The sequence below is a fragment of the Theropithecus gelada genome, chromosome 1, assembly GCF_003255815.1.
Source record: "Theropithecus gelada isolate Dixy chromosome 1, Tgel_1.0, whole genome shotgun sequence".
In the NCBI taxonomy this organism is placed as follows: domain Eukaryota; kingdom Metazoa; phylum Chordata; class Mammalia; order Primates; family Cercopithecidae; genus Theropithecus; species Theropithecus gelada.
The window spans coordinates 157,643,476-157,715,564 of NC_037668.1; positions in this window are offsets into that span (position 1 = coordinate 157,643,476).

The window sequence follows — 72,089 nt, forward strand, 5'->3', positions numbered from 1 at the left end:
CATTTGTTTATTTAACTAAATCTTTAGTGAGTCACTTATATGCTCTGCTGTGTGCTAAGCAGAAAGGTCCAGGACCTGACCTCTTACTCTTGTGAGCCTCCCTGGCCATGATGTTCATCTGGTAGCAATGATTTAGTGTGTCTATTGCACTTTCATTGCGTAACCAGCACTGTGGTTAGCACATCACAGACATGATCTGATTGACTCAACTGGCATTCATTCCCATTTTAGAGATGGGGAAACTGAGGCTCAGAGAGATTATATAACAAATCCAACATCACACAGAGGTCGCGAGATCCTTAGGATTTGACAAGATCTTCACAAGCTGTGGATTCAGTGGCCATGAAGAAAGTTCCATTGCTCTTTGGGGCTCAGGGTAGGGCTGATCCCTGTTTCGGCACATAGTGACCAAAGCCAAATGGCCCTTACTGCTCACAGCCAGCCTGTGACAGTAGCACTGGCCCTCAGGCCTCTACCAGCCAGAGCTAGGACAAGACACAGAAATCCACGAGACTCTTGGAGAGGTGGGTCCTATGACTCAGCCATCGGCCCCTGCCACTGGGCCTGTCTCCTCCTAGAGCCCTATCTGCTACTAAACCACTTGGGTGGCCCTTGCAAAACCTTTTTCTTTGCTCAATTTCAGTTTTCTCCTTCATAAATGGAAGGGACTTCTAAGATCAGTAGTTTCCAACTTTTTATCAAAGAAAGGCTCATACAGAATCCAGATCCAAGTGCAGTTGCTCTGATGGAAACAGATGGGAAGGCAAGGCCCTACTCATTCCACCTCCCCTTCCCACACCAGCCCTCCCCCAACCTTGCTCCCACTCCCTGTGTTGGGCCCTGTATGCTTCTGTACAACCCTATGGCTCCATGGAATGCTACTGGTTCTCTAAGGTCCCACCTCGTCCTGAAAGTCTACCACCCTCCCTGTTAGGCAAAAGGCCTCTGACTACAGCTGAGGTGTAGGCCACATTAAGAGAAGTGCCCAGGTCAAACTGGAATTAGTGTCCTAGGGTTCCAAGCCCCACCCTGCCCTGGTTACCCTTGCCCCCTGTGCCTGTGTCTTGGCTTGCTTTGAGTCTTCTGTGAACTGAGACAGAAATAGAGCAAGGTGGTGAGATAATTACAACAGGCCAAACAGTCCACAGACTCTGTCAGCATGGAATAGCAACATGGTGATGACTCTGGCCTGTTCCAAGAGCAACTGAAAGGAAGGGTCAGCTCAAACAGATGGAAAAGGTAAAGACATGAGGCAGGAGTCCTGTGAGTGAGAAACAAGACAGCCTCAGGGCTCAGGGGGAACCTCACGACCCTTCTCCTCCCTTCTATAAAAAGAGGTCAAATAAGCCCCACAGAGCATCCAGAAGCAGAGGTACAAAGCAACTCCCTAGATGGAAAAACATGCCAAAGGCTCAAGGTTGGGCTGGGCATGGGTCTTAACGAAGGTTCTCTCCGGGCCTTTCTTCAGAGGACCAAACCCTCCATCTCTGATCTAATTCTCCGAAACTAGGAAGTTGGTGGAGGTGATGTCCACAGAGGCACTGGCTGACTCTGTGACCCTGGGCAAGTCACTCAACCTCTGGGGAGCCCTGCATCTCTGTGCTTTTGTGACTCCTATGATTATCAGAATAGCACAGATAAAATTTGGGAACCTAGGAAAGAAAGCATCTCACAAAGAAATTCAAAGTAAACAAAAGAAAAAGTCAAAGTCAGAGCCAGGTGCCTAGATCCCCAGCCCAAAGTTCTGTCTGCATCAGTGGAAGACTGTAAGAATAATACTTTGTGCTATTTCATTTCCCAAGCCCCGCGAAATGATAAATTTCCCCACAAAGCACATCTGCCTTATACTCCCAAGATCAGACCCTTCCCTATCAATCTGTTCATGTGTTGACCCTTTCAGACAACATTTAAAATATGTTTTCTTAATGTATGAATTAACATGATGGAACACTATAGGCCATTAAAAACTGAGTGGGACAACTGTGTCCATATGTGAACATGTGAGGATGGGGTAACTTCAAGTGGAAAAGTGGCGACTCCACCATACAGAGTACACAGTGATTACATGCATAGAAAAGCAACCATGTGCATGTTGTTTATTGACCAAGATTAGAAGTAAATTGAGATTGTGATCTTTAGATATTCAATAAGTGAGTGCTTATTATTTTCAAATTCTGGCTGTTTCAGCCTTCTGAACCACTGCTTTGATAGAAGGTGGCCAGGCCCACAGAGCACTTTTTAAAGCAGTGGGCTTCTGCCTGTCTTCCTCCTACCACTGCGCCCCACCTTACCCTGCTACATACACGAGCTCTCTCCCCTACACCACGTAACCTTGCATCTTCAGGTAACAAGGCAAACTTGCCTGCCTGACTGGGACGAGGAAGGTGTGGTGGTCTGGGGTGAGGAGGGGAAGCAGAGCTTCCACCCCCACCAAGCGTGGTATGGACCCCACTACCCTGAGTAGAGAGATGGCCACCGAGTTCTGGCTCAGGTGACCAGCTTCAAACCTCTGTCCTCACATCACCAGATTCTGTTACCATGAGAGCTGGAGTTGGAGACAAAGCAAAGCTCAACAATCCTAAACCATTTTCTCCAGGGGAGGGGCTGTGGTGGTCGTTCTGGCTGAGTCAACTGCCAGTAGCTCGGAAGTAATGATTGTGGGTTTTGGAATTGGACACAACTGGGATGAAAAATAAGCCACTTTGTAGTTGGATGATATGTGGTAAGTTTCTTACTCCCTCTGAGCATCCTCTAATGTGGAAAATGTGGTTAACATTAGCTCAGGCAGTTATGGTAAAAATTAGAACTAAGGTATATAATGTCCTCATCACAGGCCTGGCACAAAGCAGGAGCTGAGAAATGCAGAGATTTGTAGTATAGCATTCCTATCTTGTACACCTCTCTGAAACTTTCTGGGCCCTCACTCTTACCTGGGGAGTCTGGAGTCTGGGACCCCCTTTCAGCCAGCATCTGGCCATACTGAACAGAGGGAAGGCCAGTGGCAGGGATCAGGAATCAGTCTCCATTGGCCTGGGTGTTTTCTGAACTAAAACCAAAGCCCTGGCATCAACCTGCTCTACTGGAGTACCTTGAGGCACTAAAAATCTTCGGAGCAGAGGCTCTGACCAAGGAACTGACTCTGTATTCAGGAAATGAATCCTGGTTTTGCAGAAAGCAGGTAGTGACTCTGAGAGCCATCTGGAGTGGATGGCACTTCCCTCTAGTACTAGGAAAGACAGTAATCAGGGCAATGGGAATAAATAGATGGCCTAGAAACAGACCCTTCTATATATAAGGACTTAATAAATGATAAAAGAAATGTTATAAGTCATTGGTGAGTTATGCAAAAACTGGAGTTTGAGAAAACTGACTAATTGAAAGGGAATTAATTTTGATTCCCATCTCACAGTATACACTAAAATCCCATTTAGGTAACAGAGTTAAAGCTGCAAAAACAACGTAAAGGGGAAAAAAGGTAGCATGCCATTTTCCCGAATGATAGGACTGAATAGTATAAAGATGCAAATGCTTCATGAATTAAGATATATATTTAATTTAATCCTTTACAAAATCCCAAATGAGATTGTTTTTTTCTAGACAGCATGACTCTAAAATTTATTTCGAAAATACACGAACAGAAGTAATCTTTTTTCCTCCGAAAAAACAGAGTAACTAAGGGAGATTTTTCTGCCAGATATTAAAATGCTATATTTCATACACAAATATGTTGTATTTTTAAGTGTGTGAATGAATAAAGATACAATAATTAAAACAGTGTGATTGTAATAGAAGAACCAACTGAACAGAATAAGACAGCTCAGAACAGTCTACTGTATATATATGTTTGAAAATTTAGCATAAACCAAAGGCAGCACTAAGCCAATGGGGAAAGAAAGTCTTTTTTTTTTTTGGACAGGGTGTCATTCTGTCACCCAGGCTGGAGTGCAGTGGCAAGATCTCAGCTCACTGCAACCTCCGCCTCTCAAGCTCAACTGATCCTCTCTCCTCAGCCTCCCAAGTAGCTAGAACTACAGGATGCACACCACCACGCCCAGCTAATGTTTGTATTTTTTGTAGAGATGGGGTTTCACCATGTTGCCCAGGCTGGTCTCAATTTCCTGAGCTCAAGCCATCCACCCACCTTGGTCTCCCAAAGTATTGGGATTACAGGCATGAGTCAACATGCCCAGCCAAAAACATTCTTTAATAAATGATTCAGGGATAAATGATTAACTATTTGGGGAAATATCAATCTAAATGCTTACCATGCAACACAGAACAAAATAAATCCCAAATGAACTAAAAAATTAAATGTGAAACAAATCAAACCTGACTGGGCGGTGGGGTCGCTCACACCTGTAATCCCAGCACTTTGGGAGGCCTAGGGAGGAGAATCACTTGAGCCCAGGAATTTGAGACCAGCCTGGGCAACATAGGGAGATATCACCTCTACAAAAATTAAATTAAAAAATTCTAAACCTTAGCCAGGAGTGGTGGTGTGGACCTGTAGTCCCAGATACTCCAGAGGCTGAGGTGGGAAGATCACTTGAGCTCAGGGGGTCAAGGCTGCAGTGAGACATGACTGCCCCACTGCACTCTAGCCTGGGTGGCAGAGCAAGACTCTGTCCCCCAACCTCAAAAAAAAAAATCATAAAATACTTAGAATAAAATATTAGTGTGTTTATCTCAGTGTGGAGACAGAATTTCTAAGTATAAAAGCAATTGGAGGAATCAGAAAGAATAGATATATTTGGCTGCATAAAAATTCAAATCATATCTATAAAAAACATCATGGAAAGTAAAAGTAAACAGCAAAATCAACCTGAGAAAAAATGTCTTCAACAAAAACATCAAAAAGTTAATGTTCTTAAAATACGAAATAGCACACACATAAAAAACCCCACTAAACCCAAAAGAAAAATGTGCAAAGGATGAGAATAGGCTATTTGCAGAAGAAATACAAATGATTATTTAGACATACAAAAAAATGTTGAAGCTTACTAGCAGTCAATATATGTGAAGAAAACACAATAATGAAATACAATTTTTGCCCTATTAAATTAGCAAATACTTATAAAAGTCAATGTGGATTATTGATGAAGGAAAGTGTACTACAATGCTGGGTGCTCTCACACACTATTAGAAATTTGTACAATATTTCTAGAACACAAGATGGCAGTAAGTCTCAAGGGCCTTTAAAATATTCATTCTCTTTATGGTAATAATTTCACTTCCATTTTGAGCAAGTAAAAACAAGGACAAACATACATGTACATGTCTTTTATTTAAAATAATAAGTAGAAACACATTAAATATCTGCCAATATGGGAAAGTTAAGTAAATTATAGTCTGTTCACAGGAGGAAATATTATATTCTGATTTAAAATTATGTCCACAAATAATTTTTAATGATTTGGAAAACTGTGCACAGCATGTTACGGTGTGGTCTAAATAGGGGTGTAGGATTGTGTGAGAATTTTATTTGTTACTTTATTCTGTTTCCCAATCACCCTCCCAAATATCTACAAGTGTAATGACAATCTAAAAAAAAACCACTGTACTCCTAAACTCCTCATCATCCACAATTACTTGCATAGAACAGCAGAAGGTCCTCTCCCATTCCCTCATCTCAGGGAACCTACACCCCACCTCTCAGGTCCTAAACTAAATTGGTGATGTCTTTTCCTCCTCTGAGGCTGCCCAGTGAAGAAGGTGGATGGTGACTCACAGTGTGGGCTTTGTAGGAGGCCACAAGATCCACAAAACCTAGCACTCAAAAGAAGGAAAAGCAATTCCCTAGACTTTGGCGTTGGTAGAACCTACCTGGTTTCCTATCTTAGCCCGGCCAAGTATGTATGTGGGTCAGTGACCTTGGAACCATCTCTGCAACGAGCAGGAACGTAGGCTCCAGGAGGGCAGGTTCTGTCTTGTCCACCACTGTGTCTCTGAGGCCTATCTTATGATATGGGATTCAGCAAATATTGAATGAATGGATGCCCAGTCTTCTTCTGTGCAGTGGATGAAATAAGCCTGTTTCACAGAGTGGTTTGATGTTTGTAAACAGTCAGACCACAGCAGACACTCCTTAGAGGTTGGTACCCATGCCACACCTAGCTGACCATAGCAGAGGCCTCAGTCTCCTCGCTCTCCTAAAGTTAGAAAGCTTTGCTGGAGGTATAAATGGTTTAGCCTTGTCTCTGAGTTTTCTCAGATGGTCTGAGACACGTGGCTTTTTTCACCTTTTCCTTCTGGTTTCCTCTGAATCGATTCTGCCACTGGTGAAGGGCAATCAATTAATAACTAGATTTCCCCCCCATGACAACAAGACCAACAACTAATTGGCTCGATATCTCCCTGTTGCTGTAACACTTTGGGATTTTTCTGGGTGAGATATAAATAAGCCAATTCTATTAATAAGCCATTTGGCCAAGAGAAGAAAATACACTTCCGAGATCCCAAGGGGCCCGGGGAAGCCGCTCAGTGGCCCATGGAGTGAAAGACTTGATTACGGGAATGAAGTATTCCGCCTCTGTGCCCTCCTCCCTGCAAATCTGTCCTCCCGGCAGACTGCTCTCAGGCCTGGTGGGGAGGGGGAAGTGAGTCTTTGTTAAGTTTAAAAATTATAATTTAGATAAATCTGTGCATTCATTGGTATGAGCGTGTCTCTGGAAAATAATAGTTAACAGGGTAGAACCTGCTGCATTTCAGGGGCTTTATTGTCTCCTTATAATTAAGTCCTGCACCGAAATCCAATTACAAATGTTCTCAATCGCCCTCCAGCTAAGTGCTAACAGAGAGGGGAGGAAGGCTCCTGGACTTAAATAACTCTGGATAAAAATTAATATCGTGGCCGTGTTGGCTAATTAAAAGTGCCGCCTCTATTAGCGGGCCTTTATATTAATAAATGAGACTATTATTATCATATCCGACAACCAGGGTCCTTATCAAGTCTGCTCTGTCAGCCCCGCTCTTGAAAGCACAAGTTCATGGCCCCAGGTCTGGGCTTCTGTGGGAGCAGAGGGGACAGCTCCATCCTAACCAACAGTTGACTGAGGTGGGAGCATTAGCACCCGCTGTCTTGTGCGGTCCTCACACCAACCCTGTCTGGTGTGTGTTATGGTTCCTTCTTCACAGCTGAGCAAATTAAGACTTAGATGTTGAGTAGCTTCTCCTAATAAGAGGCAGAGCTCGAATTCAAACCTGCAACCTCAGGACCCTGGGTCTAGCACTCATTCTATCACAGCAACTCATTGGCCTTACTGTAGATGGTTTGGGTGGGTTGGATGGGTGGCAGAATTTTACTATGGACCAATACCTAGATGGTGGAAGACTTCCCCTCAGTAGATCTTCAACATCCCTTGTGGGTCAATCATGTATTTACTGATCTCCTCCCGTGGGTTATGCACAGTTCTAGGTGCTGGATACTATGGCCAGCCCTGCTCTCAAGAAGGCAAGCAGGTATTTACAATGACAGAGCAAGTGTAGCATGCCACAGAACCACACCAAGGAATATCCAACCCGGGCTTGGGAAATACGGAAGATTTCTCAGGGGAGATGGCATCTCAGTTGAGTTTGGAAAAACAAAGAGGAGAAACCCAGGCCAAGAAGTGAATTGAGGGAAAGAGTTCCAGGCAATGAAATCCTGTGTGCAAAGGCACCAGAGAGAGAGCAGCTGTAAGCAGCTTACTGTGTCTGAAATACAAAATTCAAAGTGTGTTGTGAAAAAATTATACAGCTGGAGAGGTAAAAAGGGCCAGATCACATGAGGCAGGACCTTGTGGCTGTGCTCACAGCTTGGGCAGCTTATCCCAGAGGTGCCTGAGCATTTTTGAGTGGTTTTTGGCAGAATGATGTGAACAGAAGCACTTTTTGTGTTCATCCCTCTGGCAGGCGTGTAGAGGATGGACTGGCTAGAGGCCACCCTAGAAGCCAACAGCCAGTTAGGAGTCATGCAGGAGACGTGAGAGTGACAGTGGGGATGTGGAGAAGTGGCCCTTTCCAGAGACAGGCAAGAGACAGAACTGACCAAACAGTGACTGACCACAAGTAGAGTATAAGGGAGAGGTGAGAGCCATGTCTGACCCCATTTTTCTGGCTTGAGCAAAGCAGAGGGATTTTAGAAGGTGGGAAAGAGAGGATGAGGGAGCAGCTTTGGGTGAAGATAGTAAGTTCAATTTTGACATGAAGAGCTTTCAGTTTCTTAGGAACATTCAAGGTCAGGTGTTCAGTGAGTGGTTAGATTCATGAGCCCAGAGCGCCAGAGAAATAATGGACTGGAGATAATGCTTTGGAAATTATCAGATCACAAATGATGACTGAAGTATGATCATAGATTAAATCATCCAGGAAGGGATGGAGTGGCCACACAGGTCTTAATCTCTGTTCATCATTTCGGTCCACATGTGCCATGCATCTCCTGTATGCAAACCACTCATCTCTTGTCACCAAGCATTTTCATCTATCAGTATATTTCCTTAGCAACAATAGATGAGGAATGTCATGTCCAATTTCCAACCAAGCCTAGACATCCTCCAACCCATGCAGAAACATGGAATTTAATGTGAGTCATCAGTATCTGTTGGCAATCCAGTGAACACGAATTGAAACCTTGACTTTACCTCCAATTTACTTCAATGCCTGACCTATCATGAAACCAGGAAGACTGAGAAAAAGTAGCCAAGTACTCCTTCAGTTTCACAGAATATTTACCCTAAGTCACCAGAGCCTGGTAATGAAATCCAGACTCAATCATTTTAATGTCTAAATTCCAAAAATAATGATAATAATGAATGAAATGCTGACTGGACTTAAGGAATGAAAGCTTTTAAGTGAGGCAGGGGTGGAAGGAAGAGGAAGGAAAGAAAAATATCTGAAAACAACATCTTGTTTTTACAAAGTAATGGCCCCACTATTTGCCATCCATCAGCTAACAAATGCAGGAAAGTCCTGATTGATAGGCACACTAAGAGATTGGGGTGAAAGTTACAATGTGATGAATTTTCTCATGATAAGGAGGTTGTTTCAGCTTTCACTGAAAACCTTGCCAGGGTGTCTGGTTTAGCTTTCTTGTTCTAGTAAGTCAGCTTATTTTCTGATCCTGTTTCTGGTCAGACCTGGGGGCAGGTGAGAGGCAAGCCTGGCCAGAGTGGAGTTCAGGAGGTAGTTCCTTTTTTTTTTTTTTTTTTCCTTTTCTTCTTTTTTTAGAGATAGGGTCTCTCTCTGTCATCCAGGCTGGAGTGCCGTGTTGAGATCATAGCTCACTGTAACCTCAAACACCTGGGTCCAAGCGATCCTCCTGCTTCAGCTTCATGAGTAGCAAGGACTACAGTCACACACAACCATGCCTGGCTGATTTTTAAAATTTTTTTTTTTTTTTGTAGAGACAGGGTCTCTCTATGTTGTTCAGGTGGGTCTTGAACTCCTAACCTCAAGCAATCCTCCACCCTTAACCTCCCCAAGTGCTGGGATTATAGGTGTGAGCTACAGCACCTGATGTCAGCAGGTAATTTCTTACACAAGATTATGAAATGTAAAGTCAGAAGGCAGATCCCCAACATTATGTCTGGGGTGGTACCAAGTTCAAAGCCACTTGATAAGGCCAAGCCCTGACCAGCCATCAAGGCCATTAGAGAAGGAGCCTAAAGGAGGCTATGGGAGGGATGGGGACAGTCAGGAAGCTGGAGGAAAGGACATAGGGACAGTGGTGAATGGGAAGGAGTCTGAAAGAGCCCCAGTGATCAAGAATTGGCAACATCTGGGGATATTCATTATCCATTGCTACAAAACAAATTACCCCGGACCTGAAACAACCAACATTCACTAGCTTGCAGTTTTTGTGGGGAAACTGGGCATGTCTTGGCTGGATGCCAGTGGCTCAAAGCCTCTCCTGAGGATTGAGTCAAGGTGGAGATGGGAGCTCTGCCTCTTCTAAAGCCTCACTGAGGGGTGGGAGAGGGAGGATCCACTTGTAAGCTCACTCACGTGATTGAGGAAGGCCTCAATTCCTCATCCCATAGGCCTCCCCAGAGACTGCCCAAGGGTCTTCAAACATGAGAGCTGGCGATTAGAGAAAGAGGGAGAGGAAGAAACAGTGAGAGAGAAACCAGGAGACAGCAAGTGCCCCAGGTGGAAGTCACAGTCTTTTTATAACCCAATATTGGAAGTGACATGTCATCACTTCTGTCTCATTCCATTCATTTGGAGCAAATTCATAAGTTCAGCCCACACCAAAGGGGAAGGGATTATACAAGTAAGTGAACACCAAGGGGCAGAGAATGCTGAGGGCTACCATAAAAGCTGCTGGCCACACTGGGGTTACTTTTCAGGTCCCAAAGGCAGGACTGAGTGCATGAGCATGCCAGGTCTATTAAAAGGCTATCAGGCCAGGCGCGGTGGCTAACACCTGTAATCTCAGCACTTTGGGAGGCCAAGGTGGGTGGATCACCTAAGGTCAGGAGTTCAAGACCAGCCTGGCCAAAATGGTGAAAACCCGTCTCTACTAAAAATACAAAGATTAGCCAGGTGTGGTGGTGCATACCTGTAGTAATCTCTTGAACCTGGGAGGCAGAGGTTGCAGTGAGCAGAGTCTGCACCACTGCACTCCAGTCTGGGCAACAAGAGTGAAACTCTACCTCAAAACAAAACGAAACAAAACAAAACAAAACAAAACAAAAATGGCTATCACAGGCTGGACAGCAGAATATGGCACCAAATTCCTCTTTGGTGGATAAGAGTCTTACAGAATTTCTGGACCACATAGGTTATTATGTTCCATGGCAGCTGGAGTCAAGACAGAAGGTATAGACAGCTAGGGTAACTATGTACTGATTCTCAGATATTCTCTAGAAGTTGACTTTTTGAGTAAATCACTGATAGAATTCTGACGTCTGTCCCCTTTTCCCCACTGACCTTTCCTTTCAAACAATTTCTAGGTCAGGCACGGTGGCTCACGCCTGTAATCCCAGTACTTTGGGAGGCCGAGGCGGGTGGATCACCTGAGGTCAAGAGTTCAAGACCAGCCTGGCCAATATGGTGAAACCCTTGTCTCTACTAAAAATACAAAAAAAGTTTTGCCAGGAGTGGTGGCGACTGTCTGTAATCCCAGCTACTTGGGAAGCTGAGGCAACGGAATCACTTGAACCCGGGAGGTGCAGGTTGCAGTGAGCCAAGATCGTGCCACTTCACTCCAGCCTGAGCAACAGAGCAAGACTCTGCCTCAAAAACAAACAACAACAAAAAAACAAACAAACAAAAAAGGAAAAACGAAAAACTTCACTATTCTTTTCTGTGCTATAAATTAGTATTTCCTATAAAAGGCACTACCTTCAAATTTTCTGTACAATCTCACAGGGTTACCTTGATTGAGAAATCTTCTGGGAATAGAGCTGCAACTCTGAGAGCACAGTCAGTCACATTAGGAAAATCGAGTTGATTTCTCATGGTGGCTTGTGAAAGGCCTTTACTCTTTGAAAGGAATTTTAAGAATCAGCAAGTCTAGGAGGAACGTGGGTGTGATGTATAGTTAGGATGACCACACACCAAGTCAAGACTTATTCTGGGCTGCCCAGCTTACCCTGTGGAGAAGTCTGACTCAGTCCTCTCAGAATGCCTTGGGGAGACCATAGGGAAGGGGGATCCTGGGAAGATCCATGAAAGGAACACATTGGGACCCTGGCCACATATTTCCATACTGGGATTGGGACTTTTGGGAGATTCCCAGTGGAGAACGTATGCTATAAATACCTCTGCCTGTATGGTTAAGAATAGCCGGTGACCAGGCCTGGTTTATGGAGAGGAAACAGAGAAAGTGAGAAAAGAAAAATGGAGGGTAGCAGAAGACAAAGAAGGGAGAGGAAAAGAAACCAGATGAAAGAGCCCACAGCAGCCACTGCGCCCTCAGGGCCCAGCAGCGCTACGTCCCTCATGAGTGAATGCATTTTACCACCTTTACTGAGTTCCTACTATGGCCTAGGCCCAGAAGATACAATGATGAACAAAATAGACATAGTTGCTGTTCTGTCCAAGTTCACCATAGTGAGGGTAACAGACATGGAATCAGTGCAATAAAGCTTGCAAGGGAGATGGCAGGTTATAAGGATGAAATTGTAAGACTAAAGATATTGAGGCCACCCCCACCAGCAAAGCAGGGTCTGGCTTGCATCCCTTCTGCAAGAGTACGTAGGTGGGGGAAAATGCACACCAAACCTAAGCCCTGGCTTTGGGCCACAGCCCATGAGTCTTGTGTCAACTGCTGCCCTGCTCGCAGACCCACCTCTCTCTTGGTGCTGTCCATCTCTCAGGATTTGGGTGTCTTTTATCTTGTCATTGCCTCTTCCTCTGTCCACTCAGACTCTTTGGAAATGTCAAGGGTACAATAAAAATCCAACAGCTGGTGTTTGCCATGGGTTTGGAAAAGAGCAGTATCCTCTAGTCTGGCTGACAGAAAGAAGAAAGAAGTATGTCCAACAGATCTCTACATGAAAGACATAGAGGGTCATTTGGTCTGAAATAGACTGAGGCCCAGCATCTGCTCCCACCTTAAACATCTCTTAATGGCCCTGTGCTCCCTTAAACCATGGGGGCTGACTCTCTGGGCTCGCTACAGGGAAGACTCTCAGCAAAGGAAGAAAATGGTAGCTGGGCAATCTGTAGCTCCAAGGTGGGCACTGACCTCAAGTCTACCCAGAGAACCCTACCTGTCTTAGGTTGGTGAGCTTCTTCCCAGCCTGCAGGGAGGCCGGCTATCAGCTCCTCCCCTTCCAGCATTCCAAAGTTCCAGCATGGACCATTGAGGCAACTCTCAGTCCTTCCTTCCAGTCCTCAACCTACTTTTATAAGTGAGAGTGTCTTCCTGATGTCTGCCCTAGATCCCTCCTGCTGTTATTTCTTTTTATAATTATAAGCAAAGAGCTAGAGTTGCCCAAATGTCACAGATTCTGGACACGGCAGCACACTGTAGCCACGTGCCTGAAGGCACCCACTGATCACACTGGTCAGCTGAGGGTGAGGCATCTCAAGTAGGACAGAGGGAAGCCAGGGTGGGGAAGGGTCCCCAGAGGCCCAAGCACCCCAAGAGTCGGGGGACGTATCCCAGTGGATATGTCTCCCATAGCTGGAGCTCCACTGACAGGCCTTGTGAATGCACTCCCAGATGAAAAGGATGAGCCCCACCCTGGGGAGATGCCCCCAGCACCAGTCCCATCAGTGGTTAACCCAGAGCTCCTCTCCGGAGGCCGGGTGTCATGACTTCTCTGGCTCTTGCCTACCCACTTCCACCCAGAGCTTCAGCGTGCATGTGGAGTCATCTTTTAATTTTCTGCTTGGCTCGGTAGATTGCAGATGCTCTCTCCCCAGAGCTCTGGGCCTGTGCACAGCTTCCATTTGTATGTGGCAGTGATGCTCCCTTCTCTCCGCTTTTCCATGCTCAGCGAGCACCAAACTCCAACCTCCCCATCAAACAAGCTTCCAGACACTCAGAGGCTGTGTAGTCCCTACTCCCCTGCCCTCCTAATCCCAAGGCTCCCTCCTTAACCCCCAATCCTGAGACTCACCAACGGGACAGCTTCTCAAGCCAAAAGGGGCAGAGAGGGAGCAGGAAGGGAGAGACTGGGAAATCAAAGCCGCGGCCCTCTCCACATCTGCCACCGCAATCACTGCACCCTCCCACCCAGAGTTGACAAAGCCCTTGTTAGAGCCAGTGGCTCCAATGCCAGGCAGCCCCTTGGAGCAATGACAGCCATGTGCTACATTTGCCCAGTTCTGCAGCTGGGCTAATTACTGTGGTTCCCGAGCTTAAGGTCCAGCCCCAGACCAAACAAATTAGGACAAAAACCACAGGCTTCTTCATTCCCCTCATTCCCAGCCAGCAATTGCTGCAGGACCCCTATAATTGATAACAAGGCAATAAAAAGCCCACCACCTGTCCTTTATCCCGAGGACTTGGCAGCCTGGCCGACAGCTCAGCACATCCTTCAGTGGCCACAGCCACATGGAATTTAGCACCACTGCATCTCTAAGTGCCGCATCACCCCAGGGACAACCTGAGACCTGTTATATCCAAAGACGTGGCCCAGACTGGAAGAAGCACCACAGCTGAATGACTGGATAGGCAGCCTAAGAGCAGGGAGGACTTGGGGCTAGAAGTGCGCACCCTGATAGGCCAGCCCATAGAGACTGGAGCTGATGCTGGTGCTGAGGACTGTGCAGTCAGCAGATGCAGGAGTGTGGTGGAGAGAACGGCAGGAGCTGGTGGCCCAGGCCCTCCAGATGCACTTGGGAGGAGGCCACAAGGAACATCACAGTGGCTGGGAATCACCTCCCAGCCGGCCATGTTCAGAAATGTGGGGAAGCAGGCCCTGGTATCAATGAAGTCTGGCCATCTGTAGAATCCTGTAGCACTCCGGCTCTAGCATCAAGGTGCAGGAATAGAAATTAAAACAAAGATCCAGTGATGTGTGAGGTCTGGGTGCAAGAGAGGACCCCGGTACCTGGAAGGAGGAAGAGGCAAGGAAAGAGGCCCAGTCAGGGATAGGGGACCAGATTTTGAGCCCAGGTGATGTGGACTCATTCTCCTCTAGCTGGAGTCTAAATTGAGAAGAAGCAGGTTCTTTGACAGGTCTGGCCAGGAAACAGCAGGCACCCCACTGCCAATGCTGGACAATGGGGGACAGACCAACAGCCCAAGGTCACCTCAGGATGCAAGGATCGGTCAAGTCCAGGTAAAGGAAACAGAGAACACTTTGGAACTGGATACAAAGTGAGGGTCCTACCATGGCCACAAGAGTAGTTTTTCAGGAAGGTGCCAGAAGGGTTCACTTAAAGCAGTGATACCAGGACCAGCAGCATCGCATCACCCAATAAAGTGTTAGAAATGCAGATGATCAAGCCTCATCCCAGTTCGCCTGAATCAAAAACTCAGGATGGGGCCCAGCAATCTGTGTTTTATCAGCATTCTAGGCGAGTCTGACTCTAAAGCTTAAAAACAAAGTGCCAGCTCTCAAGGGAGGCATTCTTTTATTAATCAGTTTTTCTCAAACTCTACTTGAAGAGTTTGCTAAAACCCAGATTGCTGGACCCCAGCCCAATCGCTAATTCAGGAGGCCTGGGAAGATAGGGAGTGAGACTGAGAATTTGTATTTGTGACAAGTTCCCAGGTGAAGCTGATGCTGCTGGTCCAAGGACCACACTTGGACAACCACTGATTTAAATATCTGGAAACAAGATATAATCTTCAGGCTGAAAGATGGCTGGTCTCAAACCAAATTTCTGGGCCCAGGGGGCAACAGGAAGCCAAAGGAGGAACAATTCCAAAAAGGCAGTTGTTTTAGTCTCTTCGGGCTGCTATCACAAAATACCATAGACTGGGCGGCTTAACAACAGAATTTATTCCTTACGGTTCTGAAGGCCGGGAAGTCCAAGAGCAAGATGTCAGCAGATTTGTTGCATGATGAGGGCCACTTCCTATTCCACCATAACCTCACATAGCAGAAGGGGTGAGGGAGCTCCTCTGGTTTCTTTTATAAGGACACAGATCCCATTCAAGAAGGCTCTACCCTCATGATCTAACACCTCCCAAAGACCTCTGTCTCCTATCATATTCATCAACATACGAATTTGGAGGGGGGATGCAAACATTCAATCTATAGAAGTGATGTTATGGGCTAAAAGTTCATGTCCTCCCAAATATAATGTATTAAGAGACACGATCTGTGAGGAAGTAACACAAGTTAAATTAGGTCATAGCATATGGCCCTAATCCAATAGGGCTGGTGCCTCTATAAGAAGACACCAGAGCTCTCTCTTTGCCACCTGAGGACACAGCAGGAAGGCAGCTGTCTGCCAGCCAAGAAGAGAGCCCTCACCAGGAACCAAACAGGTTGGCAGCTTGACCTCAGACTTCCCAGCCTTCAGAACTGTGAGAAATAAATTTGTGTTGTTTAAGCCACATAGTCTGAAGTATTTTGTTGTGGCAGCCTATGCAAACTAAGACAGCAGATTCAGGGACGAAACAACCTGATTTAATAGCGAAATTAAAATAATAGTAATAATAGAAAGGTCTTCATTTATACCCCTCAAGGGGGCAACACAGATGACTCTCTTCTGGCCCCCAGCTCTTTCAGACCCACCCTCACCTTCTAATTGATCCTTCTTTGTTTTCATGCCCAGACAATCCTAACAAGGGTGCCTTGAAAATCTCTTTCTGATCCCTGCTCCTCTCTCTATTTCTCCCACATAGTCCCAGCCAGCTCCATCACAGCCCTTCATCAAGCGCTCAAGTTACTGCCTGAGCCTTTGAGCAGCCCTTTCTGCCTCTGCATCCATCTCCTCTCACCTCTGCCCTCAGCCCTGGCCTGGATTAATCATCCAAAACCATAGTTAGGAGAAGCAGGGGTTGGGCAGATGAGGAGAGGATAGGCCCAGCCAATGAGTCCCTGCAGAGACAGCAGCCGCAGGTCAGGGAGGCTCAAAGATTTATTGGCTACTAAACTAGGCCAGAGAGGGTGGGCTAAGAAGGCAGCACATAATCAAAGTGATACTTTATGTTGCTCCATCTCGGGAAAATAATTGTTCCACTGGAACATCATTACACTATCATTTTTCTACTCCTGTGCCACTTACAGGGAAATAGAAACTCACTTTCTTCTCCATAATAAGCTGCAATTTCAATAACTCAAAAGGCCTTATCTGAGATGGAGCCATTCTCCTACCCCCACCTCATCCTCTGATGATGCAGGGGAAGACAGGTGCCTCTTCCAGACTCTAGGCTGAGAGAAAGGCCTCACTGGTTCCTGAGCATGACTATCCCTTCTTAGTGCTCTTCCTGCCTGTCACTCAGGTGACCAACCGTCATAGTTGTGTCCCAGGAGGCTGAACTTTCAGTGCTAAAACCAGGTTAATATAAGGAAAACCAGGACAGTTGGTCACCCTACCTGCCACCAGCTAGGGACAAGGGAGCAGCCCGTCATTCATGCATTTAACAAGGATTTGTTAAATACCTACAATGTTCCAGGCACTTTTCAGGTGCTAGGAATTAGCAGGTTACAAAGCAGACCAAAACATTGCCCTTGCTGGGTGCGGTGGCTCATGCCTTGTAATCCCAGTGCTTTGGGAGGCAGAGGTGGGAAGATCACTTGAGGTCTAGAGTTTGAGACCAGCCTGGATGACATAGTGAGATCCCAGTCTACAAAAAAAATTTTAAAAGTTAGCCAGGCATGGTGGCTTGCACCTGTAGTTCCAGCTGCTTGAAGCAGGAAGATCACTTGAGCCCAGGAGGTCCAGGCCACAGTGAGCTATGATCATACCACTGCACTGCAGCCCAGGTGATAGAGTGAGATCCTGTCTCAAAAAACAAAAAACAAAAAAGAAGAAGAAGCAGCAAAAGAAAAAAAAAAGTTTGCCCTCGGGGGCCTTACATTCCAGTGGAGGGAGCAAACAATACACATGATAAATAAGTGCATTGTATGATGTACTAGAAAATGACAAGTGCTGTGAAGAAACATGAAATGGGCAAGGAAGGTTGGTAATGAAGGGCAGGAGGTGTAATTTTAAATAGGGTGGTCAGGGTAGGCCTAACTAAGAAGGTGGCCTTTGAGCAGAAGTTTGAGGGAGGAGAAGGAAGAAGTCCTGAGGATACCTGGGGGAAGGGCATTCCAGGCAGAGTGCTCTGCCAGTGCCAAGGTTCAGAGACAGAGCTTGACTTGCATATTCAAAGAGCCCCCACAGGGAGTTCTGTGGGGCTGGAACACAGTGAGTAAAGAACAAGCAAAGGGGAGAAAAGTGCCAAAGTAGTCAGAGAGACCACGTTGTGTAGGGGCTCTGTAGACTGTTGTAGGGTCAGTCAATATTTTTTACCTGGAATGAGATGGAGGCAGGGACATGATCCAATTTATATCCTAACAGGGTCACTGTGGCTACTATGTTCAGAATAGACGATGTGGGGAGAGAGGGAGAGCACAGAGGTTGGAAGAGCAGCCAGGAGGCTATAGCAAGGGCACAAATAAGCAAGGATGGTCCCATAGACCAAGATGGTCACAGTGTAGGGAGTAGACAAAAGCTGGATTCTGGTAGAGCTGACAGGCTTTCCTGATGGGGCTTGGGTGTAAGGCATGAGAAAAATAAGAAGAATCAGCATGGCTTCCAGTACTTGAACCCAGAGAGGCCAGTATTAAATCCTCAGAATAAATTATATCCATTTCTAAGACCCATCCTACCCCAAAGGACGTGCACTTGAGATATTCCTGGATTTAAGTTAGAGACTAAGATGCACTTCAAATAGATCATTAAGACTCTGGAGTGTGGTCTTTACATGCAGAATAGATTTTCATTCATTCCTGGGCCTGGAGTGGGTGGATAACATGGCCACACAGGTCAGCTGTCTAGCCTGCTGACTCCAGATAGCCCATTAGTTAAGAAGGTCGGACCTGCGCTTAAACTCTCTGGAACTCAGTTTTCCAATGACTGGTGTGAGAATTAAGCAGGATCATCCTCATAAAGCACTTAGCACAGAGCCAAAACCTTAGAAAGCGATTCGTTCCTGGTGAAGATAACATACCCATTGATTATACTCTTAGAACGCATGGCGTTGAAGCGGACAGTGACCAGCAGAGGGCGCCGTCAGTAGACGACAGTGGAGCTGCACTGCTGGGGAGACTGGCTTATCTGCGTTGGATCCAACTAGCTTCACACAAATCAGGTATTGGGATTCACAGTTTTTCTGTCTCCCCTTTTTCCTCACCCCTTTTTGCTGAATTTTAAATGTCCTCTGGATTCTCCCCCTCATTGGAGAGATCTCCTGCTGTGCAAAATGGGTCTTCTGGTTTGAGATCTCCCCTGCTCAAAACAGCCCCAAAGCCCTGGCATTAGAGGAAAATAACGTAACTGTCTCCAGCATCGGTCAGCTCATACCTCTACCCCAAAGCCCTGCAGGATACCCAGAGACTGGATGACTCTTCCAGCACACTGGGCATGGGGGGATGGAGACAAGCAAAGATAAGGTTTGTCCAATTTGTTCTGGTCCCGGGAAATTCTGCTTCTTATCTCCTCTCCCATTGCTTCATCACATTGCCAAAATTACCTCGATAATATATTTTTTAATTTAAGAATTCATTTTCACTTCAAGAAAGAGGAACATTGCAGCCAGATAAGAAACTCCATCTGTCTTCGAGAAAAAGGGTCGTGGATTTGGGTGTCACGAATCCTGTAATATCTTAAATTAAGGTGCCACTTCTGAATGCTTTCTTCATATTTATGAAATGATTATTCTACAGAGGTGCATTTAATATTGTTAAAATAACGATCATGCATGTTTAATACATCAATTTAAGTTATTATCTCCCATGCTATAAAATGCAGATAATTTCATAAATAATTATAAAGCATTTACAAATGGTGACTTAATGCAAAGTGTTCTTGCTATTCCTTTATCTTTCACAAACACAGAAATAACAATTAGATTCCTGGAATGAAAAAGGGAGGTTATGTTCTAGAATGTGTCACCTCCTCACTGAATGCAAATAAGAAGGCGAAAAAAAAAAAAAAAAAGAAAGACAGACCTGGGTAGAAACAGTGCTTCTTTCCTCTTTTTTGACAGATGGCAGATTCCTGTCCATAGTGTCTTTACTCCAGGCTCAGGGACCCTTTTTCTGCAGAGACTGTGGTTGGGGCATTGACTCAGATACGAAGAATTCTTTGAACCTCTTTTGAGGAAGGCTAATTCTGCTTTCTGCTATTGCCTTTGGGGAAACAGAGAAGCTGCAGTACAGAGGCCTGGCCATGTGGTTAGACTAAGAAGCACTTTTCTCCATGCACCTGATATTCTCACAACACATACATAGGCAAAGGATGGACAGGATAACTCTAGATTCCTAGCGGTAAGATCAACTCTTCCAGAGGATGAATGGAGTTATAAGTCACTAGGAGTCAAAAAAGACTTTTTTAAAAAAGCACCATGCATATTCATTCTTCAGTCTGCCTGTAAATAACAGAATTAGAAAGACAAGGGATGCCCTCAAAGAGCTTACAGCCTAGATAGGGAGTCTGAATGTTCACGTTCGAAACAATTTGGTACTACTTACAGCACAGGATCGAACTGCAGTTAAATTAGCTCTATTAAAATTAGGTTGATGTTAAGTTTATCAAGGAAAGCTTCTTGGAAGAGGTAAATTGGAGCCAGGTCAGATCAATGAAATAAAATAAATCAAAGATAGGCTGAAGATACTGAGATAATACATGGTTCCCATCATACAGGCACACACACACACACACACACACACACACACACACATATGAGGGGAGCACCGGCTGTGCACCTAAAGCAACTAGTGATTCCAGCAAAAGGGGTTCCTAACCAGCTCGTGGGTCACCTTGCAGCTGATCCAAAGCTACCTCTGCAAAAACAAACAGCGTCCTAATTTCAGCGACTGTGTTTAAAGCTGAGATATGGAAAAACAAAATAGGAGAGGAAAAACCTCAAAGGTCCCAACGCTGGCCTATCAGCTTCCTGTCACAGTCTATTGCCACTACTTACATACCAGCAGGTCCAAAGTGAATCCCAGCTATTGACTGACGCTTCAAATATGGGGAAGAGATGCAGCAGGGGGAGTTGATCAAGAACAGACCACGAGTCAGCGGACCAGCAAGTTGGGCTGTATGAAGCTGCAGCCCTAAAGAGGAAGTTGCTTATAGTTCCTGAGTAGGCAAGAGGGCAGGCTCCCACTACAGGTCAGAGGTAAGGCCCTCAAAGAAGCCACAGGGCATCTCCTTCAACCCTATCAGTTCCATAGCAAAGCAGGGAAAGCCATGGGACAAGGCGGCCTGAATCCTTATAGCTGACCAAGTTCCTGATCCCTCCCCTGCAAAAGATGGCCAAGAATTCATCACTAGAAACCAATGCTAATCGCACCTTACTCCTCCCATACCTGCACCCCCCACCTGTTCCACCAGCCCTATAGCTTCCTCTCTTCAGGGCCTTGCCAGGTTCTCAACACTCAGTTCTAGTCCCAGCTCTGGGAACAAGTTGCTAGGTGATAAGCCATAGGCAAAAAAAAAAGTTAACTTCTCTGGCTCTCACATATTTCTCTCATCCTGTGTCTCTCCCTCCCTCCTAAATATGTCCTCTGTCCTGTAGTCACAGCAAAATCAACTTACCTAATAATGAACCCATGAAAACAGGATATTTACATAGCCTCAAAGCATCTCCTCTCAAAATAGATATTAACTACTTGGTGATGTTAACATATCTCCATAAATTCTTTACTACTCTTTCCTCCAGGACTGGGAGTTTAATTTCCATCCCCTTGAGTATGGGCTGGACTTAGTGACTGGTGTCTAAACAAACAGAAGAAGGAAAAGGAAAATAGTAACTTTTCAGTGGAGAATCCAGACATGGCAAAGTATGCAGCTTTTCTTCCTTTTTCTAAAAATATTATACTTTAAGTTTTGGGATACATGTGCAGAACGTGCAGGTTTGTTACATAGGTGTACATGTGCCATGGTGGTTTGCTGCATCTGTCAACCTGTCATCTAGGTTTTAAACCCCACATGCATTAGGTATTTGTCCTAATTTTCTCCCTCCCCTTGGCCCCCACTCCCCAACAGGCCCCAGTGTGTGATGTTCCCCTCCCTGTGTCCATGTGTTCTCAGTGTTCAACTCCCACTTATGAGTTAGAACATGAGGTGTTTGGTTTTCAATTCTTGTATTAGTTTTCTGAGAATGACGGCTTCCAGCTTCATCCATGTACCTGCAAAGGATATGATCTCATTCTTTTTTATGGCTGAAATGTGCAGCTTTTCTAAAGCAAGAAATCTTTTCTAGTTTATCTAGATAATAAGGTACATCTTAGGCAGGAATGCTAGATTATTCTGGAAAATTAGGCTGAATCTGTACCAAGAGAGAACCTTGCAGAGCTGGCTTCTGCAGTCATGTCATGTGGATGTCATTGTATCTCCTGATACGATAGAATGAGAAGGGCACTTCACCTCTGTCACATTCTTCCTAAAAACTCATCACCTCACTCAAATCATAAGAAGACAATGGATAAGCCCAAACTAGGGACAGTCTACAAACTATCTGATTGGTGCTCCTCTGAACTGTCAAGATCATGAAAAACAAGGGAAGGCTGAGAACTGTCATAAACCAGAGGAGATGAAGGATGACTAAATGTAACATGGTATCCTGAATTGGAACCTGGAACAGGAAAAATAACATTAATGGGAGTACTAGAGAAATTAGCAGAGAGTCTAGAGTTTACATAATGGTATTGTACCAATGTTAATTTCTTCATTTTGATAAATGTACCATGGTTCTGCATGATAGTAACCTTAGGGGAAGCTGGATGAAGGGTACATTGGAAGTCTGTCTTTGCAACTTTCTGTAAATCTAAAATAATTTCAAAATAAGTTTTTGGTTTTTAAAAAGAACTCATTGTTTTGCTCCCTCCTCATCAAAATAAAAAGTTTTTAAAAACCCTCCCCACCCTAACATTATTGTTGATGCTGCTTTGTTTCACATAGTCAGCACTTGGAGCTATTTCACTTTCCCCAACACAGCAGGCTCCCCCTGTCCTCTGGAGCTGAGCTCCTCCTGGCCCTCCTAGCTGTGGGCCTCCCTCTTAGCTGCCTACCTGTTGACTCCACTACGCCAGCTTTTTGAGGCCAGCCCCAGGCTCACCTCAGTGGCTCTCCCACAGTCCACACTCCCTCCGATGGCTCTCTGGGCATTTATTGTCCACATTACTCGTTTGGATCTCAAAAACCAGAGAGTCCTTTTGCAGGATTAACCCCCAACTTGGAAACATCCACCACACACCCTGCTTGCTGCTTGCCCCACCAACCCCTCAGATATTGCTCACGCCCAGCCCTGGGCTAAAACAGAGCAACAGTGCCTCCTGGTGACTGATCTGGAAATCTGTCTAACTCGGCGTTTCCTCCACATTCCCTAAGCTCCTGTCAGAGCCTGGGCTTCCAGGCCTCTGTCCCACACTCCTTCTCAGCAATCACCCCTCATGGCTCAGTTAATTTCACCTGGGACAATCTCATTCCCACATAAACATACATCCTTGTCCATGCTGGTTTTCTCCCCCGGCTCTCTCCTGTCCCAACAGCCCACCGTTTCTTTATTATTTTAGTTACGTGTGTGAACAAACTAACACCCTTAATTGAGACCAATAAGAGTTGGCCTTTTTCTACAGCAAAAAGGGAGTGGGAGGAGCAGCCTCGAGTTCTGAGCAGAACTTAGATCAAATAGAGAATCAGTCCCATCGGCTTCTAAAACCCTGGAAAATACTCAGAAATTCCATTCCGATTTTCCATTAGTCTCTCTCTACTTGCTCATCCTTTTGTAACCATTTTTCTTCAAAACTCCAATATTCTAAATGAAAAATTTTACCTATTTTTATTCAATACTATCATACTTCTCTTCTAATTACTAGCCTTGCAAGAGTATTGTTTTCTATTATTTTTCATGGCAAATGCACAGTGTTTAATCTATACTGTGGGTTAAATACGTTTCTGGCAGCCTGCCCAGGAGCCTTGCCAGCACTGATATCCTTGTTGTTATGGGAAAAAGCTTCAGACAACTAACTCAAATGAATTTTTGGAACTAAACCTATTTATAAGTCAGGAACTGCCTGTGCTGCCTTGGATGGTTATTTGATTGGTGCGGGGATGTACGTCTTTCTTGTTTCCCAAATGAATTCATTCAATATGCAACAAATACATATTAAGGTCTATTACAAGCAGGCCCTACATGAGGCCCAGGGGATGCTGTGGTACACAGGACCCAGTTTAGTTTCTGTCCTCACTTTCTAGTGAAGGAGATGGTCAGGAAAGCAGGAAAGTCTATGAGCAGATGCAATGGGATATGTATCCATCGGGGTTCTTCAGAAAAACAGAACAAATACAGCTAGGTAGATCTTAAGGAACTGGCCCATGCAATTGTCAAGGCTGACAAGTCTCAAATCTGTAGGCCAGGCCAAGAGTCAGAAACTCAGGTATGATTTCTGTGTTTCAGTATTGATCCAGAATTCCTTCTTCAGGAAACCTTAGTCTTTGCTCTTAAGACCTTCAATGGATGAGGCCCACCCACATTATGGAGGGTAATCTGCTTTATTCAGTCTATTGGTTGTCAATCTAAAAATAATCTTCACAGGCCAGGCGTGGTGGCTCATGCCTGTAACTTTGAGAGGCTGAGGCAGGTGGATCACTTGAGATCGGGAGTTCGAGACCAGCCTGGCCAACATGATGAAACCCTGTCTCTACTAAAAATACAAAAATTAGCTGGGTATGGTGGCATGCACCTGTAATCCTAGCTACTTGAGACGCTAAGTCAGGAGAATCGCTTGAACCAGGGAGGTGGTGGTTGCTGTGAGCCAAGGTCACACCACTGCACTCCAACCTAGGCAACAGAGCAAGACTTTGCCTCAAAAAATAAAAGTAAAAATAAAAATAATCTTCAAAACAATATCTAGGCTTGTATTTGACTAAATAACTGGGTATTGTAGCCTAGCCAAGTGAACACATAAAATTAACCATCACACAATAGAAGCTTAGTAAGCCTCAGAGCCCAGAGAAGAGGACTCCTAACCCAGTGTGCGTCTGTGTGTGTGTGTGTGTATGTGTGTGTGTGTGTCTGTGTGTTGGCAGATGGGGTGTAATGTATAAGCTGGAGCCTGAAATAGGCTTTAGCTAGTAAATGGTAGCAGGGAGAACTAGCACATCCTTTCACATCCCCGGGTGGCCCGTTTTGTGACAGGGTCGTAGAATACTATGCTGTATTTTACTCAGCCCCACTCTGCAACATGAATATGCCCCCCACTGCCTCAAGATCCTAGGAGGGGTCACAGCCTGCCTGTCTGCTCTGATTGCTATCAGCAAGTTCAGCCTTGATCCCTGGGGCATTGGCGTCAGGCCAATCACCCAACTGGGCAATGGAGGAATGAACATCTCCCCCTTCCTCTCCTTCCAGTGGGACTGGGGGGGCTCCTTCCTGGCATCCACTTCACATTCACATTCAAGAATGTGAATCTCTCCATTTGACCCCTTGTGAACCCAGTCCAGACCGGCCCCATGTGCACCAGCCTGCCTGGTGGCCCCCCTGGCTGCCTCCTGGCCCTGTGGACCCCTCCCCGCCTGCCCCTGGCAGAGGGTGTGTGTGAGCATCTGGCGCTGCTGCCTGAGCAGTCCATCAGCCTTCACACCGCTGTCACCAGGAGACGTGGTGGAACGAAAACAAAAGACGTGACAAATTTGTCCTTTTCTCTTTATAATTAACCAAAATATCACAGCATGTAGCAAAGCACGGCTCCTAATTAACAGACAGGCGAGAGGCGATTAAGAAAAAAAGCCGTAGTCCCTTCTCATCACCCCTCCCACATGCGCTCCCCCCTCCCCTATGTGGCAGCCCACCCCCTACCCCCATATACTCAGCCCACCTCCCCTACCCCGTAATTATATTTGCAGGAGAGAATGATATTCTGGTCAGACACGACAGACAGAAAGAGCCCAGTCCCCAGTGAGGCAATTAATATTTCACACCTGCCAAGGCAAAGTGGCAACTGCAAGGGGAGGGAGAGACGCTGGAAGGCGACTCACATTGTCACCAGGCCGGGGTTTGCAAAAGCCAAGTAAGGACAGTCCTTCTGTTGGGCTACAGGAATGGGCAGGCCAGGCTGGCACAGAAAACAACTCTTTAGGGTCTGTGTAGAGAAGGGGCAGGGGAAGTCATTGAACAGAACAAAGAATCTGCGACTCTATGCGCTCCTACTTTGTTCCCTAACTCCCAGCTCACTTCCATACTCCGCACATTTTCCCAGCCCTACTGAGAGTGTAGCATGTGCAACCCTAAGGGGATGGGGTGCAAGTGAATGCAGAGCAAGTGGGCATAAAACACCCACCTGCACGGCCACCCCAGCCCCACTCCCACTGATTCATCGGCCACCAGTCCGGCCTACCACCCACAGACCCTCACACCATCTCCTGTGCTCCCTATGGGCACGCATGTGTGCACACACACTCTCATGCTTTTACACACTCACGCTTTTACACACTCCCATACAACCATCTCCAAGTCAAACAATCAGGTAAGAGTTACTGGATACTTATTAGGGTCAAGTTCGTGGAACCTTGAGAATCTAGCATTAGTTCTGGAAATAGAACTGCCTGAGATTTTACACAGAGGAACTAACAATACAGAGCCCCGACTGATAAGGGACACGTGTGTGGTCTAGTAGCTTCCTAGCATGCATCAAGCACTTACCAATTGTCAGCCATGCTCACCACCCACTTCACATGCCTACAAAACTAGTAAAGGACAGATTAGACCATTGTGTTTTATATCTAAAAAATCTGAGACTCCTGAAGGTTAGGCGTCTTACCCAAGTTAGAAAGTTAACAAAGCTGGGATTTAAACTCAGTTCTGTTTGATGCAAAATGTGTGTTCCCAACAGCCAAAGGTGGAAAAACCCAAGTGTTCCACCATGGATGAATGAATAAATAAACAAAATGGAACACATACATACAATGGAATATTATTCAGTCTTAAAAAAGAATGAAGTTATCACATATATTACAATGGAGATGATCAGGGCATTACACCAAGTGAAATAAGCCAGTCACAAAAGGAGAAATACTGTAAAGCACTGTATACTGCTTAGATGCAGTACCTAGAATAGCAAATTCATAAAGACAAAGTGGTTACCAATGGCTGTAGGGAGGAGGAGGGGATGGGGAGTTACTGTTTAATGGGTATAAAGTTACAGTTTGGCAAGATGAAAAGAGTTCTAGAGATGGATAGCAGTAATGGCTACACAACGGTGTCAATGTACTTAATGCCACAGAACTGTAGATGGCAAATTGTATGTGTTTTATCACAATATTTAATAAAACTTGTGTTGTTAACTATCATGCCGAAGGAACCGAGAAGGAAGAAAGATTCCTGTGTGCTTGGTGACCAGAGCAAGATGCTTGGAGGTGAGAGTTGAATGGGACCTTAAAGAGTGGGGGGATTTGAATAAAAGGAGTAAGGGTGGAGGAGGACAAAATAAACAAAATGCAAGAGAGACATTGATGTCTACTTGGAAGACGGAATCTGTGGAGACTGTTTCAATCCAGGGAAAATAATTTTTTTTTTAAATTGAGATAGAGTCTCGCTAGAGCTGGAGTGCAGTGATGCGATCTCAACTCACCGCAACCTCCACCTCCCAGGTTCAAACAATTTTTGTGCCTCAGCCTCCCGAGAAGCTGGGACAACAGGTGTGCGCCACCACACCTGGCTAACTTTTTTGTATTTTCAGTAGAGACGGGGTTTTGCCATGTTGGCCAGGCTGGTCTCGAACTGCTGACCTCAGGAGATCCACCTGCCTTGGCCTCCCAAAGTGCTAGGATTACAGGCATGAGCCAACGTGCCCAGCCCAGGGAAAACACTTTTGTCAGAGATGGTTCTCGCAGGGATTCCTGAATCGGATGGGAGGCTGGATTAGGTGCCATTTGGGTATCTTCCAGAGTGAAGAGTCTAAGATTCCATGACAACTGAGCCCTCTCTGAAGATGGAAGTGGGTAAATGAGTCTGCCCGAAGTATAGGGGACCTGAGGAGGAACAAGGCCACCAAGGCTAGAAGAGTAGGAGTGGATGGGGAGAGCTTAGCTGAAGCTAAGCTGAAGAGCTTGGATTGTGTCTCTAAGCAATGGCAAGCCCTTTCAGGGCCTGAGCAGGGAGTGGCTGATGACCTGTGGCTTGAGGAGACGCTCCTACAGAGAGGGAGGAGAAGGTGGTGGGGAGTGGAGTAGGAATTGGAGCATGAAAAGGAAGGCAGCCTCACCCAGGAAGGAGCAATGCTCCTGGGGCTACACTGGACAAAAGAGAGGCAACAAAAGACTCCAAGGCTTTACTCATGGACAAACAGCAGAGTGGCAGCACCAGGGACACTATCACCTTGAAACAAAGGTGCACAAATAATGGAAGGCATGTTTCACCTTGGAGTGTAGTCCAGCCCAAGGCCCCCAGTCAGGAATGATGACAATCACCCCTTAAGCTGGCAAACCTTGTTGATTCTGCCTCCAACATGTGTCTCAATCTCATGCCTTCTCTCTAACTCCACTGCCACCACCCCTGTCCAAGGCGCAGCCCTTCTGCTTCCCTCTGGCTACATTGAGGAATAGATGAGTACATTATCATCCCCAGTTGACTGGGAAAGTAACACCAGTGAAGTGATGTTACTCATTTAAAAGATCACACAACTATTACTGATGGACTCTATTCAGAAATCTGAGTCTCCTCTTTCAAAATCAGAGCAGTTCTGGTGTCCAAGGACCTGTTCAAATGTTAGCCATCATCCATTCTCACGGAGCTTACAATCAATTTGGGTTGATTGAAAATGCACATAGGTAGAGAAAAATAGTGCCCATGACTGTAGGATGAAGTAAGTTTATGCCAAGGCAATTTGGGGAGTAGAGAGAGTGTACCTTTTCGTGGCCCAAACTCATAGCTGGAATCTCAGTGTGCTTTCCACAGTGAGGCCATGAGATCACGATCCCATTACTTAGTAAGCCTCATGGATCTGCATAACGGCTACACATTCTTTCATTTATTCACTTCTTCCATTCGTTCATTCATTCATTCATTCAAAAGTAAACATTGAACAGATCCCATGAGCCAGGCATTATGCTAGGCTCTGGAGATAGAGTCCGGAACATGACATGCAGGGTCTGCTCTCATAGAGCTTATATTCTGGTGGGTGGGAGGCTGAGAGACTAGAAAGAGGCCATGCTGTAGTAGAGGCAGGAGAGGACAGTGGCTTGGATTAGGGTGGTGGTCATGGAGATAGAGAGAGAGAATGAATGTAAGTTATGTATTGGAGGTAAGAATCAGCAGGGTTTGCTGAGAGATTGGATGTTAGAGCCAGAGGAAGAGAGGGGCAGAGGACAGTAACTCTTACTATGAGAATTAGAAGAGTTGGGCACAGTGGTTCACGCCTGTAATCCAAACACTTTGGGGGACCGAGGTGGGAAGATCACTTGAGCCCAGGAGTTCAAGACCTGTCTGGCCAATACAGTGAGACCTCGTCTCTCATTAAAAAGAGAAAAAAAAATGTAAGAGAATTAGAAGCAACACATGTAAGGTGGGCAGCATAGTACCTAGCACACAGTGGTGTTCAAAGATGGTCACTTCAAGTATTATGAACACTGAGGGAATTAGAAATTAATCACAGAGAGGTTTCTACAAGGGAGGACAGAGGGGAAGAGTAATGGAGAAAGATTTCTGGAAGGCATGAATTCTCAGCCAAGTCTAAAGCAGGGGAGGGAAGTGGATTGACAGGGGGTGGAAGAGGAGGGTGTCAGGAATTTCTGGTGGGAGGTAGGAAGGAATAGACCAAACACAGGCTTGAAGGGGGGAACTGTGAGTCATCAGACTTCAGAATCAATTAGGGTTGTGTGTATGAAGATTCTGCTTATAAACAAGAACACTTGACCCTTGAACAATGAGGGGTTTAGGGGCACCAATCGCCCCACAATTCAAAATCCATAGAAAAGACTACACATTGGGTACAGTGTATACTGCTTGGGGAATGGGTGCACCAAAATTTCAGAAATCACCACTAAAGAACTTATTCATGTAACCAACTATCACCTGTTCCCTAAAAACTTACTGAAATTAAAAAAAATCCATATATAACTTTTGACTCCTCAGAAACTTAACTACTAATAGTCTACTGTTGACCAGAAGCCTTACCAATAGTCTATTAACACATATTTTGTATGTTATATGTATGATATACTGCATTCTTACAGTAAAGTAAGCTAGAGAAAAGAAAATGTTACTAAGAAAATCAGGAGGAAGAGAAAATATATTTACTATTCATTAGGCAGAAGTGGATCGTCATAAAGGTCTGCATCCTTGTCGTCTTCATGCTGAGTAGGCCAAGGAGGAGGAAGAGGAGGAAGAGAAGGGGTTGGTCTTGCTGTCTCAGGGAGGCAGGGGTAGGAAAAAGTCCTTGAATAAGTGGACCTGTGCAGTTCCAACCAGCTGTAATATGTATGTAAGATTTTACTGAATCCAGATCCTAAAATTAATTCCTGTCTCCTCTTCAGATCCACAAGCCTAGATTAGGAGATGACTTCCTCCACTTACAGAGTACCCCTTTCTGTGCATCTAATGGAGGAAATGAAAGCTCCGAGAAGCTGAGGGGTGAAGGCTCTGGACCAGGCGGGCGGGGCTGGTGCCCTGAGCCACCTCAGCACACCTACAGCCTGTAGACTCCTGAGTGTCTTTTAAGAAAATAGCCCCCAACCCAGTGTCCATGCTGGGTTCCTCTTCCAGCAACTGCTGCCCCAGACAATCTCCCCTTCATTTTCAATCCCCACTCTCCACTGAGGCTGTGTCCTCTAACCTGCACAGGCTTCAGATGAATGGCCTGGACCCTGGCACACCCCCAAACCTGACACTGGCCCACGCCCCAGCATGCTGCCATCTGTGTGGGCAGCAAAAGCCCAGCCCCCATGAGGGGCGTGGTGTAGAAGCTGGAAGCAGCTCCTCCGTCAGGTGGGCCTTGCGGTCCCCGGCCTCATGCCATCTACTCCTGATTTTCTCAGTGTGGCTGAAGACTCCAGGGTTCCCCGAGACACTTTCAGGGGACCATGAGGTCAAAATATGTTTATAATAGTATTGACACATGATTTGTCCTTTTCACGGTGCTGACATTTGCACTGGGGTGCAAAGGCATTGGTGGGTGAAACTGTACACCCACATCAACCAAGTGAGAGTACAAAGTCTAATAATAGTCATTTTATTTTCTCCTCACCACACACAGTTTTTTAAAAGCCATTTCTATTTATGAATATTCTTTATAAAGCAGTAGAAATCACTAATTTTATTCCATCTCAACCCTTGAGTACACATCTTTTTAATATTCTGTGTGACTACCTTAGAAGTACACACACGGCATTTCTGCTGAAACGTGATGCTTGTCTCACGGAAGAAACACTTGTGCAATTGTTTGAGCTTTGAGCTGAGCTGGCCACTCCTTTTACAGAACACCATTCTTATTTGAAAAAACAACTGACATGCCACAGTTATTAGGACTTGTGTTTTTCGTAGAAATTGTCTTGAAAATGAACAAAGTGAGCCTGTCACTTTAAGGAAAACGATTGACAGATTTGTGGCCAATGATAAAATATGAGCTCTCACATGAAAATTAGAATTTTGGAAAATTTGTGTTCACCACCATGAACTTGATAGCATCTCAATACTTAAGATCTTTCCGGATGAGATCACTGGTAATAGTAACAAATCTGTTTTGGCTTAAAAAAAATTTTGTATAATGAAATGTGTCAACATTTGGAACATCTACATAACTCAGTGAAATAATACTTTCCAAATGTCCAGTGCATGATTTACAAGATTATGCATGGATAAAAGAATCATTGGAAGCTGTAGAACCACCGGTGTATTTTCATGCATTTTGTACAGTACATAAAATCAAGTGTAAAAGTTCGTCGATATGGTTTCAAATTCCACATTGTAAATAATCTTTAAGAAACTACCATTTATTGAGTTTAAGTGCAGAATCAAAGACAAATAGCCACAATTATCTGAAACAACTATTAAAAACTCCTACCTTTTGCAACTACATATCTGGATGAGGCCAGATTTTCTTCCCATATTTCAACCAAAACAACATATCCCAACAGACTGATTGCAAAAGCAGGTGGTGGGAAAATTCTGCCAGACATTAGAGAGATTTGTAAAGATGTATAACAATGCCACTCATCTCACTGATGTTCTTTTGTTTTGGAAAATGTTACTTTTCATAAAAATATGTTATTTATATTAGCATCTAATAAATTTATTATTTTCTTTTATTTTTGAGACAGGATCTCACTGTGTTACCCAGGCTGGAGCGCAATGGTGCAATCATGACCCACTGCAGTCTCAGCCTCCCGGGCTCAAGCAATTCTCCAACCTCAACCTCCTGCGTAACTGGGACTACAGGTGCACGCCACCAGGCCCAGATAATTTTTGTATTTTTTATAGAGATGAGGTCTCACCATGTTGTCCAGGTTTGTCTCGAAATCCTGGGCTCACGTGATTCTCCCACCTCAGCCTCCCAAAGTGCCGGGTTTACAGGCATGATCCATCACGCCCAGCAATTTTACTTTCTATTTTTTTAGTGACAGGGTCTTGCTCTATCACCCAAGCTGAAGTGCACTGGCAAGATCATGGCTCACTGCAACCTCAAACTCTTGGGCCCAAGCGATTCTCCTGCCTCAGCCTCCCGAGATTATAGGCATGCTCCGCCATGGCTAGTTTTTTCCATTTTTTGTGGAGACAAGTTCTCACTATGTTGCCCAGGCTGGTCTCTAACTCCTGGCCTCAAGTGATCCTCCTGCCTTGGCCTGTATTTTTTTCTTTTTTATTTTTTTGGGAGGGACGGAGTCTCGCTCTGTCGCCCAGGCTGGAGTGCAGTGGTGCTATCTCTGCTCACTGCAAGCTCCGCCTCCCAAGTTCACACCATTCTCCTGTCTCAGCCTCCCAAGTAGCTGGGACTACAGGCCACCACATCCGGCTAATTTTCTTTTCTTTCTTTCTTTCTTTTTGTTTGTTTGTTTGTTTGTTTGTTTTGTTTTGTTTTGTTTTGTATTTTTTAGTAGAGACGGGGTTTCACCGTATTAGCCAGGACTTTATTTTTAAATTAATGGAAAATAAGTATTTAAAATTTTGTTGTCTTAATGTCTAATACAGGAAATACTGTGTTCAAAATTCAACCCAGTTAACAAAAACTCTTTGGAGTCCTTCATAATTTTTAAGACTGTAAAGGGATCTTGAGACCAAAAGTTTGAGAGTCCCTGCTCTAGCTCACTGCTCCTCACCACTATCTCCTTTTTGGGGCCTGGAGCCCGAATGCTTCTCCTGTGTTCAAGTCCCAGCGTTAAGTTTCTGAACCATAGCGCCAGGCCCAGACTACGCCAGCCTCCTCCAGGGATTCCATCTTAGGGTGGCCCATGAGAGCTTCAGTCTGCTGGTGTCCCACTGTCCTCACCACCTGCCCCTGCCCACACAGACACACACGTGCACACACACACAGAACAGTTGATCCTATATGGAGTGAAAATCAAAATCTTCCTAGTGGCAGGATTTTCACCCTGGGCAAATCAACCTTTTAAGGCTTATCTTCCTCACCAATAATACATGGTTGTTAATACTAAAGTCGTCCTTGTTGGGCTGTTGTGAGATTGAAATGAGACATTGGGTGCGTACTAGATATTCTGCATCTGCCAGTCTCCTCTCCTCCCTTCCCCACCCTGCTCTGGCTCCTTGAGGCTTCCAGTTGGGTCTGCCAGGAGACTCCAGAGGAAGATTAGAGGGCTGATCACCCTGCTGCGTGCAAGCATGTGTACACATGCGTGCACAAACACACACACACACACACAGTTTGGCAATGCAGCTAGGGGTTGAACAGTCTCGGTCTCATGCAGAGTAACTCCTCCATCCCTGGTCCCAGCATGCCCAGGGATGGAACTTTGCTCTTCCCAAGGTGCCTTACCCCACTTGTTGGTTTCCTTTAATAGCCACGCCTTTGTAAATAGCACTCCCTTAAATTATCCTCAATGGACTTCTCTGAGTATGTCATTTATTTCCTGCAGCAACCTTGACTGCTATAGGGTGTGCAATATTATAATCTTGGATATGTCTGTATCAATGAAAGACCTGTTTCTTTCTGAGTTAATGTCTTCTATGACCACTGGGCACCCCCACTTTTGAGGGATGCAGGAGAAGATGGGGATTTTATTCCACTCGGCGCAGTTTATTCTTAGCACCACTTACGTTCAAGGAACTATTCAGAGGGTTTGCAAAGATGCCCAAGGAATAATTCCTGCCCTGAAAGGGAACAAATGAACATCCTGCACTTTCCCATCTTTGTGCCTTTGCTTACAGTGTTCCCTTCACCCTGAATGTTCTCTTTCCATCAGTCTAAACCCTCCACTATTACCTTCTTAAGAAACCATTCCATATCCCCAAACCATAAATAAAGTCTTTCTCCCCCAAACACTTCTTTTAAAGCACTTATCTCTTTTTAACTTGTATTATTCAATTTGGTTCAACACACATTTATCTGGTGCTTATTTTATGCTAAGCCCTAGGCCAGATGCTGAGAAGTGCAAGGAAAAATATTATACAGTTTCCACCCTAAGGGAGCTCGCTCTCTAGCTGGGGAGACAGAAACATAAATACTGATGATGCAAAGGGAGAGAGGTCGCAACAGAAGTTTATACAGAACTCTACAGGTTTTAGTTAAGCGAAACACTGTGGAAGCATCTATATAGACGTGGGGCAACCAAGAATATTAGAAGGATGGCGCTACACTGTCAAGTGTAGGTTGGGGAGGCTGGAAGCTTCAGCTTAACAGAAGTCCATCACACAGGCACATCCAACCTGGCACAGAGCATACAAACAGCCATTGGGAAGGTGCTGGCTACATAAGCGAGCATGAGGCTGTGCTCTTGTTTCCCTGCTACATCTATTGATGGCCTGCAGGGGGGGTATAGGATCACTCATGCCCTGGTGCCTGGTGGGCCATGGACCAGCTGGAGCTTGATGCCTGATGAAAGGGCTCTAGCTGCTTCCCATCTAGAGTCACAGACCAGACCATAAACTCTGACAGTGTTCCCCCAAACAACCAAACCTCCCGGGGGCATGGGGCCGAGCACAAGCCCAGATCGGCCATTCTGCAGGAGAAAGCTGGGCAATTTGACATGATGTAAATTCAGGATATCCTTCTCTCCACAGCTGCACGAGGTCTTGTAAACTCACTACCACAATGAAGAGGACCAGGGAGAGGGAGAAGACATTTCTTTTTTTTTTTTTTTTTGAGACGGAGTCTCGCTCTGTCGCCCAGGCTGGAGTGCAGTGGCGCGATCTCGGCTCACTGCAAGCTCCGCCTCCCGGGTTCCCACCATTCTCCTGCCTCAGCCTCCCGAGTAGCTGGGACTACAGGCGCCACCACCTCGCCCGGCTAGTTTTTTCTATTTTTTAGTAGAGACGGGGTTTCACCGTGTTAGCCAGGATGGTCTCGATCTCCTGACCTTGTGATCCGCCCGTCTCGGCCTCCCAAAGTGCTGGGATTACAAGCTTGAGCCACCGCGCCCAGGCGAAGACATTTCAAAGACTGAGCATTTACCCCCCAAAAGAATGAGTCATTGTTTTCTGACAAGATGGCCAATGAGCATAGGCTACTGGTCCCCCCCTCCTCCAAAATTAATCTTGGGGAAAACACAGCAGAGAAAATGTACCATGGATCTGACGATCCAAAGATGAAAGAGTGAGAAATTCCAGGAAGATCAAAGGCTTCTGAAGACGGAGATTCAGTGTGTGTGGAGGGGATGGGTGGGTGGATGAATGGGAATAGAAAAGGCAGAAGCCCCAGTGGGATATAAGTTGCTCTAAAGTTGTGGTCTTGTACCCCCTCTACACACACACACACACACACACACACAAGCGCAAGGTGACCATTATCTATCTAGAACAAGCAGCATCAAAACCAAGTCCTCAGAGATTCCAAGAGTATAATCAGAGAAAACCAAAAACCCTATAAGGATAAGAGCTAATGGGACAAGAAATGGACTTCTGTCTGCCCTTGGGTATTCATTCATCCATCCTACATCCTCTGCTGCCCCTTTAACCCTGAAGGCTGCTGGATCTACTAAAGGGATGGCCACCTCCCAAGTCTGCTTCTTTGAAAGGAAAATACTGGAAAGAGGGGTTGCATAGTAAGAAAGTAGCATCTAAAAAGGATCCTAAATTGGGAAGGGGGATAGCAGGTTGTTGGAACATATCAAGAGGGTTTCTGTGGAACCAGGGGCTCTCTGGCTTGGAGCTCATTCCCTTCCCTCTTATTTAAATTCAGCAGGAAGTAATAGACTAAGGTTTCAGACGCTCCTTCACTACACATTACTGCCCAGAATAACTGATAGCCCCAAGGGAACATAAGTTTATGGGCCAAATTAATTTGACCTCAAGGAATGAAACCACTTTAAAAGAAAGGCAACAAACTGAACAATACGCATCCCTTGAACTGGGATAATTGAGACAGATGCACCAAGATTTTAAATAAGCGTAATAAATATTCTCAACAAAAGAGATGATACTAAAATATGGAACAGGTAGAATAAATTACAAAAAGGAACCAAATAGAAATATTGTATATGAACGATTTGAAACAAACAGAAGGGATAAATAACTGGATGGACATGCCTGAAAGCAGAATTTCTAAGCTGAAAGATCATGTTGAGATGTTCTCCCAGAGGGCAGCAGCAGCAGATGAAAAGATAGAATATATGAAAGAAAGTCTAAGAATGTTGTGGCTTACATTACTTACAATATGGTTGTAAGTAAACTGAGGTGCTAATATCCAAACAATGAGATTCCCAGGAGATAAGGAAAAACATGGAGGGGAGGAAACATTTGAAGAAATAAGAATAAAAGACAAAAGACCTCAGATTGAAAGGACTTACACAGTGCCAAGAAGAACAAAGAAAAACCCACACCTAGAATACTTCAGTGAAACTAAGAACATTAAGCATACAGAAAAAGACCAGGAGCGGTGGCTCACTCCTGTGATACCAGAAGTTTGGGAGGCCGAGGCAGAGGGATCACTTGAGGACAGGAGGTCGAGACCAGCCTGACCAATATAGTGAAACCCCGTCTCTACTAAAAGTACAAAAATTAGCTGAGTGTGGTGGCACATGCTTGTAATCCCAGCTGCTTGGGAGGTGGAGGCATGAGAATCACTTGAACCTGGGAGGCAGAGGTTGCAGTGAGCCGAGATCGAGCCATTGCATTCCAGCCTGGGCAACAGAGCAAGACTCTGTCTCAAAAAAAAAAAAAAAATCAGAAGAAAATTCTAAAAGTTGTCAGAAAGATAAAACAGTCACCTAAAGAAAAGTAAAGAATCATAATTTATCAGATTTCTGAAGAGTACATTGGGCATAGGAAAACATGGAGAAAAATATGTTCCAAGTATTAAAGGAAAAAGAACATTGAACCTAGAATTTCATATCCAGCCAAATTGTCACTTACATGCAAGAATGCCATGAAGATATTTCTAGGAATATGAGGCTTCAGAAAGTTTGCCACACAAAATCCCAATCTATAAACACTCTTGGAAGAGTACCCGATAAAAAGAGACATAAATTCAGGAAAGTGCTGAGAGAGAAATATGATGGAAGAATGGTCAAATTACTTGGTAAAACTTATTGTGTTAAAAAAAAAAGCAAGGATCAAACAAAATATAAGAGAAAAGCATATCCAAATGACAAAAAGAAAAAAAAGAAACAGAAAAAGGCATATCTATAACCTCTCAAAACTAAAATTGTAGACATTATCAAGACAAATAAATATAATTGTAGGTTTTGGATTAAAGGCAGCCACCATAATAAAAAAGTAGAAGATAAAACTTTTAAATAAGCATAAGAAAATTTGATCTATCCAATAGAAACCGTAAAGAAAACAAATAAAAAATAAAATAAATGTAGAATAAAAATAAAATATAAAATAACATAGCAGAAATAACTCCTCAATTAATAGAATTTCAATACCCATACAGGGACTTAGTGCATCAATTAAAACACAGAGGCTCTGTCCAAAATTAAAACAGTGTGGTACTGCTGCACTAATAGGCAGACTAATAAAGCAGGAGATAAAGAAATAGAGTAAGTCCATAAGAAAAGTATTATATGAAAAAGGTATCATATCAAATCACTGGAGAAAAGATGAACTTTAAAATAAATAATGCTAAGGCAATTGGATAACTATTTGGAAAAGGATAAAATTGGAACAATACCTCACACCCTATCCAAGAATAAACTGCAAATAGATCAAATGTGTGATGCATACAAGAAACCACGAAAGATTAAGGGAAAACAAGGTGCTATGGTTTGGATAGTTGATCCCTCCAAATCTCATATTAAAATCTGATCCTTGATGTTGGAGCGGGAGCTTACTGGAAGGTGTTTTGAGTCATGGAGGCAGATCTCTCATAAATGGCTTGATGCCTCCTCATCGTAATGAGTGAGTTATCACTCTATTAGTTCCTGAGATACCTGGTTGTTAACAAGAGCCTGGCACCTTCCTCCTCCCTTGCTTTTCTCTCTTGCCTCCACTCTCATCATGTGATTTCTGCACAGGCTGGCTTGCCTCTGCCTTCTGCTGTGAGTGGACACAGCTTGAAGCTCTCACCAGAAGTAGATGCTGGCACCATGCTTCTCCTAAAAAGCCTGCAGAATCCTGAGCGAAATAAACCTCTATTCTTTATAAATTACCCAGCCTTGGTATTCCTGTATAGTAACACAGACTAGGACACAGGTGAGTTATCTTATAATCTGGTTGATTAAAAAGTCTCATTGTGACTCACAATTCAGAGTCAATAAAAGACAATATTCATTAATACAACTACATTAAAGAAAACTTTCACATGGCTGAAATCACCATAAACACAGTCAAAAGACACATTATATACTGGGAAAATATTAGCAATTAGCAATGCATGTCACAGATAAAGGATTAACATCCCTATTACACAAACAACTCATAAAAATCAAGGGAACAAAAAAAGACATACAAATCATCTATAAATATGTAAAAAGACCATCAGAATAAGAGAAATGTTAATTAAAATCACATAGATACCATCTTGCAACTGCAAGTTTGGCAAAAGTTCAAAAGCTTCACAAAACATTCTGTTGACAGGATATGGAAAAATTGGCACTCAATTTCAATGCTGGTGGGAATGCAAAATGGTAGAACTCTACAGAAGGGATTTGGCAATATTTAATACAATATCTAATATTTGGCAGTATCTAACACAACTATGTATGGATTTGACCTTTCATCCAATAAATGATTATATATTAATTTACTTTGAAGAACCATATCCTAAAATATGAAACAAAATATGTACAACATCATTTATGGTACACGTTGAGTATCCCTTAGCTGAAATGCTTGGGAACAGAAGTGTTTCCAATTTCAGATATTTTTTGGATTTTGTAATATTTGCATATAAATAATGAACTATCTTGGGCGTCAGACCCGAGGCTAAATATAATATTCATTTATGTTTTATATAGATGCTATACATGTAGCCTGAAGGTAACTTTATACAATATTTTTAATAACTTTGTGCATGAAACAAGGTTTTGACTATGACCCATGAAACAAAGTCTGGTGTGAGATTTTCCACTCATGGCATCAAGTCGGCACTCAAAAATTTTGGATTTTGGAGCATTTTGAATTTCTGATGTTTTAATTAAGATTCTCAACTTGTAGTATTATTTATAAGGACAAAATATTGGCAACAATCTGTTATGCATATATGAATGATAGATTGGTAGAATAAGTCATTGCATATCCATTCAAAGGCACAATACACAGCTATAAAAATGAGAAATAGCTCTGTCAATTGACGTGAAGTGATTGCCAGGATATTTTAAAGTAAAAATCATAGATAGTATGTTATAGTTTTGTATGAAAGAAAGTAAAATAAGAATATATGCCCATTTTTGCAAAAGAAACGTAGGAAGGATAAATCAGAAGCCAGGGAAATTGGTTTCTGGCAGGGAGTGAGTTGAAACAAGAAGAAAATGCTAAGAAAGAGGAACAGTTCTCTAAATGTACCTTTTGTTTAGTTTTACTTTTTGACCCACCAAATATTTTACTACACATGAAAATAAAATTAAATCATCAAATGTTTTCCTCATGTTTGATGAGGAAAATTGTGTAAACAGAAACAAATGAATTTAATCTATATACCTTTGGTAGTTGAGAAGGTGTCTATACAGAAGGGAAACATCAATCCAAGTAACTCTTGAACATAGTATTTGAACTGTACATTCTCAGGGGAACATGTTCTAAATAAAATAAGAACTGCAAAGAAAGTTTGAACTTTGTTTTGTTTTGGTAATGATATACAATAACAGTTCCCAAACTATTTTGGCAAATGACTGTGTATGCTGATGTTGTTGAGAACCAGGGAGGCTAAGAACCTTTTGGAGAGAATCACTGTGGAAGAATGAGATACAAATAAGGAAAAGAAAAAGAAGAGGAAAACTCCTGCAGTATTAGATTGAAGTTAGAAGTATTAGTAAGTACTTGTTACTTTTTTTAGGCATTTATTTTTTCCCAAACTTACTGAGTTATAACTGAAGTACACTAAACTCCATATTTAAAATATAGTATTTGTTGAGTTTTGACAATCGTACATTCAAAAAAATTGCCATAATAAAGATAACAAACACTTCCATCACTTCCAAAAACGTATTTGTGTTCTTCAACATCCATGCTTGCCTCCACCTCCATTTCTAAGCAACCACTAATCTACTTTCTGTCACTATAAATTAGTGTGTATTTTCCAGAATTTTATATAAATGAAATTATATGGTATGTGCTATTTTTTGCCTGGCTTTTTTTTTTTTACTAAATACAATGATTTCAGATTCACCTAGGTTATGTATCAAAGTTCATTCCTTTTTTTTGTTTTTATTTCCAGGATTGGAATGGCTCTGTTACTAGATTCATATACATTTATAATTGCTATGTCTTCTGGATGAACTGTCTCTTTTATCATTATGAAATGTCCCTCTTTATCTCTAGTGATACTCTTTATCTTGAAATCTATTTTAGCTATTTAAAAATAGCCATTCTAGGCTTTTTATGCTTATTATTTGCATGGTATATATTTACTTTAAACCTATCTGTGCCTTTGCATTTGAAGTGTGTCATTTGACGGCAGCATATAATAACGACTTGCCTTTAATTCACTTTGTCAATCCCGGCCTTTTAACTGAAGGGTTTAGATCATCAGCATTTAATGTACTTATTCATATTGTTGGATTTAGTTCTACTGCTTTACTCTTTGATTTCCATTTGTCTCTTCTTTTTAATATTTTTTCTTTTTTTGAGACAGTGTCTTGCTCCATCACCTGGACTGAAGTGCAGTGTCACCATCATAGCTCACTATAGCCTCGAACTCCTGGGCTCAAGTGATCATCCCCCCTCAGCCTCCTGAGTAGTTGGGACTACAAGCCTGTGTCATCATGCCTGGCTAATTTTTTTTTCTTAATTTTTTCTAGAGATGGAGTCTCGCTATGTTGACCAGGCTGGTTTCAAACTCCTGGGCTCAAGAGATCCTCCTGCATTGGCCTACCAAAGTCCTGGGATTATAGGCATGAACCACTGCACCCAACCTCCCTCTATTTTCTTTCCTCTATGCCCCTTTTTCAGCCTTCTTTTGGATTACTTAAATAATTTTTAGTACTCTTTAAATTTATCATTAGCATTATGGCTAAATCCGTTTGTATTTTTTTTTTTAGTGGTTGCTTTAGAGATTACTATATATATATTTATATGTGTATAAATATATACACATATAAATTTATAAATGTATATATATATATATTTTTTTTCACATTCAAGTAAAATATAGAAGCTTTGCAACCACATAAAGGTCCTTTAATATTCCCTTCAAATGACCTATATGTTATAATTTTCATTTGACTAGATCCTCACACATTAAATACTCCACCAGCTAATGTTATAAATTTTGCTTCCAATGGCCATAGGCGTTTTTAAAAAAAACTTTTTGTAAAAGTCTCTTATATTTACCCAGATATTTACCACTTCTATTGCTCTTCCTTCATTCCCTAAAATCCAACTTTCTTTTGTTAGCATTATCTTTTAGCCTCTGATGAATTTCCTTTATCATTTATTACAGAAAATGTATTCTGGTAACAAATTATCTCACTTTTCCTGCATCTGAGAGTAGCTCTATTTTGACTTCACACCTGCAGGATATTTCTGCTGGATGTAGAATCCTGAGTTGACAGTTCCTTCTTTTAGTACTTTAGAGATGTTGATCCCATCTTCTGACCTTTATGGGACAAGAAGAAACCTGTAGCCCTCAGAACTTGTGTTCCCCTATGTGTAATGTGTAGCTTTTCCTCTAGCAGCTTTAAGGAGTCTTTCTTTGGTTTGATTTTCACCATTTTGACTATGAGAATACATGAGGTTTGCCTTGAGTTTATCCTGCTTGTGGTTTACTGAACTTCTTGAATCTTAAATCTACAAACATGGAATAATATTAAAATGCAAGAAGACGTTAATAGAAGCATGGAGCAGATACAGTGACTGCCCAAAGGAGGAGCAGTCACTGCTACCAAGGAGGGGAAGGGGAAGGGATGCCAGGAATGTATGAGACATAGAGTATGGGACAGGCCGTCTAGGCACAGGGGAATATGTGAGAAAAACTATGAGATATGACAAATACAAAACCCCGTTCCCCATTCTCCACTTCTTTCTCATGTCACGTCACTTTTTTTTTTTTTTTTTTTAACAGCTGGTTTTGTTTTGTAACGTTCTTACTGACATCTTCGGGACAGGCACATTTTCTAACTCTGCCTTGTCTTTTTAAGGACAAAAATAGTATTTCTCACTTTCCTTGTATCTTTTGAGGATGTCTAACACAAGGCTTTTCAAATTTAAAGAAACAAAAACCCAACAACCTCCTCTTTGGACAGCAGGTGGGAGGCTAATGCTGGTTGTGGCTCTATGAAAATGAAGTGATAGAACCAAGAAACTCAGCTTTCACTGTTAAAAGAGCACAAAAGCCGCCTCTTTAGACAGAACAAGTTAATTGATTGAAGCAGTTTGAGACTCTCAAATAATAGTAAAAAGTTTCATTTTATTACCCAACCGTACACCTATTAAAATTAACCCTCCAAACCTTAAATGATCGCCCAGAATTAATTACTACATTTAAGGGGCTAAAATTGAGTGCTTTGTTGGTTTCTCTAGATAATTTACATATCATTACTTTACAATTCATGTTGTAATAATTTTTATTAAAATTAGTAAATGAAAATGGAATGATATTACATCCAAGTTTATAGGACCCTAGAATCAGAGTCACTAATCTTTTTTCTCCTTTAAAATTATAATTGTCAATTTAAAATATATACATATGTAGAACTTAATCATTTATTTAAAAAAGAAAAGCATGAAACCAAAATGAGTTAGTATTTACAATTTCATTGAGATTGTATAAAACCCACAATCAATGCTGTAGAATGTAGAGAACAAGAGGGAAAAAAAAGAAAAGAAAAACAGAAAAAAGCGGAGAAAAATTAGCCAAAGTAGAGAAGAGATGGAAAGCAAAGAACACCAAAAAGTAAGTCAGGAGAAGCACTGTTTAATTTTGTTAACTCAGCAACTTCCAAATTTATTCAACTCTGGAACCCAAATAACAGTCCAAGCACCAACAGTGCTCCAAGAGCTACAGTCCAGTCTGGAAAACCTGGTTAGCGTCATCCTCAAACTTCAGCCGGGAGTAGCATGTACCATTGGTACAAAGAGCTGGGAGTTGCAAGACAAAGATTGGAACATTTGTTGGAAGTCCTCCTGTGTCTACCAATTCCCAGCAGAGATAAGTGGCCCTGGGAGTCCACAGCATTTCCTCCCACAGTCCACCTCTCTGGAAAAGCCTAACCAAAGGTAGTCTGCAGTCTGGGGGGTGGGCGTGAAGTGTTTGGTAAAACACAACCCACCTGTGAGATTCCTGCTATTTACTCAGACCCTGGGCACTCAGTGCACCTCCACACAAAATAGCGAGTGCGTCAGGAATGTGCCTCACTTTGGAGGCAGCACCCCCTCTCTCTTCCGGAGGAAACAAGGCAGTAGAGACTAAGGGAGCAGAGATCCCCAGACCCCAAAGCATGCCCATCCATGCTGGAGGCAGGAACTGCGAGCTCTTGCCATGGACTTCTGTATTTCTTTTACTCCATCTCTCAACATCCCTTTTTTCTGGCCCCTCGGCATTTTCCGGCGGTCTCCTCTGCCTGTCTTCCTCCCCCACGTTCATTTTTATTTTCTATTTATCTCATTGAGATCCTTCTGGAGAACAAGGTTCTTCTGGCCGGGTGGGGATCTTCCAGGACTTCCCCTGGCTCTCTCTCCCACTCTAAATAAATCCACCCACCCGCCATGCTCCCTTCATCTCCTCCTCAAGTCATCCCAAGCACAGTGACTGGAGGAGCCTTAGGAAATCCTCCAAACAGAGAGGGAGTGGAGCAGTGTTCATGTGTCCCTGTCAGTATCACCTCTGAGCTGGGAGGGGATGGTCAATTCTGGAGCAGAGTCTACCAGAAACCCTGGCTCCACTGCATCCCTCCACAGGCAGGAATCGGCCCTTGGGACATTCCCTGACAGCTCTGACAGGCCTCAAGGAGATAATTAACGCCTCACAGCTGCCTCTAACAGGAAAGGTGCTGGAAGATGGGGGCGGGGGGGGGGCGGGGGAACAGGGAGGGAACTGCGTAAATTTGCAAAAAGTTATAAAGCAACAAGAGAGATCAGGGAGGGAATTGAATGAGAATCTTACTGAACAAATTTGGCTTGGAATCTCCTCAAGGGCTGGTCCGAGGAAACCAAAGGCAAGCTTAGGAACACTGCAGAGCTGGGCTTGTGGACGTCTCTGCAATGGACATAACTTCTGGAAAGAAGACGAAAGCTGGAGAGAGGCCTGTCCCTGGCCTGGAATCCTGAGATGTGGGTCCTTGAACCTTGCTAGCTCCCGCGCGGGACCAAGGGGCTGTCGAAGGTTACAGGTGCCCAGTTTCTGGGGCCAGGGAAGGGGAGGGCAGCTTCTGAAAAAGTGGTTTCTGACGAAAAGGCAGACAGACAGGGAGATGGAAGGGTCTCCTTTCCCAGACATCCCCACGATTGTCTGGGCAGACAGATGGGCCTTTCCTCCGGGCTTTATAGATTAATGCATCCTTCTTATCAATTATGGAGACAAGAAAGTGTAATTTTCTCCCCATGTTTATACTGTTCAGGATTAATCTGGCTGTAAATGGATAATCTGTCAGCTTTCTGAGACACTGAAGTGGGGAGGGGGTGGGGCGGGAAACAGGGAAGAGATTTACCAGCGGGTAATGCCATCTGCTTTATTAGGTTGTTTTATAAACCTGACATTCAATTTGTTCAGGAGGACTTCGTGACGGATTATTCTGCAAATTCCCAAATAATTACAATAACCAGAGAAAGGGAGAAAAGGGAAGAGGTAGGTGGGTTTGGGGGAGTAAGGGTGTGCAGCATGTTCGTGAGTAATGGTTCCAAGGGCGACATCCGTCCTCAGCTATTACCAAGGGTACTGAGAAAGGCTGGGCCTTAGAGGCAGGGGATTGACAAAAAGGGCCCTGACAGCCCTTCCACTCTGGGTCTCATATAATGTCCTTTTGTTTTCAAACCTTAAGACACCTTGCTCCCCTCGAGATGGTGAATTCAAGTGAGCAGGGATTGTGTTATCATATTTTTAGACTTAAATATGCATATCATATTCTTTCTCCTGTCCCTGAGTCTAAATCCTGCTCCTCTCCTTACTAGCATATGAACTTCGGTGTTACTTAAACTCTGCATCGGTTTCTTTGATGGTCGAATTAGGACAATAATAGAACTTACCTCCTGTGGCTGCTGTGAGGATCAAATTAGTTCTTATATGTAAAGCACTTAAAATAGTGCTTGGCACACACTGAATGCTAGATAAACTATTTGCTGTATTCTCATTATTTGTATATTTATTCCACAGTGCGGAGCCTAGTGCTGACGAGATAGACAGTACACTCTCAGCAGATCTCTGATGGTTGAATCTGAAAAATCATAATGGTAGAATCAGAATCTCAAAGCTGATGGGCCCTTGGCAATCACAGGACCTATCCCTCTTCTCCATCCTCAGCTTAAACAAGGGGCTCCCTCTAACATCGATGCCTCATTCCACCATCGGACTTTTCCCACAACTCCTCAGATAGTCCTCACAAAGCCAAAGCCTGCCCTTCCCTAGTGCAGCCCTCCCAAAGGGTTAAAGCTGCTGGCATCCTGGGTTTGCAAAGAGAGAAGGGGAGAGCCCCTCCATTAAAGCATAGCCTCGATTATGGGCTCTGAGAGCTCATTTTTCAGCAGAATGCTATTCAATTACCCCATGCATGTTTATCTTTTACATTTCTGAATGCTGCCTTCTGTGGCTTTCTGTAATCTTATTTGTGATTGAGTTGGGACGGGAGTAGCTGGGGAAAAGAAGGCCACATAGTGCATGTCCCAAGACTTACCTACCTGACACCTGTCTTTGTGTCCTCAGGGACCATGCTGTGAGCTACAAGCATGTGGTCATGGCATCCCATGCATGGAGAAAGAAGGAGAGGGGTTGAGAATCCCTGCTGCCTGCCTTTTTTTTTTTTTGTGAGACCAAGTCTCACTCTGTCACTAGGCTGGAATGCAGTGGCATGATCTCAGCTCCCTGCAACCTCCACTTCCCGGGTTCAAGCGATTCTCCTTCCTCAACCTCCCAAGTAGCTGGGACCGCAGGTGCCTGCCACCATGCCCAGCTAATTTTTGTATTTTTTAGTAGAGACAGGGTTTCACTATGTTGGCTAGGATGGTCTCGATCTCTTGACCTCATGATCCGCCTGCCTCACCCTCCCAAAGTGCTGAGATTACAGGCAGGAGCCACTGCGCCCGGCCTGCCTGCTCTTTCTGGTGAGCTCTGTGCCTTTCCAAGGACAGTAATCTATTACCCCAGTTGGCCACTGGGTATTGAGTCTCAGGGAATGGAGCCACTTACTCTGTGGCTTTCTACAAAGGAAATGTCTGTACCATGGGATCCAGTAATGGAATACCCACTAACATCTCAGGGTGCATTCTTGACCATCGGCTTCATGCTATGCATTGTGTAAATATAACATAAATCAAAACTATGACCCCTCTTTCAGATGAAGAAACATGCATCATTAGGATAAGTCATTTGCTCCATACAGTCATACATGGAGTTAAGGCTTAGAGGGTGTCATAGGCTGCAATTGTGCTGCCTGTCCAGAACTGATCTCCCCACTTCTTCTAGTAAAAGATTTCTGTGGGGAATCCATTGCCAGTGGTCTGGACAGCATGGCCGCTGCCCCTTTTCAGGGATGTGCACAAGACCCTTGCCTGACCAATCAGAATACCTCATGCCCTTGGTCACAGTGATTGGGTTGGGGTGGTCATGTGACCCAAACCCAGATAATCAGATCTTCCTAGAGGACTTTTCTGCCAAAGCTGGTGGGGAAGGACCTTTATTCTTCCTGGGGTTGGTTGCTAACTGGTAGGATGTGAGTCTTATGCTACTACCCAGCCATGCCTAAAGCCACACCTACTCTCTGGACTTTCCACTTAGATTAGTCAAAATATTCCCTTCATGCTTGGTAATATGAGGCTAAAAGTATTTACTTTATAGCCTCATTAATATAGGCTATAATTGGCATCTCCTCCCCATTCTCAAACTTCATCTTGTAAATTCAAGGTGTTTATCAAGGAAGGACTGGGAGCTAGGGTGGTCTCCTGAATCTCAATAGATGCTGGATTATACAGCTTTGTAGGACCCTCTCAGTTTCCAGATGCTTCCCTTGTATGAAAACCCCATTTCCTATTATTGTCCTTGTGTGTGCTGACAGGTGTGTTTGTAAAGTTTCTCCTATCCCCCACCCCTCACCCCCTGTAAAGGCTTCTGTCTCTATCAGTAATTGTAAACTCCTGAGGGTAGGGCAAGCAATCATTCCTAGGTCGTCTTTGTCTCCATCAGTTCCTGGTCCAAGGCTCTCAAGTCTCTGATGTGGCTTCTGGTGGTTTGAGGGTATCGGAGTGTTTGTGTGTATATAAGTGTGTAATTGGAAAGATGGGGAAATGAAGAGGAAAGAACTGCCAAAAAGCATAAATGCTGCACGAGAGAGAAAGACAGAGAGAGAGAGAGAGAGAATAAAAATCTGAGCACAGAAGCCTCCTTGAGTTTGCAGCATCTGGGAGACTGCTCAGTAAGTTCAGTTGGCTTTATGTCATCATTTATTCAGGCCCTACCTTCTACCAAGAGAGAACTGAAGGAATCCACAACTGTGGCTACTGAGATACAGACAAGGATGACATAAATTCAGTGTTCATTTTCTTAATTGTGTCTTGCCCTCCCCAGGAAAATTTGACAGGCGTGGGAGTTGTTGGTTTTGTTTTTTATTTTTTGTTTTAAGGGACAGTGTCTCGCTGTGTGGCTCAGGCTGGACTCGAACTCCCAGACTCAAGCCATCCTCCGGCCTCAGCCTCCCAAATAGCAGGGATTACAGGTGCCTGCCACCAGGCCTGGCTTTCCCAGGAGAATGTACTCGCTGCCGCTGTCCCATCTGCACACTCACACCATGGCTGGCCCACAGAGCGACATTTCCCCACAATAGCACAGACTTTGGCAGCTTAGAAGCAGACAAGGGCAAAAGACTGAATAGTGTATTCCCAAGATTGGAAACAAGGCTCAAATGTCTACCTTTTTAAAACATATATTTAATATACAACTGAGGTTCTACCTAGTGCAAGAAGGCAAGAGCAATAAGTGAAAAGCATAAGTTTTGGAAAAGAAGAAGTAATGTTGTGTATATTCACAGATGTTGTGATTTGTGTACACAGAAAATTCTAAGAAATCTAGAAAATACCACTAATGCATGAATTTAGCAAGCATACAGGAAACAAAACCAATATGTGAAAATCAATTGTATTTCTATATAGTCGCAAAAAACAATTGGCAACTGAAATTTTAAAAGCATTTTTTATTTTAAGTACTTTAAGAAAATATTTAAACATTTTATGTAAATCATTTATGTAAATCTTGACCACCCCGATCCAATTACTGTGGTCCAGGGCATGAGGTATTCTGATTGGCCAGGCCGGGGTCTTGTGCACGTCCCTGAAGAAGGGCAGTGGCCATGCCATCCAGACCACTGGCAATGGATTCTCCACAGAAATGAGAGTTGTTGTTGTTGTTGTTGTTGTTGTTGTTTACCAAAGGCCCTATGCACCCTGAATGTGGGCCTGATGCATACATCCAACATACCTGGGTGTCTTAGTTTCTAGGGCTATCACCATATAGCACCATGAACTGAGTATGAGATCACAGAAATTTATTCTCTTACACTTTTGGAGTTAGAAGTCCAAAGCCAAGGTGTTGCAGAGCCACGCTCCCTCCAAAGCCCATAGGGAAAGGATCCTTGTTTCTTCCAGCTTCTGGGAGCCCCAGGAGTTCCTTCCCTTGTGGCCACATAACTCCAATCTCTACCTCCATTCCCCTGTAGCCATCTTCCTTCTGTGTCTCTGTGTCCAAATTCCCCTCTTCTTTCGAGGACACCAGTCACATTGAATTAGGGCTCTCCCACCCTATCCCAGCATGACTTACTCTTTTTTTTTTTATTGTTGCCATTACCTTTAGTTTAAAAAAATTTTTTTATTTTATTATTTTTTATTATCTTAACCAGTTTACATCTGCAAAGACCCTATTTCCAAATAAGGTCTCAGTCACATGTACTGAAAGATGACTTCAGTACACATATTCTGTGGGGGGACATAGTCTAACCCATAACATCAGGTCTCCGCCTACACTAAAATGTATCTGTGAGGATGTTTAGTTGTACACGTGTCCGGGCTTGCCATCACATGGGTCTGTGCGGTGCCCCTGCGGAGCACACCTCCACGCTCTGTCTGTGTGGACCTGTGCATTAGGTTTATATCAAACATGGAGGTTTCTTTGGTACTAGTCTGGTTTGCTCCCCACTCTGTTCTAAGACTGCTCACCTGCCTACAGGGTGCTGTGCTCATATACAAAAGCAAGGGTTTTCAATGGCTTTCCACAAGTAAAAAAGTTATTTCCTGACAGATTTCTTCCTCCAATTATATACTTACCTCTCCCAGTGGCTTAGTCAGGAGCAAAGACAAAAGGCTCAGGACTCAGGCTGACTCAGGGCATGCACACACATACACACACACACACACACACACACACACTTTCACATGGACCCCACAGTTCTTCTTGAGTGAGATAAATATATGCAAAATGCCTCACAGCACCGCAACCACTAGGGTCTTCTGCTCTAGACCTGCATGTACATTTAAAGGCACAAACATTAATATCTGAAAATATTCTTTGCAGATAAAAATCCCAATAATAACTCATCCCCCCGCCCCTTCAAAATTATTCTAAGGTTGCCACTGATTTCCCCACTGGCAAGTGGGAGCAAGTAGGAGAAGGGAATAATATAGTCTTCTTGCCTGTCCTGATCCCAACGCCCCCAAGAAATGGGGGTTCACAGACGGAGTTTGCAGACCCAGAATCATTGGGGCAATCATTCTGTCTGACCTAGAAGTAACTGGACAGGAACCTGAAAAGCAACAGATCCCCTCTGCCTCTTTTTGGTGAAATATGGTTTATCAAAGTGGGCAGAAAGTTTGAGGCCATATATCAACCTTCCCATTTTACAGATGGCGAGACTGAGGACATGGAAGTCATTCAACAGTGCCTACACCCACAGATCCAGTGTCTCCTGCCTCCTGGTGCAGTATTCTTTTCCCATCCCCTCCTGCCTCACCTCCTGCCCCCATCTTTTTAGACTTTGGGAACAGCAGTGGTGAAGAGGGAGGATAGAAGGAAGAGTATTTCATGTCCAAGGAAGGTTAGCAGGAGAGAGCCACAGATGAGCATCTTGTAAGGTATTGAAATCCAGCTGAGGCTTCCTCCACAACCCACACTTCTCCCCCAAAAAGTTCCATGACATCTGCTGACTGCCTGTCCTTCGCTGATCTGTTGAACCCAGAGACACTGTGATTGCTCATGTGCTTTGATCCTGCAGGCGCCGGCAGCTTTTTGTTCTATTATTCACTGCAGGGCGGATGCTGAGTTGTCTCTCCTTATTACAGGCAGTGGTTGGGCTGCCCACCGCCTCCCCAAGGCCACTGGATGATAGCCATCAATAAGTCAGTAGCAGCGGCTGGCTTTGAGATGCCTTTTGGGAAAGGAATTTGTACCATTTCAGAATCATCGTTTTCTACAAGCATCCTTTTTGGGAGAGATCTGGAGAGAAAAACAATTAGCATAAAAATTACAGAAATCCATATAAAGATACTAAGAGGCATACCTTATCTGCCCAGCTGGTGGCAGCTTTTGAAGACAGACCCTGCCTTTATGTCTGTGTGCCCTGCACAGCATCCGGCACATAGTGGGGCATCCTCTAATGTTTATTTAATGACCCAATGTGTGAGTGAACATCTCTTCTCAAGCCTCGAACCCATTCCCTTCAAAAACAAGAGGAAAAGAGGCACTGAGTATCATAAAAACTTTTAACCATGTGGCATTCTGGATAAATCTGTTTATTTGTTTATCGACAATCTCCCCACATACACATTACAAGACACAGGCTCCATACAGGCACTTTATATATTCCTAGCACCTACAACAGTGCCTAGCATACAGTAAGTCCTCAGGAAACATGTGCAAAAAATGAATGAACTGGGTGTCAGGAGACCTGGGAATGAATTCCAGCTCAGTCACCAGCTGGCTGAGTGACCTGGGCCAGTCACTTCTCTCTGGATCTCAATTTGCCCCTCTGTGTGGCAAGAGCATCGTGCCAGATCTCTGATAGAATCAATCACCTAGTCTAGACATTTCTTGAAGAACATGGGACATTGTGTCACCCTACCAAGTCCATGCTGTGAGCCTTCCAGATCCATGTTCTGTCCCCAACTTCTTTTTCCACAGTCATGAGGTGCTTTGATAATCTATACAGATGCAATGTGACCGAGTCACACGGAAAAATCCAGAGGCCTGCAGCCAGAGGGAATGTGTGGAGGCTACGGAAAGGAATATCTTTGAACGGAATGCATGACTTCTGCGAGAGTCATAGCTTCACTTCTGCACTTGCTCTCCTCCCACCAATAATCCAGGCACAGAAACCCTCCCCCGCCCTCCTCCCCGCGGGGCACAGGATAATATCCATGGATGAGACGGAGTCTGGAGCTGAGAGCGCATGGAAAAGAGGGAAGCCCTGAAGAAGCCATCTCCTTAGCAGACCTTCTTGGGACGTAGAAGTGGAATGATCGAGCAGCCAGCAAGCACTTCAGCAAGGGCACAGTGGTGTTTTTCATGACTAATCTTCAAACCCCGGACAAGAGGAAACACATTCCAAAGCGACTGCTTGAGACAAGAACAGGGTGGGACGCAAAAAGTTAACTCAGAATCAGGAGATAGGAGAAGCCTCAGGCACACCCAGCTAGTGAAGATGAATTTAAAGAGAACTCTGTGTAGTGCGGCTCCCTGCGTGGAACAGGACACATGATTCTCGTGCCAGAGTGTGGGTTCACCCCTCTCCCCTAATCCTTCCGTTGTGGGGTGTGCCCTTCAGATAGTTATGCCTGGGTGGGCCCCGAGCAACCCCTCCACTCTCACGCCCCCACCCTTGCGGAAAGCTAGCCTCTCTGGAATGGTGACTTGTCGGGGTGTACGATGTCTTCCTGAGGTGGGCAGAAGGGGTGTATTCCCTGTTTGCAGCCCCTGGGGTGGCAGTCGTAGGTTGGGCCTAGCTGGCTCCTATTCCTGAGTCTTGACACCTCCCCCGCTGCCTGCCTCCTCCTCCTCCCTCTCCCCTGAGCCGCGGAGCTGTTTGGCTCGCGGTGCCGCGTTCAAAGTCAGGGCCAAGGCCAGGGGAGGGGGCAGGCGGTGGTTCCCAGCACTGCCCTCACCTGATATTTGCTTTCCAGGCTGTTGACTCCCAAACAATACAGTGCATGCCGATTTGCAGGGTACCTTCCGTCTACTTTCCCAGTAAACCACTCCCACCAAGTAAACACGCAGGGCTCCCCTGGCCCGCGCGGACCTGGAAAAACACAGCGCTTGGCTGGCCTCCCCGGCTGGCCGGTCCGGACCCGTAGCCTCCCGGCCAGCGCCCCTCCGCTGCGCGGAAGCAGCCGTACCATGGCGCCTCGCGGCCACAAGAGGGCAGCCACGGGCCGCAGAAATCCGACCGCGCCCAGCTTCCTCGACCTGCGCCTGCGCAGACCCGGGGCGATCGCTGGCCCGGCGCCCGGCCAGCGCTTCCGGCTGCCCAGACTGCAGCGCTCAGCGTGCTGTGGCTCTGCGGTCCCGGGAGGGAACAAAAGGTGGATTTCAGGCCTCCTCCGGGCCGTGCAGCCTCCCTCTGAGGCCCGAGAGGCGCGATAGAGGGTGAGATGCGGCTGGAGCTGGGAACGAATTCCCCGGCCGGCGGGGAGGCCGCCCAGCCGGGGACGCTGACCGCGCTCGCCCTGCCTTCACCCTTCGGGTCGCCTCTCGCACCCCGCAGCCGAAAGCCTCTCCGCTGGGTCACGTTTCTCCATCCCGCTGCAGTGTGAGCAAGGTCGTCTTCATCCTTTATAGACAGAAGTTCCAATACCCGGAGGCCCGGAACCTGGGAGAGGGCCATTGGGAACGTCGCGTTTGCAGAGCCCCAGTAACGGGACTGTGGACCGTCCTCTTGCTGCTTGAAGTTTCAGGCTCAGAGCAGGAAACGACTCGAGAGCTCAGGCAGGCACCGATGAGAAGAAAAACAGGAGAAGCACATTGCTCAGGGCCATGGAGCTTGCCAGTGAAGAGCAAACCAGGCCACGTTGGGCCCCTGCTTGGGACCCTGTCCTGGCACCCCCACTCTTGGAGAAAGTCCGCGCTCCCAAGGCCTCCAGGCCCTCCAGCGTAGTCTGGCCCTGATTGCTCTCCACTATACCCCACTCTCCACTGCAGCTCTTCCCCTTGTCCCAGCTGTGCACATCCGGCCCCATGATCCCAACCGCGCCCAGCTTCACTCTCTGCCCAGCAAACTCTTGCTTGTCTTCTAGGTGTTGGCTTAGAAAACATTCTCCCTGCAAAGTTTTATAGGCGTTCCCTGCACCTCTCACACAACCCTAGGCAACACTGTATTCCAGGGTAGCCCACACAGAACCTTACCTATCTGACCCAGAATACGAAAGGCCCACACTAGGTCTTAATTAATATGTCCCCTACATCAGAGCTGCCCCGTCCGACTCCCCAATTTCTGGGCCCATGTACTTTTCACCATGCTGCCCACTGGCCCTTTCACTATTGTAACTAAAATAAGCAGATTTATGGCCTAGAAGAGTCTATGCTTCTACCTCAGAACAAGAGCCTGCTCTTTTCCAATTCTTCGGAGAATATTATGACAATTCTTGCTTCTGAAGCCTGGAGAATAATTTTCAACATGACAGTCTCCCTACTTCTGTGGTCCAGAGGATACTTTCTAACTTGAGTTATTCTCGTTATTCCACAGTGTTAAACCATGCAGTAGGATTTACAGAGGTTGAGGGACTCTGTGAGTTCACTTGAACCAGAGCAGCACGATTTTTATTTTTTTATGTAGGAATTTCTTTTGGGGGGGAAAATAAGGAGCCAAGAATTCTATTAATGCTTTTAAAATGGTTTAAGTGGGAGGAGGGTGTAGGGACAGGGAACTCTACTTTCTGCTCAATATTGCTGTGAACTAAAATTTTTCTAAAAAATACAGTTTATTGATTTCTTTAAAAAAAAATGTTTTCGATGTGTACTGCACCAAAGGGTTATAAAGTAAAGCAGCTGAAGAGCTGTGGACAATTGTTAACAACTAATCATTTCCAAGGGCTCTACCTACATTCCCAGTGAAGCACATATTATAACTTCCCAACCTAGGGAGCCTTTCCCTACCCTTTTATGTGGAGTCTATTTGGTGTCACCTATTGTTTCTTCTTCCCTGACACCAGGGAGTCTGATTTTTTATGGGTGTAGTTAGGAACTGAAAGTTGTTTTTTTTTTTTGTCTTTTTTTTTCAGAATTTGTTACATTTATAGAAAAAGTTTCTGTGTTACTTCTTTGAAGAAGAAGAGTTGAACCTTTTATATTTCTCTTTTAAAAAATGTTTTGTTTGAGGCCCTAGGGTTTTTGTTTTTTTGATAAATGCTCCCTCCCCCTCCCTCCAGGTCCTAATCCCTGGAACCTGTGAAACTGCTGCCTTACAAAGCAAAAGGAACTTTAAAGATATAATTATATTAAGAGTCTTGAGATGGGGAGAAAAGAGTGTTAGGCAGAGAAGACATGTCCACAGAAGCAGAGGTGGCAGTGATTCAATGTGAGAAAGACTCAGCTGGTCACTGATAGCTTTGAAGATGGAGAAGGGGCCACAGACCAAGGAATGCAAGTGGTCTCAAAAATCTGGAGAAGTCAAGGAAACAGAGTCTCCCCCAGTGCCTCCAGAAGGAACAGGGAACAGTCCTGCTGACACCTTGATTTTAGCCCGGTGAGACACATTTTGGACTTCTTACATACAGAACTGTAAGATAACAAAAGTGTTGTTTTAAGCCACTATGTGTGTGGTTATCTATCACAGCAGCAATAGGGAACTAATACAAACACACCCCAAAGGGAAAAAAAAATCCTGCCACAGATCACACAGGTGGTAAGAAGGAGGCTAATTGGAGAGGGGAGACAGATTGGCTAGAGCTATTGTGAAGAGAAGGAGTTCTTGCAATAGTAGTAGAGGTACCCAGATAGACCTGTGTCTATTCTTTGTTATTACAAAATCAGTATGAGTTGGCACCACGTGGGCATATTGGTGGAGCATTTGCATGCCCTGTTTTATATTTTAACTCTTTGTATAGCCATTCATATTTCCCCTGCTAGCCTGAAAGATTCCAAGATGGCATTCATCTTTGTATTCCTGTTGCCTGCAGTGGCTTCTGCGAATAATACCACCTTATGTTTATGAGGCACTTCGCACTTCCCAGAGCACTGTGTGGCCATTATCCATTTTGAGTTCTTACTGCAACTCTTGTGGGGTCAGGTAAGACTGGTGGTGGCATTATCAATAGATTCCATTTTACAAAAGACTGGCACCCAAATTTCTCTGACACTCAGGCCCTCCTCTCGCCAAGAGTCCACCCATTTTCTCTGCAAAGTGAATTCTAAACACAGATGAGAAAGTTGAGGCACTGCTGGCCTCCTAAGAGCCCAAACTGGGCCCTAGGGGTCTCAAGTTACTGTACAGACCTTCTTGGTTTTCTTCCCACTCTGAGCACAGGAGAAAAATCCTCTTGTGCAACTGGTAGTGGAGGAGAAATGCCACAACAGTGACACCACCTTGTCTCTCAAGGACATTGAGCAGTGTGGGGTAGAAATGAGGATGGGAAGGGTCCAGGTGGGAGTGGTGGGCAAGGCTGACCCAGGGGTCCCCAGTCCCAGACCCTACCTCTTGCACTCTGACCCTCCTAGGGAAGCGTGGTTGAGGAGATAGGGAGAAAGAAAGGTCATGCTTTCAACCTGGACTTCAGGACCTGGCCTGAGGACAGGTCAGAAGAGAATGGTATCTGTCACCATCTTACAGTTTTAAAATTCTTTGTATGGCGTCAGTGTTCTCACTTACAGAGAAACTACAGTCTCTGGAGTTAGAGACAGGTTCAAGTCATAGGTCTCCACTTACCAGTGGTGTAACCTTGGCAAGTCATTTTCCCTGGCTGAGATCCCATTTCTCCATCAGCAGAATATGGCCTGCAAAATCGTTGGAAAGATAAAAATAACATATGTAAAGTACATGGAAAATAATAAGCATTCAAATGGTAGCTATAGTTATTTATAACCAAGAAAACAGGGGGAGTGGATTTCTCCAGGTTGGACAGCTAATAATTGGTGGAACCAAGATTCCAAACTACCCCCAGAAGCTTCAGTTCCTTATCCCAAGGCCCCTCTGCTCCCCGGAAACTAAGTCTTATACTTCTGTAGCCAGGTGCGACCCTCCAAGGCAAATCTCTGCCCACGGACTCACAGAGAGGGAGCCCCCACCAAGAACCCGCTGGAAGCCTGGCACCACACAGCTGCACATGTCTGGAACTTCGCGCTACTGGAGCCCTGTGGGGCGCGCCCGGACCCGAAATGGTTCAAGAGACTTGAGGACCGGCACGTCTCCTTTCTCCGGCCCCAGTCCCCGACTCCCGCCCCAGCGCAGGGGGGCAGTGCCGGGGGAGGGGGAGAGCTGTGGGTCTGGGGCTCCGGCCTGGCCGGTGACGCCCCAGGACCCATCCGCTTGGTGTTAAGGCAAGGGGTGCGGCACGAGGAGCACAGGGAGCCCGGAGTCCCAGGCGCAGACCCAGCTGCGGACCCCGCCGTGCAGCCCTGGTGTTGCAAGCGTGGACCGTGGGCGTGAGGCCCCGGCGGGAGGCACTCAGCCCGGCCGCGGCCGGGTCTGCAAGGTCCTGGCTCGGCAGATCCCGGCCCGCCCTGGCCCGCGGCCCACAGGGTTCAGACGGGGCCGAGGCAGCCAAGCCCGGTTCGCTCGCGCCAGGCGCTGGAGCCAAGGCTGACGGGCGGTTCTGAATCATGTTGGGAGGAGCGGCACGGCCCTCAGGGCTCCGCGAAGACGCGCTGCAGGGCGGCCCGGGCCCTCCCTCGGCGACGCGGCCACCAGTCCGCTCCGCGTCCTCAGCGGCGGCAAAAACTCCGAGTCCCGGGGCTCTCCCGGCCGCCGGCACTGGGGGGCATGAGATGCTGGCTTCCCTCAGGCTCATCACCTCGGGATTCCACAGCACTTACGAGGGATGGGGACCCCGGAGTAGACCGCGGACGGAAAGTAACGGTGGTTTCATTCTCTGCAAAAGAAATCCTCGCGCGCACACGTGTGCCCGGGGCCAGGCAGACCTCCAGCAGAGGCCCCCAGGTGGGGCGTGCAGACCTGCTGAAAGTGGGCACCTGCTTTAGGAGGTTGGCAAGCACAGGGAGCCCAGAATCACCTGTGCCGAGCCCTAAAGGGGGGCTTCCCACAGCCCTGATGTGCCCCCTTACCGCGATTAAGGCTGTTTGCGAGTCCTAAAGAACTTTGCGTTATGCAGGGCACTTTCAACCAACCGTTCCTCTATGTACAGCGACCTGTGAAGCTGGCAGGACCAGTACCTTTATTTGTTTTACAGGTGAGAAAGCAAAGGGGTGGGAAAGCCCTAGGTTCTGTGCCCGGCTGCCTAGTCAGGCTCTGCCAACCAAAGATTGAAGTCCCTTCTTTCTCTCTCCTGCCAGGAGGCGAGGAAGTGTCCACCCTATCTATTGAGGGGCCTCTAGTTTAAGAATTAAGCCAGGCAGTCGCTGCTGTGTGGAGGGGTGTTGACAGCAAGTGACAAGGAAGCAAGTCTTTATCGCAGGAAAAATTACTTAAGTGGACTCCTTAGCAGCCTCCCTTCCATTCGGAATGAAGATTAGCACCCCAGCCCTAGAGCTGTGATTCTCAAAGTGTGGTGCCCAGACTAGCAGCAGAAGCATCACCTGGGAACTAGTAAGAAATGCATCTTAGCTGCCCCCTCCTAGGCCTACTGGATCAGAAGCTTTGAGGTAGAGCCAGCCCAGCAATTTATATATGGATCAGAGAGAACAATCATCAAGGATATGGGTACCAGACACAGGGCAGAAGGTAGCCAGAAAAGTATGCCTTAGGGAAGTTAAGCACACTAGCCTCATTCCTACCTTGTTTCAATAGCTAGACCTAGCATAAATAGGTTACTTTTCCATTATTCTAGCTTCCTCTGCCCCGTCTAAAAACATGGCACAGCCGGCTTGCCTTGCAAGGCCTCAGCGGAAGGACCCCATTTACAGGCCAGTACAGCAGTATTAGGCTAACCAGAAGGATCTCATCCCCATATATGGTCTCATTCCAAGTCTATGGCCGAGTACCTTCATTGTTGTGTGCGAGATGGTTTCATCGCTTGAAAATATGGCTGCTTCAGCATAAAATAGTTAAATCTTTATAATGATCGATTATCTCATCCTACCCCCTTTTACACGCAGCTGAAAAATGACAGGCTAGGGACATAGAACATTGTGGACTTTATACCATTAGAATCGCTGCCCAATAAATGATCACTAGGTAATGGTCACTAAATTTACCAATTAAGGAAATTATCTATAGAATACTGCAAAGACACAGTAAAAAGACTGAAGTTGGCCCATTTCTGCTCAGGAAGTCCCTTCACTCCTAAGCTTCATATGTTGTCCTTTTGAGCCCAGCAATTTTTAAGGAGCCCTTTGAAGAGATTGTCTGATGCATGAAGAAGTTTTGAAAACCACTGTTCCAGAAAAGCCTATGTATCAGCTCGAAGCAAGCCCTGCATCAAAAGACAGAATGCCATCACTGCTTAGGAGGCCCAGGGAGGCAAGAAATGAACTGGGAAGCCCAGAGTTAGGAGTGGTGTGATAGGTTCATTCCTCAGAGTCTCTGTTGTGTATGTTTGGGGCCCCATAAAATATTACAAAGCGATGGAAACTTTAGGGCTCCATATAATATTGTATTTACATGACCACTCAGCTCTCAACTACTGTCTAAGAGTACCTACTGAAGATCATGTCTTCAACTTGCTAAGTCTGATCTGGGTATTAGCCAACTCTCTGAGTTGAAGGAAACAGATGTAACCAGGTCATCTCATGAAATGGAGCTCTATTGTTCAGTAGATAGGGTAGTAAGTGGAGCAGACACTGCTGTTTGCCTTCTCCCTAGCTAACAGAGGGCTGACATTGACTGGGTTAAAGGATAGAGCTACCCTGTGCTTCAGGTGGCTGCATTCCTCCCTGCTGGCACCAGTAATTGATTTAGGAATGGGTAGAGGGTGCAGTTCTGACCAATGAGATGTGGGAGAAGCTTGCTGGGGAGTTGGTGGGGCATTTTCCTTTTGCTTTAAAAGAGGCACAGGAAAGGTGCATTCGCTTTTTTCCCTTTTTCATCTCTGGATGTCATTGCCTGGAACTTTTGCAGGCTTCTGATACCATGAGAAAAAGTAGGCTAGAAGGACAAGCAAAATAGAGGGTGATGAGAAGAAATTCAGGAAACATCTGGGATCTTCATGACATTGTTGAGCCACTAAATTAGCCAACCCAGGGAGTGGGGGAAATGCTTAGGATTGTCTTGTTAAGTGAGATGACTTATTTTTCTTATGAAGACTGCTTTTAGTTGGGTTTTGTGTTACTTGCAGCCCAAAGCATCCTAATTGATGTAATTAAAGAGACTAAAATCTCACTGTAATACCAGAGTAGAGACAAAAATCCAGCCAGGTGTCAGAGGGAGGTGTCAGGAGGACATTTGGGATCCCTGGCCGCTCTAAGCATTGAGCTGCCTCATCTCCCTGATCCATCTCAGGAGTTCCCAGTTTCGAGTGTTTCACCATGAATGTGGCCCCATTACTCTCCTGTTGTCTTCCTTTTTGTGTCTGAGGTTTTCTCTTTCTGCCAGCTGCCTGGTTCTCTCTATAATCTCCAATTGAGATTTCCAAGAATGAGAACTTGATTGGCCTAGTTAACCACACTGCTTGTGGTAGGAAAGAAACTCCATGCCTGGCCACCTTAGAGGTTGCTGGTCAGTCTATGGACTGACTGTCCTTGAATCAGTTTCCTCCTTCTTGTCTAAGGTAAGGAGAGTGGATATAGGACCTGGCCAGCCCCACTCAGCCTGAGGCTCTGGCAGAGGCCAGGGGCTGGGAAGGTTCCCCTAGAAGAAAACAGTGTTCTTGGCAGGTGCTAAGACTGATTTGCCAGCAGAGCCTTTCTTAGAAACAATGAAATGGCAGTGCCGACTCTACCAGAGTCAGAACAAAGGAATCTACTCCTACCACAAGCCCTTTCTGTTGTAGATCTGTTCTCCCCAGAGTAAGAGGTGTTGGGCCAACATGTTTGCCTGGATACCTAAAGCTGCCCCCAAACACAGTCATACTACTCAGAAAATATCCCTGCCCCCAGTGCACCCACCCATGCATCCATACAGGAAGCAGACATTCTGCCGCTGCCCAAAATGTGCACGCCACACATGATGTTTGCATATGGCACTTTATGGGACACTTTTTAAGAGATGTTTTGTTGTTTGAGTCCCTGTGAAACCCTTCGCAGTGCAGCACTTTGTCGGGATGTGCAAGCAACAGCCAGAGTGACGGAACCAGATGCAGATTGAAGAAACGACTGCCGCAGAATGTTTCCTAAAACAAAGGTTTTAAAAAACACATAGGACCCAAGCGTTGAGGAGCCCAAGTGTGAGAGCACAACACCGCTTTCTTTCACTGTGTTCTTGGCATCCTCACAGTGTGTGTGATTCTCTAAGAACAAGTAGTCACGGGAGTGGAAGAGGTGCGAACTGTGCTGCTTCTGTCACTTACAGTTCTATATCCTTAGGCAAGTGGTTTGAACTTCCTGAGCCTCAATTTCTTCATTGGTAAAATATGTCTAATAATACTTCCCCCGTAGTATGGTCATAATCCTTGTATACAGTAAGTCAGTGAAGAAAATGTTGAACATGTAATACAACATGTTAAAGCTGTCATTTTAAAAAATCCCATTCCCTGAGGCAGGTATTCTACCTTATTATTTAGAGGGAATCATGGTCAGAAGCACCAGACTATGGTGTTGACCAGATCCTGTGATGTCTGTCACCCAGCTCAACAAATGAGGTTTCAGTGAGAATTCAGTGAGGTCCCATCAGAAATGGGAAATGGTTGGGAGGTGCCAAGTGGGTGGTGGGCAGTTGGGAGGATGACACTTTCATTAATGTTAATGTGCCCAGGATATGGAAAGAAAGTCACAGTAGCTTCCAGAGCCGAGCCCAAATATAATGCATTATCGTATGCTACATAGAAAGTGGGATAGGACCCAGGCCTGATACTGGCTAGGACCCTAAAGAAAGACATTCAAGTTCCCCATGGAGCAGAGACCACTGTTATCAATTAGTGATTGCTGGCAAGCCACCCAGAACAGGAAGAGATGGGTCAGGAATGAGAGTAGGATTTTCAAGATTTGGGAGCCAAAGGACCTTTGGCAGCATGTAGAAAGGCATATTTAAGAATTCTTGGGGCTAGAGTCAGGAGTGGTCTATTACACACCTGAGAGCACCTGAAAGTCCAGTGAGGCTGTCTGAGGCCTCACTCACAGAGGAAATCAACAATTAATGTTGGAGAGGTTTTAGGGATCCCTATAGGCCTTACTTAGGGGTTCTAGAGCCTGTGGTGTTACTTAAGATGGTAGGAAAAAAGCAGAGCCTGTGTCCCTCAAATAATATTTTCTCCAGAAGACAGAATTCTAAGATGTCTCCTCCCACTTCCCACACTGATCCCCGTGTACACACCCCACATAATCCCCAGGACTATGAATATGATGGTTTTTCGTCCCATCATCAGGTTATATTAATTTGGCACAGTTAGCCTTAAGATATATGATCTGGGTGAGCTGGACCTAATCATCTGAGCCTTTCAAAAGCAGAGAGCTTCTTTTACCTTGTTGCAGAAGAGAAAGTGGAGATCTGAAGCATGAGAGGGATTTCAGGCTCAACTGCTGGCTTGAAGATGGAGGGGAACGCCTGTTAAGAAATTTAGGTGGCTCTAGGAGTTGAAAGCAGCCTCTAGCTGACAGGCAGCAAGAAAACAGGAATCTCAGTCCTACAACCACAAGGAACTGAATTTTGCCAAGAATAAGAATGAGCTTGAAGTAGAGTTTTCCTCAGAGCTTCCAGATAAGAGGCCAGCCTGGTTAACACCTTCATTTTAACCTTGTGATACCCTGAGCAGGTAACGTAGCTATGCCATGCCAGATTCAAAACCTGCCTGGCCCACAGAACTGTGAGCTGATAAATGGGTGTTATTTTAAGCTTCTAAGTTTATGGTGATTTCTTATGTAGTAAAAGAAAGTGAATACAAATCAGTAAAGAAATATGTGGTTCAGAGTTAGGGCTAGAAATGCGTCAATCTTCATCAGATTTGTACTTTGTTTCTCCCCACATTTATTTCCTTTTTATTTTCCGTTAGCTTCTTTATACATTTTTTTTTTTGAAAATTCACTATCTGATTACTAGGAACCAGAAAGAATTTGACTATGCCCAAGTGCTAAAAATAAAAATTAAAAAAATAAGAAAAATATAAGGTCTGCATCCTGCATCTGCCACTTAGTTTGTCTGGTTTTGGGAAAATGACTTCACCTCCTTACATCTTAGTTCCTCATCTATAAGATAGAGATAATAATGTTTACTTACTGTATTTAAGTCAGACTCAAGTCAAATAATGTATTTCAATGTGCTTTATAAAATAGACACCTGTATATATTAATAAATAAATGTGAGCTACTATTTTTATTCAGATGGAATAACCAGCAAGATGCTCAGGGCAGCAGGTGAGCCAGAGGCAGTGAAAGTCCCAGCTTGAAAACCTAGAAACCCAATAGAGAGGAAAAAATTCGTAAGTAGAGCCCCTGAGAGAAGGCAATGGGGAATAGCTGCAAGGGCTAGTTCTCCTCTTGAGTGTGCTTTCATTATGCAAGTAAAAATGAAAAAGCAGACTGAGAAACATGCTAGACTAATTCTCAGCCTCATCGAGAACAGACTTTAAAATCCTAAGCAGACAAAAAGTAATATGACCCCCCAAATGGCCAACTAAATTGCTTAGAGAGCAAAAGAAAAAAGGAAGCCACAACAGAATACATTCTGTAATAAGGACATTACACAAAACGAATGAATGGAATCAAACACCCATAAAGCAGAGGAGAAGCAGAAGTCTTGCAGGAGATGTTATCATCGGCTCAAGATTAAATGTGCTTGTGCTTAAACAATGGTGTGTGAAATGTCTTAAACAGGAAAGGAATCCTCGGAAAGAAAGGCTGTCAGCACTACGAAGCGGCATTTGGAAATTCAATCTATAATATAACAAAGAAAATTGGACAAGAGATGAGTGACAAGCACACCCAAGAAAGACAAAAACCCACAGCATTCCAACTAAGAGGATGTTTACTGAGCATCAGATTACAGTAGCTCTACAGAGAAATACTTTGGGGAAAATTCAAAAAAGGGAAAACCAGCATCAATACCCAATAACAACAAAGTGTTTTGTTTCCTGTGTCTTCCATTGTTCACCGACAATGAAGGTGCATTTTAAAAATATGAACCCAGGTAATATGAAAAAAACCCACAAATAAAAAAAGTAAAATGCCAAATATAAAGAACTAATTAAACACTTTCACAAATACACAACATTTTGTACTCCATCTGCAGATGGACAAAACTAAGAGCCATTTCCAACATGTAAGACCAGGTATCCCCATGCCACAGAGCAGATCCACGCTTAGGGTCTTGAGTTAACTTGACAATAGGGACAGGCTTGAGTACAAAGCTCAGCTCCTCCATTTGCCATTTGTGAGATGCTGGGCATGTTATCTAGCCTCTCTGAGCATCACTTTCTTGATCTATAAAACTAAAATAATGAACACGGCATAGAGTTTTGGAGAGGATTAAATAGGATAATGTATATAAAATGGCTACCATATATAGTCCAAGCTCAAAAAATGATAATTAATTTAAAATTAATTATCTCCCCAGTTGTATAGTAAAGGAACTAACAAAATTATCTGCAGGATTCTTTCCATCTTTAAAGTTTTGTGGTTTTGCCAATACTCAGCTTGGTGATTCCTCAAAAGGTTACACACAGAATCGCCATATAACGCAGCAATTCCACTCCTAGGCGGTTATACAAAAGACTTGAAGGCAGGAACTCAAGCAGATATTTGTACACCAGTGTTCATTACAGCATTATTTACAATACCAACAGGTGGAAAATACCCATGTCCATCAACAGATGAACGAATAAACAAAATGTGGTATGTGCATACAATGAAATCTCTTTCAGATGTAAAGGAAGTTCTGATACATGCTACCACACGAATAAACCTTAATGACATTGTTCCAGGCAAAGAAGCCAAACACAGAAGGATAAACATTGTGCAATTCCATTTACATGAAGTATCTAGAGTAGGCAAATTCATAGAGACAGAAAGTAGAGGTTACCATGAGCTAAGGAAGGAAGAATAGGGAGTTATTTCTTAATGGGTACCAAGTTTCTGTTTGGGCTGATGGAAAAGTTTTGGAGACATATAGTGGCGATAGCTGCACAACAGTATGAATGTCATTAATGCCACTAAATTCTGCACTTAAAAATTGTTAAATGGCATATTTAATGTTCTCTACATATAAAACATGTGGTTATATTTATACAACCACAGAAAGTCTTGTAGTTCTATCTCGGACTCTTTCCCTGCAATATGATAACATCCAAATTAAAGAAATGAAAGCTACCTGCATTTTTATATTTCCTGCAGTGATTAATGTGAGCTCTAGGATCAGTTTGCTTGGGTTCAGATCTACCCTCTGTCACTTACTACCGATGCCACCTGGGGCAAGGTACTCAAAGTTTTTGAGCCTAGTTGCCTCATCTGTAAAATGGATATAATAATACCAACAACACAGAGTTGTTAAGAAGAAGCTGTAAAATGCTTACATTGTGTCTGGTACAAAGCAAGTGCATACAAAAGACAGGTTATTGTTATTCCTTGATAAGCATGCTCAAGTGGTAGTGGAAGGTAGAGGGAGTCAGACAGTAGAGTGCCAAATGACACTGGGGCAAAATTTCCTATCACCCTTGACTCTGAGTTCCTAAGATGCTCCCACTGACATGATCCGAAGGTCTTGATGCTCTGACTCTAGCCCCAGATGATCATAGACAACAAAGTACTCCTTGAAGCTCTACCCAACCTACACCATCCTTCCAACTTAAGGCAGAGATATGGCTCTAATCCTTTAGTAAACAGCACACACTGCTCTTAGAATCAAGTCCAAATAGTTGAATAAGGCAAGGTGCTATATGATCTGGCTTGTTTACGTCTTTCATCCAAACTCTCACCTCACCTCATCCTTTATGCTCCAACCTTCCTGACTGCTTACAGCTCTGCCTGGAAGGCTCCTACCTCGCCACTTCACCTGGCCATCCCTTCTCCATCTTTAGGGTCTTCACTTGGATATCATCTCTTCCAGGCGGGTTTCTCTGACTCACCTGAGCTGAGTTAGATGCTCCTATGTGCTTGCATAATGCTGTCTTCTACTCCCCATCATTGCATACTGGTGTTAATGTCCATTTTCGTGTGTCTCTCCAATAAGACTACAAGCAACTTGCACTATTAGCCATTTCATCTCCAGTATCTAGCCTGCAGTGCCTGGCTCATAGAAACACCTGTTAGTTGTATATGAATATAGATGGATGGATAACCTGGTATTGGTTCTATAAGTGGGATCAGGTTTTGAGATGGCAGTGTCGGCTCTTTTGCCTCCTTCAGACCTTTATCAGACTGTTAGGGAAATCTTGACATTGTGTCAATATTAATGGGGAATAGTAACTGACAGCATAGGTCCCAAACAAGGCAGGCAGGGTGTCTGTTAATTTTTTAGGACCTTTGCTGAACCCAACCATCCGCTTTCAAATAGATTTATATACAAGGTTCCTTACCCTCTACCATCCAAACCTATCTGGTTCTTACCTTTCCTACTGCTGCTGATTAAGGCATCACCTGAGCTGCTGAAATGTAAAATCCCTGTCCTTTTTGTCTCTTTCTGTAGCCCCAAATCACTATGGTCCCTCAGTCCAGTAATTTGACTTCCTATCTACACCCACTTTTCTATTCCTACTGCTACTATTACAAAGTGCTTTGTATAGAAACAAAGCTCTATTAAAGAATAAGTTTCCTCCACATTGTGAAATCATCAAGGACAGCTGGGTAATGTAACATCATTTAATACATAATACAGACCCAGGCTAGCCTCCTGTTTCTTTAGCATCTCTAGGAAACCAGCAATGTTAGACTAGTCAGATTTTCATAGCAGATACAGAACCAATTTTAAATGGCCTGGCATGGGGCATTGACCTAACACGGCTTCTTTTTAAATCTTTCTAGTACTAAGAAAACTAATTTTGCTGGTGCATGTGTCTCTGCCATAGGAAACAGGAAGGCCAGCCTTTCTCCTTTGAACGAGGGGCATTGTTTTATTGTCTTTGTCAAGAGAGGTCTTAAGGAGCAATTGAATTTGTAGTTCAGCTATTGCCAGAAGGAACATTAATAATGTTAATTATGCCATAATTAAATCATAGAAACAAGTAATCATTCATCCACATTTAAAAGGGCAGTTTTAGACAATCTTCTGCAACTAGTTAAATTGAATTATTCTACTATTTAAGTTACTTTTTCACACTTTTGCTTATTTGTGGTATCTAATAGAAGCCTTCTTCAGAAAAAAACCAACAGAACAGTAGAGAAGTTCTCTTTGAGAGGGTGTATACAGGTGGGAATGTCAAGGCCAATGACTTGTCAGACTAAAGTCACGTTTTCATAAATAGTTTGGACTAGAATTCTTAGGCCTCTCTATCAGTATTGTGCTCTGGGAAGAACAGTGGCTTTGAAGTCAGGCTACTTGGATAGGGCCTTTAATTTTCTAATTTTCTAAGCCTCTGTTTTCTCATCTGAAAAATGTGGACAATATTTTCAAACAGTGCCTAGCATATAATTAAACTATTATTCCTACTCCACCCAGCCAGGGATGTTTTATGTAGATACGTATCACGTAAGTGTAGGACCTGAAGTGGTCAGTCTGTCTGGTCGGGATTACAAATTGAGGTCTTAACTTTCCAACACACAATGACACATTAATTTCTTTGCTATCTTGTACCTAAAGCTTACAGCTCTCATAAACACTGGAAAAATCTGTATTGTTTAGGGGATTTCCTCATTATTTACAGGTATTTAGCATGTGACTAGTGATTGTTAAAGAATCTGGTATTTGAGAGAATTGCACATAAATTAGCCATCAAAGAATCTCCAAGTTCTAATCATGATTTTAGGTCTTAAAGGAAGCACAGCATCATGTTTTTACAGCCTTATAGAGATGATTTAACAAGTATCAGGTTAGTATGTAAGGGCATCTGCTCTTATTTAAGAACAATATGACAACAAAGTATCTGAATGACTCTTCTGTGTCTCATAAAACCTGGGTTAGATATTTTCCACGTTGTTGTTCAATTCCCTTTATTAAAGGCTCATGCAATCAATTCCTACTTAAGTTGTCTGCAGCTGAATTTTATTCATCTTATTGTCAGGAAACAAAAACTATGCAATCCAACATGTTTAGTTTTTGCTTTGGCTGCCAGAAAGCTTACAGTCAGTTTATTGCCCACCTGTGCCAATCAGTTTAATTTCAGTGCCTCATTGCCTACTCTCTCTTGTTCCTTCAGATGTAGTCTGCAGAACTTTACTGCTAATTATCTTATCTTGCCCTATGTCTTAATCTTGAGTCCTTTCTAAAGTAGGAGGCAGGACAATTTTTAAACCTCAAATGAAGAAAGTTAAATTAATTAAACAATAGCAACAACAACAAAAATATTGGATCAACATTATAAGCAAACATAAGTAAATCACTGTATAGATATTTAGAAAGACTTAACAGTAAAAACTAAAAATAATAATAATAATAGGGATTTAGTTTGTTTTCAGACAGAGTCTCACTCTGTTATTCAGGCTGGAGCACAGTGCCACAATCACTGTTGACTGCAGCCTTGACCTCTCAGGCTCAAGTGGTCCTCCCTCCTCAGCCTGCCGAATAGCTGGGGCTACTGATGCATGCCACCACGCGCTACTAATTTTTGTAGAGACAGGGTTTCGCCATGTTGCCCAGGCTGGTCTCGAACTCCTGGACTCAAGAGATCCACCCACATCAGCCACCCAAAGTGCTAGGATTACAGGCATGCGCCTAGCATATAATTAAACTATTATTCCAGCTTCACCCAGCTAGGGTATTTTATATAGATACATATCACACACGTGTATAAGAGCAAAGAAATCAAATCTAGAGTCAGACCTAGATTCAAATCGAGGTTTGAATCTTAACTCCACCCTTTACTAGTTGTATGTCCTTGGGAAAGTTATTTATCTTCTTGCTGCCTCTGGTTCATCGTCCCCAAACTGCAGATAAAAACAACCTCAATTAATTTTGTTTTGAGGATTAATGAGACATTTAGGATATGGTAAGCTCTCAATAAATACTGACTTTTACTCTTAAAACTTCCTTTTCCTCATTTACGATACCAATGTATCCTGACAATGTTTAGAAGTCCAGTATTCAAAAGTTGAACAGTAGACTTACCGATTTTAAGGTGGGATGAGGTATCCTCCCCAAATGCAAAATATTGGAAAATCCTTAATTTTGCTTCCTGTAGAGACTGCCTTACTCAAACTTCAGTAACCTAGAGCATATAAAAATCTTTAATAGGCACAACTAGCCAGGGTAGAAACTGCTGCGATTATGGGAGACGGGCTTGAGGCTTCTCCTTAAGGTAAGGTCCTAAGGTAATCCTTAGGACCAGGGGAGTAAAGCTATGCAGCCTCTTCCCTTACCCTCTGTAGGACATTCCGACACACAGGGATTGGGGGCAGAGGAAGGAGATCTCCCTTCCTTATTTCTGAAAACAAACACCAAATGAAGACTTCGTCTGCTCTTCCCCACAAGCTTACCCTTGAGCAAGGCCCTCCACTCAGTGGCCAGCTTTCTCTATATACGTGATCAGAGAAGAGGGGGCCTAGCAGGAGGATACCAGCTTAAGATGCTGAGCCCATGTGGTGAGCAAGCCCCAGACACCCTGGCAGTCAAGAGATGGGTTTATGGGTTGGGGGAGAGGTTGAGGGCGGAGACATCTGCTGTCTTAGAAGTCCAGTCTTGGCTCTCAACCATCAATCTCCCGGAGCAGCATCAATCCCCTCATCCCCAGCAGCAGCAACAAATGGACAACAGCACCACCCTCTTTTGGCTCAAAATCATCAGCAATCAGATGACATAGCAAAAAAACAAATAAGCATGTGAATTCTTATGTTCCAGACATTGTGCTTCGTGGTTTACATGGAACTCTTACTTAATATACTATGTTATTTTAAAAAATGTGGAAAGTATGAAAGCTAGATTTCTGCAAGTTGAGTTTTTTAATTCTTAGTTTATATTGCGATTTTATTACATCCTTATTTAGAGGAGTCACAATAAATAATAGCTTAATCATGTTTTTAAAATATCTGTTCATGTGTGTTTTTAAATATTCACTCAAGGAAATGGAATCAAAATCCTTTTAAAAAGGGCTTTTTAGACTGAGTTAGGTGCCTACCAGGTCTAGTTACCACATAATTAGAGGCTGCAGTATCCAATACAGTAAACACTAGCTACCATATGGCTATTCAGCACTTGAAATATGGCTAGTTCCATTGTGGTACTAAATTTTTTTATTTTACGTAATTGTAATTAATTTACATTTAAAAGCTGAAACTGCGTAAAGTAGTTTTCCAATAACATAGCTTGATCCCTTTGTAGGTTACCATTTCACTTTATTTCTCACGTAAGATGTTATTGTATTATAGTGTATATGTAAAGCTCATGCATTGTTTCTAGTACTACATGTAAATGCTTCATTAATTTAGTTCATGTCCACATACTGATCCAGTTTAAATAATTTTTTGCTATATAGTGATGTAACATTATAATATGTTTATTTGAATCTTTTATGTAGACAGCACAATTAGAGTGACACCTATATAAATCATAGCAGGTAATGAAATGAAAATATTATTGTAATTGTAACATTTAAATTATTTTTCTAGTTAAAAAATAAGTATGGATAAATTTTAAAATTCAAAATGAAGGCATGTTGCAGATGCAGAATTGCATAGAGGTGCAGAAGCTAGTACTACGATGGGAACTGAAAAAAAAAAGAGAGAAAGAGAGGACACTGGAAAAAGGACATTGCAAATTTCACAATGAATAGCATTGCAATTTGCTAATGTGCAAAATGAGAAAGCTGCTGTATAAAATTTATTTAAGTATAATAAAGTACAAAAATATTGAGATGTTTTTGGCAACTATATAGTAAATTTGATAAATTTTCTCTCAACATTCAAAAAAGAACCAATGGAATTTATTACCTGAAATTAGAATTAAATATCCAAGAAAAAATTAAGACTTTTTACAGATCCCAGCTTGTCACTTTGGCCAAATATATTTTTGCTTTGGTTCTTATGTATACATATACACACACACGTTTTAGATGGAAGGATAATAAAAGAAACTATTTCAGTTATATAATTTTTTAAGAAAATTATGAGATAAAGACAAAAAAAGATATTTCGCAAAAGTAAGAAATTCAACTAAGCCACAAAAAAATCGCTTATAAAATACAAGATCTCTTTAACTACAACAGAGATCAGCTGATTCAAAATCTAAAAAACTGCAACTTTTGTGGTGATTGTTTTTAGCTTTTGATAAATCATGAGATATAAAATACACTGCCCAATTAGTGCTTTGGGTATATTTTGTCCCTAACAACTTATTAAATTACTAATAATTGTTGTCTATTCGTGGCCTAAAATATCAAACTCATGGCATGAGTATTTTTCAATATTTTACATCTATTGAAGAATTTCAGCTAGTTATTAAAAACTTAGCTTCTAACACAACAAACAGTTTTCCATCTATGTTATGCTAAAAATCAGACTTACTGGAAGTTTTTTAAAGGGACTGATGTTTTCTTTATTTCTTTGTTTCACTATATGATACATCTTAAAAATATTTATGCTCATTTTCTGAAGTGAACTCCATGAAATGTGTCCTGGATACATTGTTAAAATCATTCAGCGCATACATGCAAGTGCAATGAATCATCACAAGTTTATAGAACTGTTGAAAGAAATAGAAGACAATGAGTTTAATGACCTCATGCCTTCTTTGACAGTGCTCTTTAGTTGAGTCGTGAAAGAATTTTACAAAGATTTACTATACTGTTCATTCCAATTCAATATTTTTTGAAAATAAAGAAAAATTGCCAAATATTCAGAAATCAAAGACAAAAGATGGCAATGTGATTTAAGTTTTCACACTGATATCACACTGCATATAAATGAGCTAAACTTGAAACTCCAAGGAAAGGTAATGCTTATTTATGACCTCTCTGGACAGATACAAGACTTTAAAATGAAATAAAAACTTTTCATAATTTAATCAATAATAACGATCTTTATCATTTTCTTATGAGTCAATATGCAGAAGACTATAATTGTAATGGATAGCATTACTTAAATTGGCTACCAAAACTGTAAGAAACACTGTGAAGAACTCATTGTGGATACTTATAGAGTTGCTTTTCAGTCTATCAATATCATTTTGAAGTCAATATTAATAATGCCGAGTTCGCACAAGAGTTAATAAATTAACCTTGATGGTTTTGAAACTGATAGCTTTTGCTTTAAATAGAGTTTAAAGTAATTATGGTTAAAAGAAAAAAAGCTGGACCAGTTTTGTACATATGGACG